General features: G+C 35.1%; 3 protein-coding genes, 1 long non-coding RNA gene and 2 other non-coding genes across 12 annotated transcripts; all 6 read left to right on the top strand.

The window, feature by feature from the left end:
* The first annotated feature begins 17,326 nt into the window (after window positions 1–17,326).
* On the top strand, window positions 17,327–21,047 carry LOC107636741 (isoliquiritigenin 2'-O-methyltransferase-like). 7 transcript variants are annotated; one of them, XM_088485274.1, is made up of 8 exons: window positions 17,327–17,878; window positions 18,155–18,185; window positions 18,878–19,022; window positions 19,160–19,193; window positions 19,302–19,381; window positions 19,484–19,593; window positions 20,337–20,579; window positions 20,841–21,047. In XM_088485274.1, exons 5-8 carry the CDS (start codon window positions 19,327–19,329, stop codon window positions 20,844–20,846), a joined length of 414 nt encoding a protein of 137 aa, XP_088341400.1. In that variant the 5' UTR covers window positions 17,327–17,878; window positions 18,155–18,185; window positions 18,878–19,022; window positions 19,160–19,193; window positions 19,302–19,326; the 3' UTR covers window positions 20,847–21,047. The 7 variants fall into 7 exon arrangements, with proteins under 7 accessions (XP_088341400.1, XP_088341401.1, XP_088341403.1 ...); XM_088485275.1 differs by having other exon boundaries at window positions 18,862–19,022; XM_088485277.1 differs by having other exon boundaries at window positions 17,980–19,022.
* Window positions 21,048–23,257: 2,210 nt separating this feature from the next.
* Window positions 23,258–25,223, top strand: LOC107636742 (protein PSK SIMULATOR 1-like). The gene has a single exon (XM_016340235.3). The coding sequence runs from the start codon at window positions 23,416–23,418 to the stop codon at window positions 24,910–24,912; it is 1,497 nt and encodes a 498-aa protein (XP_016195721.1). The 5' UTR covers window positions 23,258–23,415; the 3' UTR covers window positions 24,913–25,223.
* A 5,706-nt stretch (window positions 25,224–30,929) lies between these two features.
* Window positions 30,930–41,827, top strand: LOC148568616 (uncharacterized). The gene is made up of 4 exons (XR_015880601.1): window positions 30,930–31,439; window positions 31,716–33,021; window positions 34,065–34,140; window positions 41,565–41,827. It is a non-coding gene; the product is annotated as an uncharacterized LOC148568616 (long non-coding RNA).
* LOC148568617 (uncharacterized) lies at window positions 38,517–39,210 on the top strand. The gene is made up of 3 exons (XM_088483707.1): window positions 38,517–38,574; window positions 38,681–38,928; window positions 39,007–39,210. Exons 1-3 carry the CDS (start codon window positions 38,517–38,519, stop codon window positions 39,208–39,210), a joined length of 510 nt encoding a protein of 169 aa, XP_088339833.1.
* Window positions 41,828–54,105: 12,278 nt separating the features above from the next.
* Window positions 54,106–54,213, top strand: LOC148568615 (small nucleolar RNA R71). Its single transcript, XR_015881436.1, has one exon. It is a non-coding gene; the product is annotated as a small nucleolar RNA R71 (small nucleolar RNA).
* A 12,586-nt stretch (window positions 54,214–66,799) lies between these two features.
* On the top strand, window positions 66,800–66,907 carry LOC148568614 (small nucleolar RNA R71). The gene has a single exon (XR_015883033.1). It is a non-coding gene; the product is annotated as a small nucleolar RNA R71 (small nucleolar RNA).
* The last annotated feature ends 712 nt before the right edge of the window (window positions 66,908–67,619 follow it).

The raw sequence follows: 67,619 nt of genomic DNA, 5'->3' as shown, positions 1-67,619 counted from the left end.
TATGACCCTAACCCTCAACCACCATACCAACCACCTTATGAGCCATATGAACCATATATAGAACCACCCTAATTCCAACCCAATTACTCGCAAGAACCACCACTTCAATATTCACCATCTCCATATCCATCAATCCAAGAGCACTATGATCCTATTTATGAAAGCCGATTGCATCAAGAGGCAAAGGATCGTCTCAAGGAAACAGTGGATCGATGTCAGGCAACCGTTCAACAACTGGGGCAAGCATTAATTCAATGGGCTTCTAGGCGCTCAAATATACAAGGATCGGCCACAGCTCCATGTGGACAGTCTAGTGAAGAGCGTAGCATGAAGGAGATACCAGAAACCCCAGTGGACAAGACAGAGAATGAATTCGTACTAGAACAAGTAGAAGAAGCTGTCATTGTTCAAGAAGAAGAAGAAGTGGTTGAAGACTTAGGAGATGCAGAACCTCCATGGGAAAGTCCAGTCATAGAGCCTCCTTCCGAGACGGTTGAAATTGATGCTGAGGAGGGTGTACAACCTCCAAAGCATATCATAGTTGAAGACTTGGAAGAGGTTGATCAAGAGATGGAGATTCAAGAAGAAGAAGCATAACCTCCCATGCCCTTGGAAAGCAATGAAGAGGAGATTGAATTGAAAGGGAGCTACCAAGAGGAAGAGGTTGAAATTGAAGAAGCTTGCAAAGAAGTGGTAGTTATCAGAAAAGAGCACAAGGGAGTGGAGCTTGCAATTTCATTAAAAATACCTCCCCCTAAGTTGCCATCATCCTTCACAACATTCAAGTGGGTAAAATTCATATCCCATAGCTTTCTAATCCCACTTGAATATGGGCTACTGGAGACGGATGGTCAACTTAGAGCTCTTTGTGACATTAAGAGTAGGAGGAAGATGGCTAGTGGTAAGAATTGTCCTGCAAGGTTCATTATGGTTGGAAGCTTTAAGTTTAAACGCAAAGGTTGGTGTAGAGCTCAATTGAATGGGTCTAGGAAGCTGTTTGGTAGCTGCAGTGAGAATTCAAATTACTTATCACCCGGCTGAAAAAATACAGATCCCGACAAAGATGGGTGTAAAAGTAAAGTTTGGGACCCCGGAGGTTACTGGAATCACAAACACTGGTGGAGATTCCTGGATGAGTTCAAGCACAAGCCACCATAACAGGAAGCTCGCCAAATGTCCAACTTAAGGACTTTAACTAAAAGTGCTAGGTGGGAGACAACCCACCATGGTATGATCGTTTCTTTTTAGTTTTTATTTAGTTTTATTTGTTTTTGAATTTTATTCTATTTTGTTATATTGAACCTGGAGTTTTGCATCACATTCATATTAATACTGCATTCTGCATTTTTCAGATTACAAAAAAAAAAAAATTTCGCCACGCGACGCGATCGCATCAGCGACGCGTCCGCGTCGCGGAGGGGATGGAGAAAAAAAAATAAATGAACAGAGAGTCCGGCTGGAGCGTGGCTGGAGGCGTGCCAATGGCACAAATCGACCCACGCGACCGCGTCCCTGACGCGTTCGCGTCGCATGGGAATCATGGCCTCCCACGTGACCGCGTGCCCCACGCGGCCGCGTGCCCTAAGTTTTCGACGTAAAAGGGTGCACAGTAACATTCTGTGCGAGAGTGATGCTGGATTGGTGCTGGAAGCACAATCCTTGTCACGCGACCGTGTCGCCGACGCGGCCGCGTCACCCATTTTATAACTCACACTCATGCGATCGCGTGACCCACGCGATCGCATCACCCCAATTTGGCAATTAAATTAAAATGAACAGAAAGTTGTGCGACCACGAGGCTGCACTCGCACCACTAGCACAAATCAAGTCACGCGATCGCGTGCCCCACGCGTCCGCGTCGCTTGACCTTATTGCGCACCACGCGGCCGCGTCACCCACGCGACCGCGTCGCCAGCGTCGCACACCTTAACCTCATATGCCAAAATATCTTGTATTTCTCTTCCCCTAATCCTATTTTCTCTTTTCCCTCCTTATTTCTTACTTACTTCTCCTCTCTTTCTTTCCCTTCTCATTCTTCTTATCTTTCATTTTATTTTACTTCATTTATTTGCATATTTCATTCATTACATTATTTTCACTGGTGTTAGGAATTTTATTTGGGTCATTGTGGATTATTGCATGATTATTTGACAATTATATATTATTTTTTTAAAAGATGCTTGCATGTTCAATTTAATACTTTCAAATAGCTTATTTACCATACATGCTATGTGTTTGTGAAAAAGTCCATATGGCATTATGCACTTCTCTATTATACTTTATACTATTCAATGCTTGCTTTTCATAAACTCCCTTTACTATTTTAATTGAATATAATTGTCAATACAAACATGGTAATTTATTACAAGTAATGCTTGGTCTATGCTACTCATGCCCTTTTTCGGCATACCAATAAACACCTTGCATCCACTTATCTTTCGATGCACTGGCTATTTTTCATTGTTGGCTTTTCACATGTACTCGAGAGCATGTGTTAATGTCAATTACATCCTAATGTGCATCCATCACCACTCTTCCGTTCTCTCCCTTGCTGTATATATCTCTTTGAATTTAATTTACTTTCTCTTTCCTTTTTCAGGATGGCCACCAAAAAAAAGGAAAGGAGAAAGCTACTCCCAAATCAACAGTAAGGAAAGGAACAAAAAGAGCCCAACTGAGAAACCACAACCCCCATCCACTTGCACATCTTAGCATGCACCGAGGATGGTGCAACCTTTAAGTGTGGGGAGGTCGATACCGATCTCCGTGGGTTAGTACTTTCTTTTCAACACCAATAATATTATTTTCTTTATTTGTTCATTGTTGCATCTGCATATTTGATTGCATATTTATTTGATTTTGTGCATTTAGTTACTACTTGGTTAAAATAATAAATCTCTTTTTAAGATCCTATTTTTGAAAAAAAAAATTTTCACTAATTTAAATAAAAATTTTTAAAAAAATTTTTATGTGTTAAATTTGTTTGAAGTTGTATTTGGAACATGGTTTTTGAGTCAAAGAACACACAACCTGTGAGACTTTGAGATTATTTACATGGTTACATTATTTAACAATAAATATTTTATTCCTGTGTGTTCCCTTCTCTATGATTGTAATCTATATTTTGTTCCAACCTATATGTCCATTATTTAGTATATTTACATGTTTGCATATGATTGATGCCATTATTTAATTTTAACTCACTTATCCCAAATAAGCCTACCCTTTAAATCACCCTTGTCAGCCACTTTGAGTCTTTTAACCCCCTCTTGTTCTGTATTTTACCACATAACTAGCCTTAAGCGGAAAACAAATTAATTATCCCAAATGAATCTTTGGTTAGATTAAGATAGTGTGTTAATTAAGTGTGGGGAAACTGTGGGAACATGGGTTAATAAGGGAATGTATCATATTTCTAATTTATTTGAATATTGGGAATTTGGAACCTACTCATGAAAAACTAAAATAGAAAAATAATAGAAAATCCAGGTGCATTGATAAGTTATGTTTATTTCTCTACAAAAAAAAAAGAAAAAAAAAAGAAAAAAAAAAGAGAAAAAGAGAAAAAGAAAAAAAAAAATATATATATATATATAATATAATATAATATAAATAAATAAAGGGGACAAAATTACTCCAATGCTAAGTTAATGAAAATATCAATGCACATGTGATAAAAATTAAAGAAAAATTTGGTACATGAGTATGGGAATTATACAAAAGTGAGAATTATGGGTAGCTAGGCATGAATTTAAAAGTATATAGAGTATATGTATATTAGGTGAGAGCTTAGGTTAATTGAAGATTCATATTATAGCTCACTTGGCCATACATATATCCTTACCTTTACCTCAGCCCCATTACAACCTTGAAAAGACCTCATGATGTTTGCATTGGTACATTAAATATTTGTTGATTGGTTAGATGAAGAACAAGGCTTAGAAAGCATGACTAGAGAAGAGTAGAGTGAATAACCCTATACACTTGAGAGATTATAGTGATATACACTACCAGTGAGGGTTCAGTGCTTAATTCTATGTTCCCTGCTTTCATAAGCTATCTTCTTACAAGTTTACTTGTCTTTTACTGTATAATTTGAATTAATGAAATCTGATTTATGTTTGTCTTGAAGAGCTTATTTACTTTTTAACCAAGTAGGTAGAATCATTTCACATTTAGTTGCATTTATATAGATAGGATTGCATTCATACATTCTATCATTCCTCTTCACCTTTATAGCTTCTCTTGAGCTTAGCATGAGGACATGCTAGTGTTTAAGTGTAGGGAGGTTGATAAACCACTATTTTATGGTTTATCTTGTGCTCAATTGAGTGGATTTCATCAACTCTTTACCCACTTATTCATACTATTTGCATGGTTTTACATTTGCCTTCCTAATTATGTGCTTTGATTGAAAACATGCTTCTTTGGACTTATAATTGCTAATATAAATCCTCTCTTATTACCATTAGATGCCTTGATATGTGTGTTAAGTGTTTTCAGATATTATAAGGCAGGAATGGCTTGGAGGATGGAAAGGAAGCATGCAAAAGTGGAAGGAATGCAAGAAGTTGAAGAAATTGCTAAGCTGTCCAGCCTGACCTCTGTGCACTCAAACGGCTATAACTTTAGCTACAGAGATTCAAACGACGCGGTTTCAGTTACGTTGGAAAGCTAACGTCCGGGACTTCAATTTGATGTATAATATGCTATAGTTCCTCTGATGCTAGGCAACGCGACCGCGTGATCCATGCGGTCGCGTCGCAGTGACGGAAATCAGCGCAGTTGAATTCGAGACCAGCGAATTCTGGGCTGTTTCTGACCCAGTTCTCAGCCCAGAAAACACAGATTAGAGGCTATAAAGTGGGGGACTGCATCCATTCATAGAAGGCTCTCATAATTCATAATTTTAGGAGTAGATGTAGTTTTTAGAGAGAGAGGTTCTCTCCTCTCTCTTAGGATTAAGATTTAGGATTTCTCTTAGTTTTAGGAGTGACTCTCAATCCCAGGTTCTTTATTTTTATTTATTTTTTTTCAATTTAATTTATGAACTCTTTATGTTTAGATTGATCTTCTATTATTAATGCAATTCGAGGTAATTTCAGATTTAATTTTGCTTTGCTTTATTTATAAGTGCTCTCAATTTAACTTACATATTTTCTTCCTTTTGGCTTTGGTTAAATAATTGGTAACTCTTGAGTTATCAAACTCATTGTTGATTGAGAATTGGAATTCTTCAAGAATTAATTCATCCACTTAACTTACCTTCATAGTTAGAGGTTAATAAAGCGGGAGAAAAATCCAATTCTCATTACAATTGATAAGGATAACTGGGATAGGACCTCCAGTCTTCATACCTTGCCAAAAGCTTATTTTATAGTTATTTATTTATTTTATTTGTCATTTAAATATATCTGTGCCCATTGCCCAAACTCAACATTCCCCAAAACACACTTTTTCATAATCAATAATAAGAACACCTCCCTGCAATTCTTTGAGAAGACGACCCGAGGTTTGAATACTCGGTTATCAATTTTTAAAGGGGTTTGTTACTTGTGACAACCAAAACGTTTGTATGAAAGGGCTTTTGAAAGTTTAGAAACTATACTTGCAACGAGGATTTATCCGCAAATTTCTAGACCACGCAAAAGTCCTCTCATCAGTCCTCCTTATCTATGCAAATCCTTGAAGCCTGTTAAAGGAAAAGAAAAAGTTTTTCCATATTCCAAAACTAAAAATAAGACTTATTCTTTTGATATTTCTAAAACAGATCAAATATTTGAAGTTTTATTAAAGGATAAGCAGCTTATTTTACCAGAAGGAAAAAAGATGCCTTCGGCTGATGAAATAAAGAATAAAAAGTTTTGTAAGTTTCATCAGGTATTCTCACACACCACTAATAATTGCGTCCGTTTCAGATACTTGATACAAAAAGCAATTGAGGAAGGAAGATTGAAGTTTGAGGATAAAACTAATATGAAGGTGGACATTGAACCATTTGCTGCTGACTCAAATTATGTTGAGCCATTCAATTTGTCAGTCAACATGGTAGAAGTTGATACCACAAGGGTTAGTGCTAAAGATGAAAATAAAGGCTTGAGGGTCTTTGAGCAAGATAAGAAGCCAGTTTATCCTCGTCCGGGTGAGGATCTGTTAGATTTTTTGTTGAGAATTAAAGAATCTGACAGCACCATCGCCATGTGCCCAAAGTGCAATGCTGTTTTTGACAAGGAAGCTGCAAAATAGTTTGAAAAGTATAAAGTTGAAGAGAAAGAAAAGGCTAAGTTGAGAAAGAAGATTGCTGAAAAAGAAAATGAAACTAACGAACTAAAGCGGAAGATAGCCAAGGGAAAACAAAAGTTGGGCGGTCAGGCTCCTTTGAACAAGTGCGTCAACAACACTGGGGTACAACCCGTCAACCAGAAGATGAAGACTGTAGTCATGATTGATGAAAAACCTGATGGATTTTCTCAAAAGACAAGAGTTCCTCCCACCAAAATTTCAAACAATAAATGGGTCCAAAATGTGAGAAATGTGCAAAATCAACCTACTGCTTTTGCAAGAGGAAAAAACAAATGGGTGAAGCCTAGACCTTTTAAATCCAGGCACTACGAGTCTCAGTTATGGAACATGAATCATGCACAAGACGGAGGTAGTATATATATTCCAAAAAATGTGCCTATTCCCTCAAAGCCAATTTATTCTTGTTATAATCCTAACATGCAGCAGGTTCTTAATTATTCTCCTTGGCCCAATTGTCAAAATATTCCAAAATATTCTCCTTTTACAGTTTTTGAGCAAAAAGAGAATATAACTGAGTATGTTCCTTTAGATCCATACAAGAGACATGGTGTAGATTTTCCTCCTTTGCCAAACATAGCTAAGTCTGCAGAAACAGGCAATTCTTCTAATCATCCTAAATGCAATAAAAATGTAAAGAAGAATCTTGCTGGAAAGAAGGTAATGGTTGAACACAAGGGAGAAAAGGATGAAGATTTAATTACTGATAATTTTGACACTGATTTTGATGACAGCTTATAAGCAATATTTGGTGTTAAGCAACCTATAGCTGTGGTGTCAATACTGCCTGAGGAGTATAGTCAAATCCGGAAAGTAGAGTCATTAGAAAATGATTGTTATGATGTCTTTCCTGGAAGTGAATGCTTGTTACTAGATGACAATATGTGTGGTGGAGGATTGTTTGAGAAACCTATTGAAAATGACAAGGAGCATTTGCGTCCATTGCATATCAAGGCTCGTGTTGATGGAAGGATAGTTAATAAGATTTTAGTTGACGGGGGAACTGCTGTCAATCTCATGCCTGAAAGAATGATGGGAAGGCTTGGAAAGACTGAAAAAGATCATATCAAAAGTAGCATTGGGGTAACAGATTTTAATGGAAGGACTTCTTCTGTTAGAGGTGTGATTCTGCTGTCAATTGAGGTTGTTTCTGTCAATAGGCCAATTCTATTTGTGGTTGTTCCTTATAAGGCTGGTTTTAACTTGCTTTTAGGACGTGATTGGATTCATGAAATGGGTGCTATTCCATCCACTCTACATCAAAAGTTAATTTTCTGGAACGAAGATGGAGGAGTGGAAGAAGTTCCTGCTGATAATAGTACATGTTACTATGATGAGATGCATGTGGAGTTCAGGATGTATAATCCTGTAGTCAAGCCACTGACAGTTGACACCAAGGTATTTAATCCTGAAAGTATTGAGATGTGTAAAATAGATATGAATGATTTTATTTAAAAAAAATGCATCAAGTTTAAAATCTTGGACAAAAATAATTTCTCATTGACATTTGGGTATGTACTTCATAAATACAAAAGCCTAATTGACTTAGAAATTCTGTTGAGTCTCTTAGCGCTTGGAGTCAAAACTATTAGAATGTTAGCGTGGAGATTTTATAGGATTAGAAATTTTATCAAATTTAATTGATACCTGGAGTTTAACATATGAAAGAAACGACTTCATGAAGTTAAGATTTTGTTACTTCTGAAGTTAGGAAAATTGTGTCAATTAAAACAATGAAAGTGTGTGTCAAAAAACTCTTAATTGAAATATTAAAGGTCAAAACAAAGGTCAATTGATACACATTTAATGTGCCGAAATTAGAACAGATATCATTTGGTACACTTAAAAATTTTATACAAAAGAATAGACCCCATTGACAGTTCAACTATTAATGTAAAAAATTTTATAGACTTAGAAATTCTGTTAAGTCTATTACTAGTAGGCATTTAATCTGTCAAGCGGATGTGTCTAAAATGTCAATAAACAATTAAGTTTTCTCACTTTCAATCATTGCATATCTTCAAGTGAGAAATCTTGGGGGCATCTTGTTAGGCAAAAAATTATTATCACTTAGGAAAAAATAATTTGTTTTAAGTAAATAAATATAAGATAATATTATTATTAACTTATGAAGCCAGATTCAATATATTAGGGGAAGCTTCTAATTCACTAGCAAAGAAGCAGTTTTTATTCAAAATTTGAAGTAAGCCTGAATTATAGGACATGCTATATGCGGAACAGTTACAAGAAATTCAAATTTTTCGCAAGTGGTGTACAAATGGTAACTGATAGCTGACATTAGGTTAGTCTATAAATAGAGCTTTAAGAAAATATTGTAATCAGTTCAGTTCTTCTTAGAAAACGCTTAGAAACCCAAAAAACGCTCTCAGCCCCTTGGCATCACAGAGTAAAATTGGGAATCTTAAGTAATTCCTCTGAACTCAAACACTTGTACTTTGCTTTTTTCCGGTTTTTATTAATAAAATTCCTCTATTTTTACGTCTTTTTCTTTTTTATGTTCATGTTTCTTCCTTCATCTTCTTTTTAATTTTCTGTTTGCTTTAATTTCTGTATTTTACTTTGCCTCCGGCACCTTGCATATTTTCTTTTCATCTTTAATTTTACTTTTGAAACTACAATTGAGACCTTGAGACATTCAAAAAAGAAGTCATTTTTGCTCCTTAAATTAAGATTATGAAACAAAACTCAAAAATTGTTGATTTATTTGTTGTTAACAATGAAACAAAAAATTTGAGTAAAACACCATCTAAAACTGCCTTTATAGTGTATATACCTTCTACACTACCTTGTCACACAAACATGTATACATATAACACCAGTTTCACTCAAGGCAAACCAAAAAGTTGTCATAAAAAATTGCCATTGAAATGTATTAATAGCGCGGGAAAATTTAACATATTTTATGCATGCTTAATCCAAGTTGGCGATCCTGCAAATTACTTATTACCCAATGAGAAAACAGAGTTAAGTTTATTGCATGTCTATCCTTTGAATTCCTGAAACCAAATTGGTGACCGAGAAGGAGAAAGTTGGAGAGTAACCAAATGTACCAGTAACCAAATTGGTGAGTAAGCTTTATCACCTCATTGATAAGCACGTGTCAATGTATTAGGCAATATGGATTTGTATCACTGTTTTGCTATTCTACTTTTATTAATATAAAGATAATAGATTATAAAGAATTCTTCCATTCCCGTTATCACCTTCTTCTTGGTACCGTATTTATACGATGTCACCATTATATATTTTATTAACACTCCAGTGGTGTTTCACACACTACAATATTTTGGGGCCTTATAGTGTACAGATGTGGGTGTACAGATTTTTGTTTTTTTGTGGCTTGAAAAGTTGTCACTAAAAGTGTTGCTTAAAGAAAAAGTGTTACCCTTAATCGTTAACTTGGCTCTGATACCAATTTTTTTCCTCTTCATATTTTACTTCGAATAAGTTTATAATTTGAAAATGTTACTATTACTACTTTTTACTCTTCATATTTTACTTCGAATAAGTTTATAATTTTATAATTCTGATTTTTGTAGTTTTTCAATCTTGTTTTAGTTTATAATAGTCTTTTTTGCATGGATTATTGTTTATAAAATTTTTTATCTGTTTGTCTTTTTTTTGAATATATTTTCTCAAATCTTCAACAACTTCTTTTATTTCTACACTTTCTGTTGTTTCTAAATATCTTTTTAATTTTTCAACCTCATTCTCCATTTTTTCTTTCAACAGCTTTAATTCTTTTAAGTCATAATATGGTTTTCCAGGCATTTATAAATTTTTTAAGTTTAACTCCAACTTGTTTATATTTATTCTTATTTCTATCCTTTTTATTATAAGGTCATCAATTTCGATCTGAAGATTATTTAATTCCCTTTTATACTCCTTTATTTTACTTTTTAAATTTTTCGCTCTTTTTCTTTTTATTTTATTTTCTGGTCTTTCAATCTTTGCATGCTTCATTATTTATTTTAGAATTTCTGCAAATTCTATCATCGCTTCATCACTATTTTCTAGAGATTCTATTAATTTTTCTAACTCTTCAACTTCTCTTTTTAACTTCTCATAGATTGTTTTTAGAGTTTTAAATGCTCTTTGATTTATTTCAGAAAATTGCAAATAATTCAAACGATTTTCTCTTTCAAAAAGCTCTTGTTTCTTATCTTGATAAGTTACATATATTTCTTCTTTATTTATTGTCATAATTTAGTATTTAGGGTTTCATTTAATTTTTCGACCTTTTTTGTTAATTCTTTTATTTCAGAATTTTCTTCTTTAATCTTTAACTTAGATAAACTTAAAGGGCTATTAATTTTAGATTCTCTTATTTGAAAATTTGATGAAACCAATTTTTCTGATGGTTCTTTTAATAATAGAACTGAGTTTTCAATAGCTTTATATTTTGGTATTTCTGTTTTTACAATTTTCTGAAATAATTCATCGACATAAATTCTTTCTCTGTTTTTAAATATTATACTATGATGGCTATTTGTTAAAGCATAATTTATTGCATATGTAATTGAAAATGGTTCATCATCTTGTTCCATTAGATTCTTTCTATGAAATTTATAAGCCAAACTTATAGATCTCCCAAGATTTTCAGTTGATAAAGGTATAGCATATCCAAGATGGGCATTAAATTTAACATTTACGTTTGCCAAATTTCCATGAACAATTCCGATTATTTGATCTATTGGGTCATCAGTAATTCTTTTGTCACAGATTGCTAAACTTATTGGTGAATTAATTCCTTTCATATATGTAGATTTGATTAAGACTTGTATAGTACTAATATGAATCCATCCAATTTTAGATCTTTTTTGTTGATCCTTAATTTTTTCAATCTGTTTACTTAATTCTTCATTATTTATCAAAGCTATTTCAAGTTCTCCATTGGCAAATTTTATTTTTATAGGAGCTTCAAGTTGAATTTTTCCATAGTATATTATATTTTTTCTATTAAAAACTTCTTTTAAAAGATTTTGTTTATTGAAATTTTCATTTGATTTGAGGTTTAATTCTGTTTTTAGAACAGCCTGCTTTTCATTATCTAATAAAGCAGTTAATCTATAATAATTAGATTCTTCTGTTAATTCTAAACTTTCTAGATAATTCATAATTGAAAGACTAGAATGAAGATGTACCTTTCTGGAGAAAAACTTCCTTTATTTAGTATATTTTACATAAGGGGTTTTTATCTCCAGAGGGGAGATTGTAGATACTAACTCCAGAGGGGAGTTTAGAGCTATTTTTCCCTAAGGGAATTCTTCTTCAGACTATAGAATCGCATCGGCTGCTTCCTCCTTGCTCTCCTAGCATATGAGTACTCTTAGCCTCCTGCTTTCTATTTTCTGATGCCTTCTACAATTGCCTAAGCAACCTATTTATAATGGTTGGGTCTGATGGACAATTTCCATCCTTACCCTTCTAATGACGTCATTGCTTACGTCATTGTTTATTATCTTGCACCAGCTACATTGTTAGTGCTCTATGACCTAAGCACTTACGTCACTATGTGATAATGTTGAGAGATGCTTCAGATGTGCTATCTTCCTCTTTCATTATGTGTCCTTCAGATGCGTTGTCTTCTTCCTTTATCATGTGGGTTGATTCCGTTTTATTATTGCTTTCTTCAGATAACTCTGAGACGCATAGCTGGCACTTGTGGTCTTCTCTGTCTTTTATCAAATAGCAGAGATTCCTCTTTATCCCTTCAGGAAGCTTTTCTAAGAGTCCAGATAAGTTGTAGAATGCTGATTCAAATTCCACTAAGAGTCTCATCTCTCTTTCTTCAATTTCATTCCTTTTACTAGACACAAGCAAAGTATTTCTGCTTTTATAATTAATTCTTGTGTGAGATTCCTTTGTTATCTTTTGAGTTCTTTCGAAGACCCTTGCTAGTGTGCTGGCTAGCCTTCCTTCATGACTGTAGATTGTTAAATCTTGAACTTGATCAATTGGTTGAAAATTTCCTGGGAAGACGGACATGAATATTACTTGGTGTGCTGGAACCAAGCATTCTTCTTCTTCATTAAAAATAGGTTGACTGTTCGTAAATTTTAGGGATATATCCCTTGGATTTACGTTGTCAATCATATTTTTAAATCTCTTCACTGCATCAACGAATCCTGCAGGAAACTCACTAATAATTTTTAGATCATTAAAAATTAAAATTGTATCAATTAATCCATACTGGAAAAACTGATAGGTGTCCGATGGGGATGCATCTGGAAATATAACCAGCTTTGTTAGCTGTTCTTTGGCAATAGGATAATATCCCAAAATTGCTCTTTTTTCTTCAGTCCAGTTCAGGACTATATTAAGGGTTTCTCTGAGATTTGATCTACAGACCCTTTTCTTTTCTTTGATTTCAGCCCTTGTAGGAATGTTTCTTATTATCCCTGTTCTCTGGGTTTGAATTGGAGCTTTATCTGCTCTTTTTAGGGTTTGCTCTGGATGAAGAGCTTCATATTCCCTGAAAGATTCCTTTGCTTCTTCCAGTGTTAAAAACCCTCCTTTATGAATTATCCTTGATTGATGTGTAAATGGTGCTGCTTTTTCCCAGGCATCATATACTCCTTTCATGGGGCCATTATAAATTACATAATATTTTTTATCTTGGGTGGATTTTTTGATAATTTCAGCAATTGTTTTATTTTCTGGAATTTTTTCTTCACCTGATTTGTCCACCACGCTTAGCTGGCTGAGCTCTGATGGTTTTGGTTGTTGTGTTGATTTCATTGCTTCGATGGCCTTCTTCAGGGATTGGATCTGTGTCCTTATTTGCTGACAATGCTTGCATTTTTCGAGTTCTTGTTCGTATTTCTGAATTTCTTGATCTAATGCGTTGTAGACGAACTCCATTCTCTTGTTAATGTATCTGCAATAACATTTTTGTCACCCTTAATATATTCAATTTTTATTGGATATTGTAACAAAAATAATTGCCATCTTACCAATCGTCCATGATTATAATCAACTTTTAAATTATATCGTATGAAACCTGTTAGGTAGCTTGAATCTGTCCTTAATGTAAATTCTCTGGGTAGTAAATCAATTTTCCATTTCTTAAGAGATTTAATTGCTGCTAGAGTTTCCTTTTCATGAGTAGTATATCTCTGTTCTGTTGGAGTAAAAGTTCCTGAAATATACCTGCAAAGTAATTCCTTTGGGGAATATTTAGAATCTAGTGATTCTTTTTCTTGTTCCAAACTTTTTATAGCCTTCTTAGCTTTTAGACATCCTGACCAGGTTATGTCTGAAGCATCTGTTTCTACTATTAAGTAGTCATTTTCTTCTGGCATATAAAGTTCTGGAAGTTTTTCACATAATTCTTTAATTTTTTGAATTTGCAGACTGTCTTTCTCATCCCATTTCCATTCTTTTTTAGTACTTATTTTTGGAAATAAGCTTTTAGTGTATTCTGTTATATTTTTTAAAAATCCTTGATCAGAAATATAATTTATACATCCTAAAAATCTTTGTAATTGTTTCCTATCTTCTATTCTATTAGGAAATAAATTTACCTTTTCTAGGACATTTGGCTGTAGTTTTAGCTTTCCTTGAGTGGATAGAATTAATCCAAGAAACTCTATTTCTTGTTTTGCTATTCTTGCTTTCTTTTTGCTAAGAACTAATCCTTTTTCTTTACATCTTTCTAAAACTATTAATAATTTTTGAAGATGATCTTCTTTATCCTGTTTTGTAAAAATTAGTATATCATCAATATACACTAAAACAAATTCATTTAACTCTTTTAGATTTTCTTCCATAAATCTTTGATAAATACCTGGGGCTTGTTTTAATCCGAACGGTAATACATTCCATTCATAGAGCAACACACTTGTTGATTCTTTTGTTGGGCAAGTAAAAGCAGTTAATTTCTTTGTTTCTTCGTCTAAACGAAGTTGCCAATATCCCGATTTTGCATCAAGAGATGAAAACCAAGTTGCTCCTTTGATTTTTTCTAAAATAGAATCTTTTCTTGGAAGTTTATGAGCATCACCGATAGTTGCTTCATTCATCTTCTTATAGTTAATAACCATTCTTCGTTTTCCCCTTTTAATTTCATTATTGTTTTCGACATAAAAAGCTGGAGCCGCATGAGGACTTTTACTTAATCTTATAATTCCTTTTTCCAAAAGATCTCTACATTCTAATGAAAACTCTTCTCTATCTCTTGCGGAATAAGGAATTTTATTTGGAACATTTATCTCTTTTGTAGAATCTTTTAATTTAATACTTACTAATTCGTTATTTGTATTTTTAATATCTAAAGGATTTTCAGCACAAATTTCATCCAAAAGTTCTTCTATCTTTATTTCAAGATTATTTTTTGGGATATTTATCTGAAAGTATAAATTTAAATAACATGTCTCTAATATAGAAAATATCTTAAATTTTAAGATCTTATCTATAGTAGTAGTTGGTATTTTTATACGTTTTGATTTTTGATTTATTGAAGAATCGTGTGGAGCTTTTAAAACTATATATGTTAATTCTTGAATGAATGGATGATATAACTTTAAAAAGTTATTTCCTATGATGAAATCCATTCCAGAATCTAACATATATATAGATGGAACAATGAACCTATAATTTTGAATAAAAATTTCAACCATCTCTGCTTTTTGGTCAATTTTATGTATTGATTTGTCAGCTATTCTAACTCTTAATGGTTTCTTTAATTTTTTCCAATCAAGCTTTATGTTTGAACTAGCAAAGCATTGCGTTGCTCCAGAATCTATGAAAGCATTTATAAACTTTTCTGTTATTTTTATAGTAATAAATGTAGCATTATTACTCAGTCTCTGAGTCTGTTTCTGAGACATATTCAAAAATGTAGTCTAAGTTATCATCAGATTCTTCTAATGGTTCCATGAAACAGGACTTAGCAATTTCTATTTGTTTAGTAAGATTCCTTTTATCCTTCTTTTTCGGACATTCATTTGCATAGTGTCCTTCTTCTTGGCAATACCAACACTTACAATTTTCTTTTTTATTCGGGCAATAATCACTTTTTTGTCTTTTGTTTTTATTGTTATTTCTTTTTCTAAAATACCTCTTTTTTCTCCAGTTTGGATAGTATTTTCTTTTTCTAAATTGATATTTTCTTTTTCTTTGAAAGTTTTTATTAAGACCATATTTTTGAGGTATCTCTTCATTATCCTGACAGCAAATTCTAATTATATTTGCAAATCTTTTTTGAGTTGCTTCTTGCATACAACGTTCTTTTATTTCCTCTCTTATTGCAGAGGTTGCTCCACCAAAATTATTTTCAATTGTTCCTCTATTTATTTCTCTTATAAATCTTCCCATAATAAATTCATTAGCAGGATATGGAAGTTTTGTTATATACATACTAAGATAATGATTTTTATCTTCTTCTTTTAATTTGTAATAATGTATTCTATATTCACATATATAAGACTCCACATTACATAGATCATATATCTGAATGTTAGCTAAATGATTTTTTGCTTCTTGATATTCTTTATTATAGACTTCTTGTTTATGATCTATAATATTTTTTCCAAAAAATTCTTTATATAGAATCATCATTATGTATAATATCTTATCATAAGCCGTTGTTTTTGTTGCTAATTCTTCTATTATTTGGTTTTCTATTGATGTCATATAATCTCTTATAGCTCCTTTAGTATGAAACCCTATGTAATTCCAAATATCTCTTCCAGATAATTCATTAAGTTTTGGATTAGTAAAGGCTTCTAATAAGAAGGAATTCAACCAGTTTTCGAAAATTTCTTTTTCATTCTTTTTACAGTCTAACTCGAGCATTCTCTCTCCTTCCATCTCCTGGATTTTAGGAACGTATTTTGATGGTGTTTTTGTATATTTTGAATCTTTATTTATAAACCCTTTTTTAAAAGCATAATTATCAAAACCTGTTTCCCATTTAAATTGAGATTGATTATCCCTAGATGTTCCAGCTTCATTTTTTACTTGTATTGGAATTGCTGGTTCTTCGTCACTTGAATAATCTAGGATGTGTTCTTCATTTTCTATATTTTCAGAATTTACTAATTCTTTTTCTATCTGAAATCCCTGTTCCATAATATTATTTTCTTGAGCCATTTTTAATTGTTTAAAAAGCATTGTAACTTCTTCTAATTTTTCTTCAATATTCATAATTTTAATGGTGGTTTTACTTTTAAATCTGTTATGTTGATTATATTTTGAAAATTTTCTTCTTTGGGATTTTCTTTTTCCTTATTTCTTTGAAATTTTATAGATACTAATATTTCTTCAAGCATATCTACTATAGAATTTAATTGTGGGTTAAAAGTATGATAAAGATGTGGGGAATCATTTCTATGGTAACATTTCTTAGAAATTCCGTGTGAAAAATAAGTTTTTTCAGGTTTTTGAAGTCCTTCAATAAAACTTATGGTAAAATAAAGATTTTGTGAAAAATCATTTTGTATTGATTTTAAGAATTCGGTGTCATTATAGTTAACATTAGTTAAAATCATTAATTTTTGATCTATTAATTTTGATAACTTAATTATTTCTTCTCTTAAATCTTCTAATTTACTTTTTTCCATTAAGTGACGCTTTTCTTTGTGAAGAGCTACGGTTTTAAGTAAAAAGTGTGGCTTTAGAAAGTGTAGTTTAAGTAAGTAAATCTTTAAATCTGTACAGATTTAGATCTGTACCATATAATTTTCTTAATATTTTTGAGCTATTACAACATATAATGTAAGTAACCCTTAAAAAATGTTGTCTAAAATGGTCAAAAACAACATTTAAAATTTGTTGCAAAGAAATAAAATTATTGCAACTCTTTGTTAACCAACATGCTGCAAACATTCTCTTTGATCAATTTAAGATACATGTAAAAAAGCGTTGCTTTATAAATTAAATAGGCAACATTTATAATACTTATCTATTTTACTTTCTAAGAGTTGCCTTTAAATGTTTAATAAACTTCCCAATCTAAGTGTTGTCTAAAGTTTTTTCACTAAATTTTTTATTTTATTTCTTTTTTAAAATTACTCTTTTCCTCCTGAACTCAACCAAAAACAAGAAAAGAACCACAAAATACATCAAGCAATAATTGATTCATCACATTCCTGACTACCATGCATTACTTAGAAACAAAACTCGAACCATACCATTTCAGAATCAAAATCCCAACCCTAACTCAATTTTCCCCTTTAACGACATTGACGCGCGTTCTGCATTCCTCTCTGCTCGTCGTCGTCGTGTTCATCACTGCTTAAGCTCGCGCCATGTTCTACTTTGCTTGTGCCGTATTCTTTTGCTCGCATTGCGTTCTGCTATAGTCTGATCTGATATGTTCTTCTACCCGTGCCGTTCTGAAACTTCTGCTCTTCTCCGCCATTTTGAAATCTCTTCTCCACTCCACCGTTCTGAAACCTCTGCTTTGCTCCGCCGTGGTGCCGTGCTCTGTCCACGCAGGCGAGTCGACAACTCTCTGTCGTTCACCTCTTCCTCTCAAGCCTCTCGCCTTGGTCCTCAGGCATCTCTTCCTTGAAGGCGCCGTCGTCCTTGAAGGCTTGCATAGATCTCTCAGGCATGACAAAAATTTCTTCCAAATTTTACATAATTAATTTGGTTGAATTGTTGAAATAACAAAACTATTCAGAGACTTGTTTTCTACTTTTTCTTCTTTAGTGTTCCATGGTCCACACTTCAATCCCGCGCAATCAAGCCATTTTCTCCACTTCTTAATTTGAAGCCTTGAAAAATGAATATCCAGTGAATCGCCTCACTCGTATTTTTTATTCATCATTGAATATTAATATAAGTTAATAAATAACAATTTTTATGTGTGTGTTTCGCTGTCCAGGTTAGAGTTGGGAACATCATTGAAAAGCAAGGTTAGGTTTTGCCTTTTGAGTTCATTCATTAGTTAGTTTCTTATTTAGATGTTCAATTGGTTTGCCCTGCGTTGCTCTGATTCCGGGGCTTTGAGGTATTCCTTCATTTGAAATTGAATATTGTTTATCCAAAGTCACTCACCTCTTTTGACTTTGTTGTTAACCTCTTTTGACTATTGTAACAATTTTATGTATATTTGTTAGTTCTACTGCTATAATCAGAGAGTATAGGTTTTGTAAGTGCTTGTTTGGATTTGTTTGCATGCTTCTGATTGTTATTTGATGTATGAGTTATATAGAAAATAAATTTGGCTGAAAATTAGATTGCAGAGTTGATGACTTACTTTCAATATTGACATGGTCATTTATGGAAAGTAGAACAGCCTTTGCTTTTAGGTTCTTATTAGTATTCTGCACTTTACTTGTTCTTTGGCTGTAGATTGTTGCCGTAGTTCACATTGTTTTTTCAATAGTTTCAGTAGTTTGTGGTTTAAACCATTATTGTTATGCTCTACATGTTTCTTCTGTTTTTTTTTTCTTTTTTCCTTTTTTTAGACAAGGACTTAATTTGAATAAATTGTCATTTTCATTTATTTGTAAATTAAAGAAAAAGTATGATGTTATTCATATACTAGATATAGATCAATCTGTGGTACTAATTGCACTACTGAAACAGCTATACTATATCTTAGGGAGCTTCTATTTTGTGGACACTTGTTGTTGAAGTATTGATATTATCCCTATGAAGTGTGAACTATACTTGGGCATGAGCTCTTTCTTTAGAGGGAGCTGAGTCTTGTAGGATGGACAATGTAAACAAGCTTCCTTAAACTGTAGGTAAAGTTGTCTTCTAATATCTAGTAGCTAATCTTTCATTGAAAAAAAAAAAAAAACAAGCAGATAAATGTGATTGGCTTGCCCAGTACAACACTTAAATGATTAAGTTTTTGTTGGATGAACTCATGCCCTGCCAGGATGAACTCATCACAAATCTTAATGGAAATGAAGGCATGCATATATTACTCCCTCTGTTGTTTTTGTTGTTTGGTTGATGTTAATAGTCTATAATTTAGTACTAACTGGAATTTTTCACCACTTATTGTATTACTGATTCAGATGATATTGGATCAAGGGGATTAGAATGCTGGCGGCTACTGAGATGCCAAATCATGGAAAACAAGCTTGTGTAATTCCTGGTAATGATCTTATTTAAGTTAGATTTTTGTTTTACATTTGTAATCATATTGAAATCGGTACTTAACTAGGGGTGACTGGCTCAACTTGACTAAAATTTACAGGTTTGCCGGATTTTACTGAAGTTTATAGCTTTATTGGAAGCATTTTTTATCCTGACACTAGAGGCCATGTTCATAAGCTGCAGGAAATGGATCCTATAAATTTTGAAACTGTAAGTTGATACAACTTATATTATGATTGGAATCATTCATGAGCTCTTCATGAACCACCAAGGCCCTCAAATGTCATCAGTATTTGGTAAAGCTACGGTAACATTTATGAGAGTTGTGAACTAATTTAATCTTCCAAGTGTATTTGTTGGACAACTTATAACTATAGCCCCAACTATATCTATCTTTCTGATGAATTAAAGCAGTTAGTGCAATTTGACTTTCAATGAGGTTTTAAATGCAGTTGTCAGCATAATGATCATTGCTGTTTGATATTCAAACTTGATTATGCTGTTTTATATACCTCATAACTTGTTCATATATGCCTATGATGATATGCAAAATGGATAAGAGTATAAGTTAGCTACCATTTTCAAGGTCAAAATATCAAAACAAGTTTTCCTTTTCAGAACTGCCTGCAATCTTTGTCAAAGAAGATCTGGTGATTATTTTTATGTTCAATGAGTCAGTGGAAACCTTTATTAAGTTTAGTGAACAAGTTAGAGAACTAATTGTTTTTCAACTAATAAAATTGGTTTTCAAGATTTTTCAACAAGAAAAATAAGAATGCTATATATTCATCAACTATTGAAATATATCTGATAAGAATTATAACTAGCACTATATTTCAATAAGAAAAATAAGAATGCTATATATTCATGAAAAGTGATAATTTTGTTTGACTATATTTCAACTATAATTTATACAATGATAAATCACGATGCTAATGATAAAATTGTGGCAGGCTGCTTGTCATAATTGGTCAAATGAGAAGTGCCTAACAGTGCTGAAAAACTGTTATAAAGCACTTGAAGAGAATGGAAAAGTGATTATCTTTGAGATGATCATGCCTGAAGAACCAGATTTAAGCAATTCCTCTAAGCTTGTCTCTATTGTTGACAATTCTATGTTCCTTCATGCTGGAGGCAAGGATAGAACAGAGAAAGAATTTGGGAAGCTAATCAAAGACGATTTCTTTTTCGGTTTGGTATGCTTCTAGTTTTGCTGTGCAATTTTGTTATTTATTTGTTTTGAACTTCGGTTTGGTTCTTCAATTTGTCAAACTGGTTGAAACTAAAATCAAATTAAGAAACACTGAACCCTATCATTATTTTCAGTTTTAGTTTTGACAAGAACTCCTTGCACTATTATTTCAATTTCAGTTTCTTCACTTTTTTTCTGATATCTTCTGCCATTCATTCATTTTTTAATGATAAGTTGTTCATTTTTTGTTGTGTATTATTTGCAGATTTAGCATATGGGACAAGTCAAGCATGGATATAAAATATGCAAGTAGATTGACGTCTTTTTGACAAATATTAATTACTATTTTGTTATGACAATTATTGTCAAACAAAAATTTTATTATTTTGTTGAGAATTATTGACAAATATGTATTTGAAATATTAATTGAACCTTTTAATATCTATTTTAATTAGAACTTTATTATTAGTTATTTTGTTTCTTTTCTAAATTTTTTCTATTGTACACAAATTTACTTATTAATTAAAATGATTATACATGTATGACAAAATTCTATTGTGAATTTTTTTTTGTAGTTTTACTACAAAAGCAACTTTTACTTTTGTCAAAAAGACAACCCTTCTATTAGTTGTATATTTTGAATATTAGACAACACTTGTATAAGTTGCATATCTAAAAGAAAAGGCAACACTTGTATAGGTTGCATATCCAAAAGAAAAGGCAATGCTTTTAAACGTTGCATATTCATAACTAATAGGCAACACTTTAAAGTATTGCAAATTCAAACTTATAAGCAACACGTAAAAGGGTTGCATTTTATTGCAAATAGACAACACTTTTTAATAGTGGCCAAAATATAAGAGAAAAGACAACACTGAAAAAGTGTTGTTTCAAACACACCTTTGAAGTGTTGTTGTTTTTCAACCAAAAGCAATACTTACCAAGTGTTGCTCTCAAAAGCGTTGCTTTTGAAACAAAAAAGTGTTGCCTTGATCTAAGGCAACGGCTGCATATGTAACGCCACCCAAAAACGTTGCCTTAGGTCCAAAAGTGTTGCCATAGATCAAAAGCAACCTTTTGTCAGCCTTTAGACAACACTTTTTAAATGTTGCCTCAACCTAAAAATGTTGTAGTGTACAGTGTCAACACAAAGTATTGTACACAATAAAATTTTGCGAAAATACTTAAGAAATAATAAAAAACAATTCAAATTAGTTTAAAATTATTTTATTTTATATTCATTACTTATTTTTAAAATAAATATTAAATATTAAATTAAATAACATAATTTTATATTATTATCTTTTTATTTTCCGTCAATATTTCACCTATTAAATAGCATATAAACGAATGATGACTACTCCAGTTATGCATAAAAAACTAAGACAAATTTTAAAATCTTAGCGGTATAATATACAAAAATTACTAATAACATTTTAAAAAAACTATTAAACCAACTCATAGTTCTTTAAGTTGACAATTTTGGCAAATAAATTTTTCTTATCCAATAGTTTTATACGAGAGTCTTGGTTATAGAACAACCAACAAAAATACTATACAAAACTAATTTTTTTTACTATTCCAATTGTTTCGGTAATCTATCGATTTTTTTCTACATGTTCAAAATTATCTAAAACAAGATTCTATCATTTTTTTATAATAAATATTACTTCAACTTTCTCTTTTATATCTTCATTTTTTATTTTGTTGATATGTGTGTGACCGCTCATTATTTTAATATTTTCATTGCTACCATAATTAATTTATGTTCATATTTAGTTTTTAACACCGACATTCTATTCTAAATAACATAGCTGGTCTAATTGCAATACAATAATTTTTTTTAGAATGTTAGGAGACCAGTAAATTTTGTAATTTATAGCTATTAATTAGTCATAATTGGTGTTTTTAATAGTGTGAGATTTTATCCAATGATATGACATTACTTACTTTTCTTTTACTGATTAAGTGTTGACCAAATTTTAATAAAAATACTGGCTCTTAGGCTTTCTCCTTTTTTTTTTTATGTTAAAGATATTTTTTATTGCATATCAAATCAAAACACTCATCCACTTTGAGCAACTGTTTGTATCGAAAAGTGTTTAAATAATATTGCATTTAGTAAAAGGTTACTTGTAACTAAAAAACATATTTATACTATATAAAGAGATAGATAAAGCTATGTTCTCTGAACCCAGCTCATCAAAGTTAAATTAAAAATGCAGTTAGATTGAAATCGACGGATCGGATAAACTTTTAATAAACACATTAAACTTATTCATTCTGTAGAAACCAGAAAGCAACGGTGTCTTATGGGCTATGACATATAATTAGCATTAGGTTATTTTTATAGCTACAAGTAACTAGATTTAAACCTTGGATAATGCAATAATAGTTCAACAACACATGGCACCTCACCAAAATTTAAATGTGTTTGGCCACATGAAAAAATTGCATCATTCCTCGTTGCCAGTAACAATTATATGACCATAATAGGTGTTTCTAACTTAATATGAACAATACCGCACTGTATACACGTGTGACGTGTCTCTTCAAAAGTATTCACAACATTCCCCGCGGTTTATCCTCTCTATTGCTACATTCTCCGCCATCCTTAATTTAATTACATGCATGCCCCCAACAACATGCATTAACCCTTTGATTTTTAGTTTCTTTTTTTTTTTTGAAACCCAAGCCATCCCAAACCCTAAAATTAAAGAAAGAAAAACAAGAAAGCCATGAGTGAACAATATTGAAAAATATTGATTAAAATTTGTTGGTTTCTTTCTAAACAAATGCGGAAAGGATATATGTAGAAGGAGCTTCGACACAAAGCACACATGGTCGTCATCCAAACCGCCACCATGTCTACGTGTCAAGGGGCGAACCTCTGCTTCCTCTTCTTCCGTGAAGAGGAGCCACCGCCGTCCGACACCCTCGGCGTCCTCGCCTTCGACACAGCCAAGACCATGTGTCGCCTCGTCTCCCTCTACAAATCCCTTTCCGACGTGGAAATCCTTAAACTCCGTCGCCACGTCATTAGGTCCAAAGGGGTAACCTACCTGAACTCACAACAAGAATGTTTCCTCCTCAACCTCGCCTGCGCCGAGCGCCTCGAGGATCTAGACCACGCCGCAGCCACCATGTCCCGTCTCTGTACGAATTGCACCGACGTGGGGCACAGGAGCTTTGAAGTGGTCTACGCGAACATGAAAAGCTCTGGCGCTGGCTTGGATGCGAGGAAATTAGAATATGGAACCAAGAATGTGGAGAAGGTGATTGAGAGAATGGAGAGGCTGGTTTCCACTACAAGAAATCTCTACACGGCTATGGAATCTTTGTCGGAAATGGAACTGTCCGAGAAAAAGATACAACGGTGGAGATCCTTAAGGTCCAACCATGGCCTCATGGTGAAAGTGGAATGCTTTGATGACAGGATCGAGTACCATAGGAGGCAAGTGCAACATTACAAGCAAGTTTCCCTTTGGAACCAAACATATGACAAGGTTGTTGGCCTCATGTCTCGCATCATCTGCATCGTTTACGCAAGAATTTGTTGCGTGTTTCGGTCTTTGATCATAGCTGGTGGTAGAAACAGAAGGAATCTGGAGAATTATTATTGCCTCCTTATTCACCGTGAGTTATACATGTCAAATGTTAACATATACAATAATATGGACGAACGTTTCAAGAGGAGGAGGAAGCAACAGAAGAATAATCCTTGCCTCGCGTTCAAGAAAATAAGTGCCATCAAATTTCCTAACCGCCATGTTCCGCCGCGTGCTGCTACAGCGAACGGTGGTGGTGGTGGAGGAGGAGGAAATGGTAAGAATAATAAGACTATTTTAGCAAAAAATAATAAGGTCCTGAGGCTTGCACCTCCGACCACAGTCGGAGGCTCAGGGCTTTCGCAGCGGTATGCGAACATCATATTGTTCATGGATCGTTGTATGCATGCCCCGGTGGCGATCGGGGAAGAAGCACGCGTTGCGCTCTATGAGATGTTGCCAGAGAGGCTGAAGATGAAGTTAAAGGCGAAGTTAAGGAAGCAACGGATGGAATGGGAGAATTGTGAGAAAGGGACGGACAGCCACCTGAAGGTGGCAGCACAATGGCGCGACACGGTGGAGGAGGTGATGGATTGGTTGTCGCCATTGGCGAACGACACGGTGAGGTGGCAGACAGAGAGGCACCTAGAGAAGCAAAAGTACGACATGAAGCCAACGGTTTTGTTGTTGCAAACTTTGCACTACTCGGATTTGGAGAAGGTTGAAGAGGCGATTGTTGATGTGTTGGTTGGGTTGAGTTGTATATATTGGTACCAAAAGGAATGGTAGTGTATTATGGGGATGACACTATTAGGTTTTAAGGAAGTGTTAATCGTATCATGAAGATGGTAAAGGAAACAATTATATTTTCTCTTTCTATATATTTATTCATTCATTTATTTCACTTTTTGGCTTCTTTAATTTGGAGTTTCTTGGGATTTATTTCATTTGGGTTTATTTCTTTATTTATTTTTATCACTTCTATTCATTTCTTGAAGATGATGAAAAGTGTAATAAGAACATTTGACTAACGTGATATATGTATGTATATGTAGAATTCTGTGTACAGTTTATATATTGCAAAAAGGAAAGGAAATATTTAAAAGGAATTATGGAGGGCAAATAATGAAGTATTATTAATAACTCTAGCACTACTTAGATGAAATTAATGAATTTTAGATTTTGTGTTAAGCACTCTTGTAGTTTGCCTTCCTTATTCATGTTGGAGAATTGTAGCAGTTACTAATTGCGGGAACAGTATAATATTTCACTGAAACCATTCGAATGTGTTACCCGATCCTTTTTTGTTTCATCTTTTTCTATCACATATTCATTGATGTTGTTTTATTTAAAATTTATTAAATATATCTCTTTTTTGTTTTCCTTTTTATAGTGTTGCCTAATTTATTTTCAAGCTATTCATGTGACCTTGATTTTCTCATCTGTAAAGATGTAATCGAGTCGGATTGATTCGTGTTTAAGAGAAAAATATATCCTAGCCAATTAAAATGTAATTGAGTTGGTTTAGATTGGGTTCAATATTTTTCTTTAGTGTTTACTACTGATAAATATGGAGGCCACTCAGATAAAGACGCCTAAAACGTCTTTTTTTTAAAGATGTTTTCATGTTGTGTATTAATTGGTTTCTGTATAATTTATTCGGTGTTCCTCATCACATATTATTAAATTCTTCAAAAGATTTTCTTTCCAAAAATAATAAAAAATATTTAATTTAGACTAAAACAAAAAAGGTAATAGATTAACTATTAGATTTTTTTTAAAAGATTATTTACATAAAAAAATATATCACATTCATCAATATATATATATATATATATATATATATATATATATATATATATATAAAACAAGCTCTTAAAATTTTTATAAATAAAAAAATAATTAATTTTTATTCGTATAATATATAAAATAATTACTATATTATTATTATATTATAGATTAAAATTTATTAATTTAAATTTTGTTTTTATTTTTAATATAAGCATTAGAAATAAATAAATTTTTTATAATAAGATGTAATGTAACAAAATATATATAATATTAATTAGTTTTTAAAAAATTCTGAAAAGATTATTTTTTCTAATAAAGTGTTATTAAAAAATTAACATTATAAAAACTAATTTCAACCAATATGATATAATAGGTTATTAAATATATTTAATACAAAACACATTGAATATAAATTTTTATTGAGTTTAAATTTTAAATAATTTTTAATTGAATTTTGAATATTTTTATTTTAAAGAGTTAGAATATTTTAACATCATTTTTTTCGTATCTTTTTAATTGAGTCTTTGATTTTTTAAATTATAAACCTTATTTATAATTAAGAGTAATATTTTAACACTACCAATTAGTCACACATATAAAAATACAAGAATAATTCTATTGTCATAATTATAATCTAACTTTATAAGTAATACAATACAATGAAACTATATATAAGTAATATAACTAAATTTTATCTACATCTATAGTCACATTTCATAAATAATATAATTAAATTATATTTATGTTTATAATTAAAATATGAATAAAAATACAAAAAATTATCAGGATAGTTAATTTTTTTCGTTCATAATTTTTTTTTTGTGAAAAGTTTAATTATTTTAATAATTAATTATTTTTTAAAAAAGATAATTGAATAACACAAAAAAATCTTATTAAGAGTAATTTATTTATATATGATTAAAAATAATTGAATAATTATATACGGTAAAAATTAATATTATTAAAAAATAAAATTAAAAATCATGTTTTTTTTTTTCTTTTTTCCAAAATTTATCTACGAGTAATTCTATAAATATTTTATGATGAATAAAAATATTAAACTCGTACTAAAATTTATTCTAATAAAATTTATTTTTATTCTACTAAACGTTAAATAAACTATTGAAAAGAATTTTGTTTCCTCCATTAGAGAAGAATGCTAAACTTCCATACTTCTATTATGTTATGGCAATAATTTAGCCTGTTATTTTTTAATGTACATAATAATAATAATAATAATAATAATAATAATAATAATAATAATAATAATAATAATAATAATAATAATAATAATAATAATAATAATAAACAAGTATATCACAGTAAAAAAGGAAGCACGTCACCAAATAATTTATCATCCGAATTATATATGAATCAAATTGATAATATGAGGGCTAACACTACAAAAATCGATAACAAGGTTAGGGACTTACAAAACCTTTCTTAAGATCATAGAAAAAAGAACGTTTATATTTGTGTGATATATAAAACAATTATCATATTATTATTATTATTATTACATTATATATATATATACATATATATATATATATATATATATATATATATATACATATATATATATATATATATATATATATATATATATATGAGCAAAAAAAGTCCAACTGTTTTAAAATAATTTTTTTTTTAATATATTTGATTAAATGTTCTTGTATTTAGTACTTTTTTTTTTTGCACTTCCTTTTAGTTAAAAATATAATCATTATAATTTTTTAGTTATTATTGCTAGGGGTGTTTACAGATGGGATATGGCTGAAATTTCGATCCAATCCGCACTAAATTCATTAGATCAAATTCGATATTCGCGCTTTTTATGTTTGGATCAGATATCAAATATATCCATAAAATAAAAAATATTAAAAAATTTTATTTTTATAAAAAAAGTCAATAATTTTTTTTGTTTACTTTTGTAAACATATTTACTTCTATCTGATTAGAGTGTAGATCCGATTCGATCCAATTCGATCATCTTACAGATCAGATACGGATAAATACTGTGGATTTATATAGATATGATCTAATCTATGAACACCCCTAACTACTACTATAGGTTCATTGTTGCAAAAGAATGCTTCTTTTATTATAAACCATTATTAGATCTTAATTACCATTAAAACAACTTAATTGTCAACAAAGAGATAATACTTATTGGTCTCTGAAATTATGTTCGTATTTGAATCCATAGTTATAAAAACCGAACTAGATCGACTGGTTTGACCAAAAAACTAGTGGACCGGACTAGAACCAAATCCTAGTTCAATTCGGTTTACTCCTTGGACCATTTAAGGAATAAAACCGGTCTGAACCGGTAAGAACCGATACAAACCGGTCTAACCGAACTGGTCTGCTTAAAAAATTTTTTAAAATGGATCCACAAGGTCTCAAACCAAGAACTTTGTAGCAAAAGCAACCTCTACTTGCCACTTAGCCATTACACTTCTAAGTATTATTTTTGACAAATACTAATTATATAGTATAGATAAATATCTAATTTAATTTAATTTTTATTTTTTCTATTTTTAAAATTAATTATATTTTAATTATATACCATTATTAATATAAATATAAATTTCACTAAAAATTTATTAATTTACTTGATTTATTTTATTGCTAGTATTGTGATTAAGGTTATTTGTTTTGATGTTAGTGTTAAAATCTACTGATATTATAGTTAGATGATAAGCTTTGTGAATTAATTATTTTTTTATTGTGTCAAAATAAGATACTATTGTAGTATTAAAATTTTATGATTTTTTTATATTAGTTATTTTTAGAAGTTGAGACATGATTCTTCATAAAATGTTAGTGAATATATGTATTTCAAATTTTAATTTTAAGTTTTTAACTATTTTATATTTACATGAGACCGGTTTTATCGGTTCAACCAGTGATTTATCGGTTGAACCAATAAACCAGTGAACCAGTAGCTTGACCAGTTGGATCACTGGTTCAGTTCTAACAACTATGTTTCAATCTAATTTAAAAAAAATTGATTTACTCAATTTAGTCTCCCAACTTAATAGTTATGACTCACATTGGTTCCTAATTTTATTTTGTCATTGTCTCACAAAATTGTTAACGACATGCTGAGATGGACTAACGACTGTTACATTATACATTCTAGCGACTGTTTGATGTGACAATTGTAATTTTTTTTACCTTATTTTTTTTTCAACTAAACACTTAAAACCCTAATATGAGTCACGGATACCTAAGTTAAAAAATCAAACTAAGTAAATTGAAACTTTAAAAATCATATTAAAGCTCGAATATAACTTCAAAATAGAACTTTAACTTATGTAGTGATAATTTAAATGAGAATCAAATAAATTAAAATTCAACATAATTTTTATCAATGTTTTCAAATTCGAAATTTCTATACCAAAATTAACTAGGATTTTTCTTTAAATTAAAAATTTAATGAAATAGTGACTTTAATTATCTTAACCAAATGTCCTAATTAATTACTTTTATATCTCAAAAAAAACTGTATATGAGAAGAAAATAATTAATTTGTCTACTTTAATAAATAGTTATTTTACTAAAATAAAAGAAATTATTTTTTTAGAATCTTTTAAGAACTAATTAATATTATATATATTTTATTACACTACATTTAGTTATAAAAATTTTATTTATTTCTAATGCTTATATTAAAAATAAAAAAAATTTAAATTAGTGAATCTTAATATATAATATAATAATAATATAGTAATTATTTTATATATTGTACGAATATAAATTAATTATATATATATATATATATATATATATATATATATATATATATATATTGGTGAATGTGATATTTTTTTTTTATGTAAATAATCTTTTAAAAAAAATTTAATAGTTAATTTATTACCTTTTTTGTTTTAGTCTAAATTAAATATTTTTTATTATTTCTGGAAAGAAAATCTTTGGAGGAATTTAATAATATGTGATGAGGAACACCGAATAAATTATACAGAAACCAATTAAAACACAACATGGAAACATCTTTAAAAAAAGACGATTTAGGCGTCTTTCTCTGAAATTATTCATTGCTTTAATTTCTAGTTATTTAAGCTGCATTTGAAAAGCGTAGCCTATTCTATGAATAGGCTACGTTTTTCTCCATGTTGCCTTTTTATAAGAGAAAAGGATACACAATTGTGGCATCATTTAAAAAGTGTAGCTTTAGGTATTTTAGAAATCACTTATAAAGTGTATCCGTAGGTTGATATCTATAGGTTCACTTTTCGTATCAAAGAGGACGCTTTTAGAGGGTAGCCTATTTCTTAAGTTTTGGGTGCGTTTTAAAAGTGATGCCTAATGTATCTAGAGCAAAAAATTTGACACTAAGTGAATTTTTTCCCTCTTAACTTTTTCCCGGCGTAAGGACGCACACTCAGTTCACACTTAGTGAAAATTTTCCCTCCAAGAGAAGAAAACCCTTTCACCTTTCACCTTTCAGAGAAGAAAACCAAGAGTGATCGGTGTTTTTGCTGCTTCTTCTGTTTGCAGTGGTCTTGATTGACCAAGGGTTATTTTCTTCTTTCTTACGCTTGCTTTCCTCAGCGAAGGGTTCAGAGAAGAAAACCCTCAGCTCACACTCAGCTCACACTCAGAGAAGAAAACCCTCAGCTCACACTCAACTCACACTCAGCTCGTCATCACCCTTTCACCTTTCAGAGAAGAAAACCCTCCAAGAGTCACCACTCACCGCACGAAGAAAACCCTTTCAGAAAACCCTCCTGCATCGCGCGAATCAAAACCCTCACCATCGCGAAGATCGCACCCCAGTCACCACTCACTCCCACTCACCACTCACCGCCACACACCACTCACCACTAACCACTGACCGTCACTCCTCTTCGCCCTCCTGCACTAATCGTCGCACGCTGCCCATACCGTCGTCGATCTCTGTGCTTCTCGTCGTCCTCTCTGTGTTCACGTCGTCGATTAGGTATATATTAATTTTCATTTGATTCTGAAATTTGAGGGGTTTAGGGTGCCGATTTTAGAAACCGGTTTCTGCTCTGTAATCACAAACACAACAACTATGGTCTTGTTTATTTTTTGTATTTCAATTAGAATTTTGAAATTTGAGAGTAACCAAGTTGATGCATGAGCCAGATACGCCATTTTTGAGCTGAAATTGTATTTGGTTTGGGTGACATTTTAAGATGTTTATTTATTTTTCAGGTGACATTTGTATTGAACTGTATTTAGTTAATTAGATTCGAGTAATTTATTTGGTGTTTTGTTCACGGCATCTGAAGCCAAGACATTGTTTTTTACCATTTGATCACGAAAATTTTCTAAACACTTGAATAGTTTTGATTCCATCCAATACCTAATTTTGCATGCAAAATTATTGTCTTACTGTTAAAAGTTCCAATCTTTATGGATTAATTGAAATGAGTTTTGGTGCTGTTGCTATGTTAATTTTCATTTTTGCTTGATCCTAGCTCATTGTTAGTTCGGGAAATTGGTTCTGGGTTTGGAAATTTGAGCTTTGAGCATTGTTAGTAACTGCTTGAATATGCTTTGTTGTAAAGGGTTTTTGAATTGATGACATGGTATTCGTGATTGAAATCAAATAAGTTTTTAGTAGATTATCATGTTACTAGAAATTACTGATTTTTTGTGGCCCTCACCAGTAATAGATATGTTGCTTAAAAATCATAGACCAGAACACTGCAAATGATTTTAAATGGGAGAAAAATAAAATCTTCAGAGGGTTGTAAATACAGCTGATTATAATTGAATAAACTGATAAGCGCCACATGACCGAGTTACTTTGAGTTTAGGTTATAATTCTGTGAAACTAAATTTTGTTATCTAGAATGTGTTCAAATGTGGCTAAAACTGATGCTTGAACTATAATTTGATTATTATGGTTTGTCTCTTCCAAAGTAGAACCAAATAATGTAACATTTGGTTAATTTACTTCATTTTTTAATCTTATGTATCTGCAGCATCTAATTTGAACCAATGGATGGTACAGCAAGTATCTAATTAACCAAATGCTCTTATTTATTGAAATGTATCTAGTCTGCATTAGATGTACATTAGTAATCTGAGTTAAAATTTGGGGGTGTAATCGCCATCTATCAAGATATCATCACCCTTTTCTTGCACCTGCTTTCAATATTGAACAATTAATTAATTTAGTGATTCAATGATGCCACCTTTAATTAGATGCAGCAGAGCAGAGGCCTCAGATGCTCAAATTGTACATCGATACATCTCTATTGTTTATTGAACAATAGTCCTGTATCTGTATGCTTTTTGTTTATTTTTTCTAACTTCATATATTAATATAATTGATTTTCTTTAATTGTAATAGATGTGATCACTTTTACACGCTAAAGGGTTTTAAATAGAATGATATTGTTTGGGATTTTTTCTTTCCTTCCAATGTACAGGAAACTTGTTAATATTAAAAAAAAGAGGAGGTGGACATATTAGGAGTAAAAGGAAGAAGAAATGAATGACTAAGTGAATTTAAAAGTTTAAAAATTTCAATTCATGAAAATTAATTTCTATGAGTAAATTTGGTTTCTTTCGCATTAGAATGTGAAACCAGTTTCTACAAATTGGTTTATAGATATACACATTGAAAAATAGTGGTTTTGTAGAATCTTGTGTCTTTCAAGTTGGATTGATTAAAAATTTTTGGTACCCTTTCAAGCAGAATCTTACATCTTTATTTTATGCTGTTATTACTTGAGTTTTCTGTTTTAATTATTGTAGTTGACTTGTTATTACTGTGATTCTATTCTGTTGGTTGATTCTATTAGTTGATTCATGTTGTTATTTTTCTTTTTCCATTTTTTTTGTTTTTACTATGATTTTCTATTTAGGTTGTTATTATGATTTCTATACTGTGATTTTTCTTTTGCCATCATCTTCTAACTGCTTCTCATTGCTCACCCAGCACCACCAGTGTCTGCTGTCTTTGCCGCCACTCCTCTGTTTTGCAGCCTCTGAGCCACGAACTCCATCGCCGGTTCCATCTTCACCTGGCCGTTGAACACCCTTAACTTACACCACGAGGACCACGACTCGCCTTTTGCCTTTTTACATAGATATCATTGGGTAAAGATGCTTTATCTGTTTATTATACTCCACTAACCACTTCTTGTAAGTAAGAATAGTTAAATAGTTTATTATATTTGAATAAATTATTATCTTTTCATATGAGATTATGAATGCAACTTTGTAGAATAGAACTGCATCTGATACTGTACATGTTATACGTACTGACCGCTTTCTTTTCTGGAAGAAAAATAGTTATTAAATTTATCCTTTGGGTTTGGGGTTCTACCTGGTGCCATGATCCATCTCTTTCACAGGGATTCCCAACCTATAGCCGAAATGCAAATATATGTATGGTGTATCTGACTTCAATAATAAAGAAAGATATAGACGAACAAATGCACTTAAAAGTGCTCCTGCTCATGAACCATCTTTTATTTTTTTATTTTCAAAATTTCTCTAAACAAATTAAACCAAAGTCTATCACTGTATGTTCAAGACAAGTGCTACTGTGCTAGTAATAAGTAGTTCACACCCATTTTATATTCAAATATCTGCGAATATATAGATATAGTTAGAAGGTGCGAACGGTAAATTGCAATGAGTTATGAGTATATTTTGCACAAATTTATTTGAATTTCTAAAAAAACTTTCTTTTAAATGCTATAGATAAAAGGATTTGCACATATCTAAATATCCATCTGTCTTTAATTTTTATACATTTCAAACTATTACAGACTTAAATATTAGAATTTCTTACATGTATACACCGCACATGTAATGGAACACAATTTAATATTTGCTTGAATTCTCTAAATAAAATGTTTTATTTTTTATTTTTATTTTTTATCTACATGCAATGAGTCGAAGTTCTGCATTTTTGTTTCTGAAAATATGTTTATCTATTACATCTAGGGATCTGTAGGCAATAAGACATAAGGTGTGGCTATTTTTTTTAATATGAACATGGAGTAAGGCAGTAAAAGAGAAATTTAGTTACTTTATCATGGAGTAAGGTAATAAGACAAGGTACCCTGCTCAACTTAATTTAACAGATATCAAGAAAGAAATGGTAGTTGACTTTGTTTTTTGTTTGCATTGAGCAAAATTGAAGGCGGAAGTTTTTGGTTAAGGTCTTCCAAGCAGATTTTGTCAAAACGTTGACCGTGTCATGGCAAGGTACAATGCATACTTTAATTATTTTGTTTTGTTAGTTTTGAAGTTGCAATTTAACTTATTATATTTGTACTATAAATTCTATGGTTCTCTTTATTTGTTTTATCTCAATGGGTTTCTAGAGAATTACTTCTAAGACTAGGAACTAGTTCCCAACCTAATTACAAGGTTTTGTTAGTCCTTTTCATTGCCCATTCCCTTTATAGCGAATAACACCTTTCCTCCTCTATTTTTGTTATCTTCACTTTGTGATCCCTTATAAATTTTCCTCCTAAAAAATTTAATAATTATCGATTAGATTTTGTGATATGCCAAAGGATTGGATGGATCTACCGAGGTATAGCGAAGAGTATATCAATGGTGTTATTAGTTTTTTAGACTTTGCATACTCCGAGGGAGAACCGGACGGATGACAAATTCAATGTCCTTGTAAGAGGTGTTGTAACATTAATTGGTATAGAAGAGATGTGGTATTTCACCATTTAGTAGCCGACGGATTTGTTAAGGGATATAGAACATGGATTAATCATGGGAAATGGACAATCCCGATGGCGGTTGACGATGACACGGATGATGAAGAAGGTGCACGCGATGACATCGAAGGACTGCTTAATGATGCATTTGGAGATATACCTCATGCTGAGGGTGTTATTGTAGGTCAAAATGAAGAGGCTAAAAAGTTTTACAATTTAATAGATGGGGCAAGTCAAGAGTTATACCCGGGTCGCAATAAATTTTTTACATTATCTTTTACCATCCGTCTGTACTTGTTAAAGTGTTTGCACGGTTGGAGGAATGCCTCCTTTACTTCACTTCTTGAGCTATTGAAAGAGGCAATGCCTGACATTAACATACCTTCATCTTTCCATAAGACGAAGGCCATGATAAGAGATTTAGGTCTGGATTATAAAAAAATTGATGCTTGTCCTAATGATTGCCTCCTATATAGAAAAGAACTAAAGGATGAAAAACAATGTCGTGTGTGTAGAACTTCTCGATATACTAAAAATTCTAGTGATAATAGTGAGAACCAACCTGACAAGAAAGGTCGTCCTATTCCTGCAAAGACTCTGAGATACTCTACTATAATTCCAAGACTTCAGAGATTATTTATATGCTCAAAGACGGCAGCTAGTCTGAGGTGGCATGATGAGGAGTGCGTAAAAGATGGGACGTTAAAGCATCCTGCTGAGGGCTTGGCTTGGAAGAACCTTGATGAAATGGATAAAGAATTTGAAAAAGAATCACGCAATATTAGACTAGGCTTGTCAAGTGATGGGTTCAACCCATTCCGTAGCATGAACATTTCATGGAGCACGTGGCCCGTGATGTTGATGGTATACAACTTGCCTCTGTGGATGTGTATGAAACCCGAATATTGTATGCTTTCTTTGCTTATTCTTGGGCCACAATCACCTGGTAAAGACATTGATGTGTATCTACAACCATTGATAGAAGACTTGAAGTTGTTGTGGAAAATAGGGGTCGAAACTTATGATGCATCAAAGAATGAGACCTTTCAAATGCGGGCAGCTCTTTTGTGGACAATCAACGATTTTTCTGCTTATGCTATGTTGTCTGGGTGGAGTACAAAGGAAAAATTGGCTTGCCCTTGTTGCGACAAAAATACCTGTAGCTTACAACTAAAACATAGTCGGAAGATAGTTTATATAGACCATTGTGTCTTTTTATCCATGGATCATCCATGGAGAACCAATACAAGGTCTTTTAATGGGAAGCAGGAATTAAGATCCCCTCCACCTGTTATAGAAGGAACTGAAATTTTTGAGATGCTACAAAATGTTGAAAATGTCTTTGGGAAGAAGCAAAGTACATCAAATAGTTTCCCATGAAATTGGAAAAAAAAAGATCAATTTTCTTTGAATTGCCTTACTGGCACAAGAACCCACTGTGTCACAACTTGGATGTCATGCACATAGAGAAGAACATACTTGACAGTGTAATTGAAACTCTCTTGGATGTCCCAGGCAAGGCAAAGGACCATTTGAATGCTCGATATGACTTAAAAGATTTGGGTATCTGAAAAAATCTTCAACCAAAGGAGGTGAATAATGGCAAGAGAACGAAGTTGGCAAAGGCATTCTTTTCTATGACTGCTGCAGAGAAGTCAGTTTTTTGTGGTGTTTTGAAGACAACAAAGCTACCTGATGGTAGTGCTTCGAATATATCACACTACATACATCTAGGAGAAAGAAAAGTTTTTGGGTATAAGACCCACAATGCTCACTTTATGCTTAACTATTTACTACCAATACCAATTAAAAGCATCCTTCTTGATCATGTGGCCATTCTGTTGATTCGAGTAAGTTCCTTTTTTTCGTCGCTTGTGCAAAAAGTTCATCACACTGGAAGAGATAGATCTACTGGAGTTAGAGATTGTGGAAATATTATGCCACCTTAAGAGGATCTTTCCCCCTAATTTTTTTGACATAATGGTTCATCTTCCCATTCATTTAGCAAATGTGGTGAGATTGGGAGGTCCGGTGCAGTTTCGTTGGATGTATCCTCCGAAAAGATACATGTGTACATTAAAGTCATATGTTCGCAACGAAAGTCGGCCCGAAGGTTCTATTGCAGAGGCATATCTGGCTGAAGAGTGCTTAACTTTCTGCTCAAGATACTTGCATGGAGGTGTGCAAACAAGACTTAATAAGCGGCCTCGGAATGATGATGATCCTAACGAAGACGAAGTTGTGCCATCAAAGTTGTTTTCTAACAAAGGTCGTTCGTTAGGCGTGGGAAATGGAGAACCAATTAATCTAGATGACATATCAATTTCTCAAGCCCATGTGTATGTATTACACAATTGTGAAGAAGTCGCAGATTATGTTAGGTAACTTAATTAAACTTTTTTTTTTATTTCGATCAAGTTCACCCATATTTTTTAGATCAAACCTAACTATTATTAATTATAGAGAGAATGAGGAAGAGGTTAACAATCAGCGGGGAACGAAATGGAGAAAAGAAAAAGTTCCCAATAAAACGTTCGCGTAGTGGTTTGAAACTCGTGTGAGGGATCCAAATGTGCCTTTTTGGCTAAAAGAATTATCTTGAGGTCTAAGCTCTGTTGCAAGAAGATTTTCTGGATATGTAATTAATGGATACAGGTTTCACACGGTGGAGCGTGAGGCAAGGAGAAAAACACAAAACAGTGGTGTCACATTAACTGCTTTAACTTCAAGCTTTGCAAGTGCTAAGGATCAAAGTCCAATCCAAGACAATGTAGCTTATTATGGCAGGTTGTTTGAGATAGTAGAGTTAGACTATTTTGGGCGTTTTAAGGTTGTCTTATTTTGGTGTGAATGGTATGATGCTGGGAGAGATAAGTATGGTCTTACATTTGTTCACTTCCATAAGAAATGCTTCAAGAATGAACCTTTTATACTAGCATCTCAAGCACATCAGTGTTTTTATGTGCAAGATACATATGAACATAACAAACATTATGTTATGGAAACTGTCCCAAGAGACTTATTTAAAACAAGCGACGAATCTGAGTCTGAGGCCCGTCAAACACACTACAGTGAACAACACGAGCGTATAACGAGCCCTACCATACCAGCTGATGATGGTGAACTTATTCTTGAGAGGACTGATTTACGACCCACAGTTATTGAAACGGTTCCCCAAGTGACTTCTATCCAAGAATATGAGGCAGACTTCATTGGAGATTCTAATTCTGATTTGTCATCCTAACCAATTTATTACTTAATATGTACATATGTATACTTAAGTTTTCTTTTTCACCTTTTTATTTGTAAGTAATACTTATTTTTTTGTTAATTTGTCAGTCTCTTACATTTTTCTTATATTGATTTTGATGGGTATATTGACTCTACGTAACTAATTTATTTGTGTAGGAATAAGGAATTTATTGATCTTAAAGCTACATCAAGTAAGAATTTGCTTAGACAATTTGAGGCTAAGAGACAAAGGATTGTAACTGAACGTAAGAAATATGAAATGGAAGCTGTAGCTGCTAATGATAAGGAGAAATCTGAGCGAAGGGTGGATGAACCAGAAAGTCAATTGGAGATGCGTGCAACCAAAGGGCAGAAGAAATCCACGTCAAAGAAGCTGGATTTTAGTCATCTGCAAAACACATTCGATTCTATTAGCAAAAGGACTAATTCCACGCCTACCACCTTGGAAGTACAGCCAAATATTCCTTCGCAACAGCCAGAAAATAAAAAGATAAAGGAGCTATTGACTATGCCTACTGCTGAGAAAGTCAAGAATGGAGTGTAGGGTGAAAAATCAACCCAGGGCTTGAAGAAGTCTAAGCCTACAAACATGGAGGCAGATGAACTTATAAGGAAGCTCGAAGCATTGAACTAAGTGAGGACGGGGAAGAAAGCATGGCACTTGATAAAGACTATTATCAACATGTGATGGAGGACATTGATGATGAAGAAGGTACTGTTTTGCTATTTTTCTATCTTCTCTTGTAAATTGTAATGCTTCTTTTTTCAATTGGCATCACTAATTAGTCCTTAATCTATTTCCTAATGAATGAAACCAGGAGAGCCAAAGAAGAAGAAAACCCGTGGAAAAATAACTTGCAAGGAGATTTATGCAAGGACTATGGAACAGCGGGAAGAAGTCACTTTTGATATTGGACAGCCCGTAGGACCAACCGACCAAAGTGTTTCTAATTTAACTAGTTTTGTTGGCACTATTGGTAGAAATAAAAGATTCGTTAGTCTTTTGTACACTAGTTGGCATGCTGTTCCTTCTAAAGCTAAGAAGTTCATGTGGGACTATGTTAACGTAAGACACTCGGTAATTATTGATTTCAATTTTTTTATTCAGCACAAGAGCATATAACAATTACTTATAATCATGAAGACCAAGTTTATCCTCCCAGACAGTGGAGAAAAGTGGGTAATGCAAGTGATTCAAGATGCTTGGAAGTGGTTCAAAGGAAAGATTAAGCAAAAGCACTTCGTTCCCTATGATACTATTGAAGATATGGTGAAGAATCGACCCCCACAAGTACCAGAAAGTGGTTTCATAAAATTGATCTATTATTGGAGTCATCCTCTAATCTAGGTAAAAGACTATATATGTCAAATTTTCATGTGAAACTATTTGACTATTGAAAGAGCAATATGGTATTTAGTTATTAATGTGAAGCAGCCCTACTGACACCTTAACACTTAACAGTCTTATGTTTTTTGATGTCTTAATAAGCACTGATTGGATGTGAATTATTGTTATTAAAAGAAAATTTATTAAGTGTTTCAGCATTATGTGATGTCTATATGCCTTTTTACTTGGCTAGCTACTTTTTTGCTCTGATTTCAAACCTGCTAGAACCAACAGAATGTGTCAGTATTCTTGCAGTTTTTTCCCTCCATTTTCTTGCAACACAGATAAAGGATTGGTTTGTTTAGATTTTATGATTTCCTATTTTTTTTAAGTTACAGCTACATATATGCAACTCCATCTTACTCTGGATTTCCTTTTTTCCTCCCCGTTGCTGCTTTGAACATGTTGCTTATATTACCTGTTGCTTATAGTTACTCAATATCCTATTTGGCATCTTGCTTCGCTAATTTCATTTAATTCTGATATGGTTCCTAGATATACTTCTATTCCTCCTCCATACACACTGCCTTGTCAATTCTTTCTTATTGTGTCCACTAAGTTCTGTAATATATGATATATTTTTAATAGAAAAAAATTTCTTGGCAAGTTGAGGTTGCTTATATCCTTGTTAGTTGGTGCTTTTAACTTGAGGTGTGCCCTGTATATTCTTTCTTTATGTCTTCTATTCGATCTGATGAAGGAGGTTTGCAAAATTGTTACGACGAGAAGATATGTCACGTTGTGAAAATGTGAACATATGCTGTAATGTATTATAAATAGATCTTTTATGCTTGCTTTTGGGTATTGTTCATGAGCAATTTTTTTGAACACTTTGAAATTGGGGGCTTCTATATTGTCGCTTCATGGATAAATTGTGCTAAATAGTTCGTGTAACCAGATGTAGAGTTAGGTTCATGTTTTTGAATAATATTTAACGAGTGAATGTGACATATTTTTCAGTGCTTTAGCTTAATAATGCAGCCTTGCTAGTAGATTTGCCTAACTCATTATGCTGCACATGTTAGTAACTGTATGCTAACTTTTTATTCACTTCCAGTCAATAAGTCAAAGAAACAAGCAACACAAGGAAAAATAGAAGTTTCCACATCGCATGGGGCCAATCAATTTCGGAAGAGTATGAGTGGCTATGGTAAATAGTAGATTTATATTTATTAGAATTTATATTTGCATAAATTGAAAGAAGAAACCGAAGTAAGATCTTGTTTTGCAGCAAGCAACAAAGGAAACAAACGAGGAACCAAAAAGGTTTGAGATGTTCATTGCTACCCGAGCAAGTCGGAAGAGGAAGGAAGTGGATGAGAAAACACAGACTGCTGTTGTAAGAGTTCATTGAATCATTCATAATTAAATTTCAAATTTAGGATATGGTAACTAATTCAATTTTAAATGTTTTTTCTATGCAGGAAGACTTCCAACACCGCCAAGCTGCTGGTGAAACAGAAGAGGAATCATTTGAGGCCTTATTCGGGAAAGAACAACTAGGTCGGGTAAGGTTGTATGGAAGATCTATGACAAAAACTAATTTAAAAAAACATGCTGAAATTAATGAAATCAAGAATCATCACAAAGAGGAAGTGTCTAGTCTGAAGGAAAAACTTGGACACATGGAGGCCCAATAGCAAAACAAGAGGCCAAACAGCAAAAACAAGAGGAAGAGATTAATGGGTTGCGAAATATGATCAAGTTAATACTGCAGCGATCGGAACCTGGAATGAGGCCAGAAGAACTAGAAGCTTTATTACAAGACGGCCAGCAGTCTCCGATTGATGCGAATAGCGGCCATGAATCAACTCATTTTCCAAACTTAGATGTGGTATGTCCTTATCTATTCCTTGTTCCATAGCTTTTTACTTGCATTTACATTAATTGCTATGGCTGGAAATGTTTGTTGGCTTTATTAACACCAAAGTTGTATTGCTATGGCTGAAATTTGTTTGTGCAATTCTGGTTGTTGTATTTCTGATTTTGTGCACTTGGTACATATGAATTTGTCCCTATATCTAATTTAAGTGTGAAAGTCTGGTTAATTAGTGCATGAAAAATGCTATAGGGACATATCAGGATTGTGTTAAAGGAAATGGAAGAAAGAAATACCTGTAGATTTTCATGGTTTGAATGAAACAAGATAATACATAATTTCTTGAATTCACCTCTGATCTTTTGCCGTGACCATGTTATTTTTTTTTTAGTATATGCTTTCTTGGTTTACTATGTCTACGTGTTCCATTTAATTTTTATAATTACGAATGTCATTATGAATATTTTTTTAACTACTTTTCTATATAATTATGCAGGGTAACAATAAAGATTAAGCAATGAAGATTAAGCTGACTATTATTGTGGTTTATTGGCTAAGATAGAGTGCTATTTAGAATCTTTACATGTATGGTTGACTAATGACTTTTATTAGAAGATACTTTTATTGGCTAAGTGATATTATGGTTTTGATATGGCTATGCTTACTTTAGTGTGAAATGTATGAATTTTTACAGTTAACTTCCTTCTAGTACTTTTGGATCAATATTATAAATATATTTTGGTTAGAGATAATTTTTATTATTCAAAGAAATTATTTATTATGATTATGTATTTATTTTTATTTTGTAATATTCAACTCATTTAAATAAAAATGCAAAATTATTATACATGTAATCATATTAACTATTATGTTGTATTAATAATTATTATATATATACAGAAAAAAAAACGAGACCTAAGGCTACACTTATATACAGTAGCTATAGTATACAAAAAAAAAAATGAGACCTAAGGCTACACTTATATACAGTAGCTATAGTATACAAAAAAAAATGAGGGACCTAAGGCTACGCTTATAAAAAGTAGCTATGGTATACAATGTGGTTACGCTTTACAGGTGATGCAGTAGCGTTGAAAAGCGTAGCCTATTCTGGAAAAATGAAAGCTGAAAAGCTTAGCCTTTGGTCCTGGACAGCATTACTTGAAAAACGCACCATATTCCCAAAAGCCAAAAGCGTAGCCCTTGGTGCAGAAAAGCGTAGCCTTTGAGAATAGGCAACGGCCGAATAGGAATCACTCCAAAAAGCGTAACCGTAGCCTAAGGCATCATTTTTTTCACTTTTGGCTACACTTTTCAAGTGTACCTAAATGGGTGTTTTTCTTGTAGTGACCTTAAAAAAAATATTCAAAAAAATCCTGACCACTAATTTACATCATTGTGTCAACTCTTTGGGAAAACGACCCGGAATTCTACTCCCGGTTATTTATTTTTATTTGTGACATACTTTTAAATTGATAGTGGAATTTTCGTCAGCTTATAGGGAATGAAGACATGGTTATATTAAGGATCAAAGGCTGAAGAATCTGAGTGGAAGTTCTGTCATACACGAAGGAAAGGCTTTTTGGATAAATTGGGTGGAAAGGTAATCTAGTATTGCCAGTAATATAGTTATCTTTGACGTGGTGACGTTCGAACTCCAAAAAAATTAAGATAAGTGGTTCTCTAAACCAGTCTCAAAAACTACATTTTTAATCTGTCATTGTTTTTCAAGACAATTTGTGTTTAATGGGTTATAAAATATCCAATATGGGATGGCACACTTCTTTTCTAAGGTTGACATTGAAACCTTCAATATTGTTCCTTGGAGGAAGTTTATGGAGAATAGGCAAAGGAAAATTCTTTGCAACCCCAATTTTATTATTGGTGAAGATCTAATCAGAGTTCACGAAAGGATTAAAAGTTCAAAGAGGACAAATATACCTCTTTCAACAGAGATTTCAGTATCCAAAATTAATATGATTACTCACGAAAGGAATACCATTTACTATAGTTTATGGCCCTATGAGATGTGTGTCAAGTCTGCTTTAATTGTATCACAAGGGTTGCTTATTCTCTGAGGGTTCTGTGTTGTTTGGAAGTAGTTTTATTAGTGGTGCACGAAATTGTGATCTCAGGCAACGGCGCCAAAAACTCTGTACGCACGTCTTAATAAATTGTTTTTCATTCACAACTTCGACACAACTAACCAGCAAGTGCACTGGGTCGTCCAAGTAATAAACCTTACGTGAGTAAGGGTCGATCCCACGGAGATTGTTGGTATGAAGCAAGCTATGGTCACCTTGTAGATCTCAGTCAGGCGGATATAAAATAGTTATGGAGTTTTCAAAATTTATATAATAAAATAAGGATAGAAATACTTATGTAAATCATCGGTGAGAATTTCAGATAAGCGCATAGAGATGCTTTTGTTCCTCTGAACCTCTGCTTTCCTGCTGTCTTCATCCAATCAATCCTACTCTTTTCCATGGCTGGCTTTATGTAAGGACATCACCGTTGTCAATGGCTACTTTTTATCCTCTCTGGAAAATGGTCCGATGCGCTGTCACTGCATGGCTAATCGTCTGGAGGCATCACCCTTGTCAATGGCTACATCTCATCCTCTTGTGAAAATGGTCCAAATGCTCTGTCACAGTACGGCTAATCCTCTGAGGTTCTCGATCATACTGGAATAGGATTCACCCTCCTTTTGTGTCTGTCACTACGCCCAGCACTCGCGAGTTTGAAGTTCGTCACAGTCATTCAATCCCAGAGTCCTACTCGGAATACCACAGACAATGTTTAGACTTTCCGGACTCTCATGAATGCCGCCATCAATCTAGCTTATACCACGAAGATTCTGATTAAGAGATCCAAGAGATACTCATTCAATCTAAGGTGGAACGGAAGTGGTTGTCAGGCACGCGTTTGTGGGGGAATGATGATGATTGTCACGTTCATCACATTCAGGTTGAAGTGCGAATGAATATCTTAGAAGCGGAATGAGTTGAATTGAATAGAAAAACAGTAGTACTTTGCATTAATCTTTGAGGAACAGCAGAGCTCCACACCTTAATCTATGGAGTGCAGAAACTCTACCGTGAAAAATACATAAGTGAATAGAGGGTAAGCATGGCCGAGTGGCCAGCCTCCCATGGAGGTCTAGAGATCTAAAAATGATAAAAAGATGATCAAAGATGATCAAAAGATGATCAAAGATGTCTAATACAATAGTAAAAAGTCCTATTTATAATAAACTAGTTACTAGGGTTTACAGAAGTAAGTAATTGATGCATAAATCCACTTCCGGGGCCCACTTGGTGTGTGCTTGGGCTGAGCTTGAATGTTACACGTGTAGAGATCAATCTTGGAGTTGAATGCCAGTTTGTAACATATTTCTGGCGTTCAACTCTGGCTTGTGACGTGTTTCTGGCGTTTAACTCCAGACAGCAGCATAGAACTGGCGTTAAACGCCCTTTTATGTCCTCTAAATTCGGCCAAAGTATGAACTATTATATATTGCTGGAAAGCCCTGGATGTCTACTTTTCAACGCAATTGGAAGCGCGCCATTTGGAGTTCTCTAGCTCCAGAAATTTCACTTTGAGTGCAGGGAAGTCAGAATCCAACAGCATCAGCAGTCCTTCTTCAACCTCTGAATCTGATTTTTGCTCAAGTCCCTCAATTTCAGCCAGAAAATACCTGAAATCACAGAAAAACACACAAACTCATAGTAAAGTCCAGAAATATGAATTTAACATAAAAACTAATGAAAACATCCCTAAAAGTAACTAGATTCTACTAAAAACATACTAAAAACAATGCCAAAAAGCGTATAAATTATCCGCTCATCACAACACCAAACTGAAATTGTTGCTTGTCCCCAAGCAACTGAAAATCAAATAGGATAAAAAGAGGAGAATATACTATAAATTCCAAATTATCAATGAAACATAGCTCCAATTAAATGAGCGGGACTTGTAGCTTTTTGCCTCTTGAATAGTTTTGGCATCTCACTTTATCCATTGAAGTTCAAAATGATTGGCATCTATAGGAACTCAGAGTTCAGATAGTGTTATTGATTCTCCTAGTTCAGTATGATGATTCTTGAACACAGCTATTTTATGAGTCTTGGCCGTGGCCCTAAGCACTTTGTTTTCCAGTATTACCACCGGATACATAAATGCCACAGACACATAATTGGGTGAACCTTTTCAGATTGTGACTCAGCTTTGCTAAAGTCCCCAATTAGAGGTGTCCAGGGTTCTTAAGCACACTCTTCTTTTGCTTTGGACCTTGACTTTAACCGCTCAGTCTCAAGTTTTCACTTGACACCTTCACGCCACAAGCACATGGTTAGGGACAACTTGGTTTAGCCGCTTAGGCCAGGATTTTATTCCTTTAGGCCCTCCTTTCCACTGATGCTCAAAGCCTTGGGATCCTTTTTATTTACCCTTGCCTTTTGGTTTTAAGGGTTATTGGCTTTTTGCTCTTGCCTCTTGGTTTTAAGAGCTTTTGCCTTTTTCTGCTTGCTTTTTCTCTCTTTTTTTTTCTTTCTATTTTTTCGCTAATTTTTTTTCTGCAAGCTTTGTTCTTTGCTGCTTTTTCTTGCTTCAAGAATCATTTATTATGATTTTTCAGATTATCAAATAACATGTCTCCTTATCATCATTCTTTCAAGAGCTAACATATTTAACATTCTTAAACAACAACTTCAAAAGACATATGCACTGTTCAAGCATTTATTCAGAAAACAAGAAGCATTGTCACCACATCAATATAATTAAACTAAGTTCAAGGATAAATTCAAAACTCATGTACTTCTTGTTCTTTTGAATTAAAACAATTTTCATTTAAGAGAGGTGATGGATTCATAGGACATTCATAACTTTAAGACAAAGTTACTAAATACTAATGATCATGTAATGAAGACACAAACATGGATAAGCACTTAACATAGAGAAAACGAAAAGCAGAGAATGTAAGAACAAGGAATGAGTCCACCTTAGTGATGGTGGCATTTCCTTTTTGAGGAACCAATGATGTCCTTGAGCTTTTCTATGTCTCTTCCTTGTCTTTGTTGCTCCTCCCTCATTGCTTTTTGATCTTCTCTTATTTCATGAAGGATGAAGGAGTGCTCTTGATGTTCCACCCTTAATTGTCCCATGTTGGAACTTAATTCTCCTAGGGAGGTGTTGATTTGCTCCCAATAGTTTTGTGGAGGAAAATGCATTTGAGGCATCTCCGGGATCTCATGGTGATGAGCTTCATGCGTCTCTTGAGATCCACGAATGAGCTTTCTTGCTTGCTCCATCCTTTTCTTAGTGATGGGCTTCTCTTCCTCAATGGGAATGTCTCCTTCTATGAAAACTCCAGCTGAGTAACATAGATAGCAAATAAGATGAGGGAAAGCTAGCCTTGCCCCAGGAGAGGACTTTTCGGCTATTTTGTAGAGTTCAAGGGAGATGACTTCATGAACTTCTACTTCCTCTTCAATCATGATGCTATGGATCATGATGGCCCGATCCACAGTAACTTCAGATCGGTTGCTAGTGGGGATGATGGAGCGTTGGATGAATTCCAACCATCCTCTAGCTACAGGCTTGAGGTCCAGTCTTCTTAATTGAACCGGCTTGCCTTTGGAGTCAATCTTCCATTGAGCTCCTTCCACACATATGTCCATGAGGAATTGGTCCAACCTTTGATTAAAGTTGACCCTTCTAGTGTAGGGGCGTGCATCTCCTTGCATCATAGGCAAGTTAAACACCAACCTCACATTTTTCGGACTAAAATCTAAGTATTTCCCCCGAACTATTGTAATATAATTATTTGGGTTTGGGTTCTTACTTTGATCATGGTTCCTAGTGATCCATGGATTGGCATAGAACTCTTGAACCATTAGGATGCCGACTTGTTGGATGGGATTTGTTAGAACTTCCCAACCTCTTCTTTGGATTTCATGTCGGATCTCCAGATACTCATTCTTCTTGAGCTTGACAGGGACCTCAGGGATCACCTTCTTCTTGGCCACAACATCATAGAAGTGGTCTTGATGAGCTTTGGAGATGAATCTTTCCATCTCCCATGACTCAGAGGTGGAAGCTTTTGTCTTCCCTTTCCCTTTTCTAAAGGATTCTCCGGTCTTGGGTGCCATCAATGGTAATGGAAAAACAAAAAGCTTATGCTTTTTCCACACTAAACTTAGAATATTGCTCGCCCTCGAGCAAGAGAGGAAAGAATAGATGAAGAAGAAGACAAAAATATGGAGGAGAGGGGGGATGGTGTATTCGGCCAAGAAGGGGAAGAGAGGGTTGTGTTGTGTGAAAATGAGGAAGAATGGAGGGCTATATATAGGGAAGGGAGGGGGGGGTAAGGTTCGGCCATAAGGGTGGGTTTGGGGGGGAAATTGATTTTGAATTTTTGAAGGTAGGTGGGTGGTGCACGAAATTGTGATCTCAGGCAACGGCGCCAGAAACTCTGTACGCACGTCTTAATAAATCGTTTTTCATTCACAACTTTGATACAACTAACCAGCAAGTGCACTGGGTCGTCCAAGTAATAAACCTTACGTGAGTAAGGGTCGATCCCACGGAGATTGTTGGTATGAAGCAAGCTATGGTCACCTTGTAGATCTCAGTCAGGCGGATATAAAATAGTTATGGAGTTTTCGAAATTTATATAATAAAATAAGGATAGAAATACTTATGTAAATCATTGGTGAGAATTTCAGATAAGCGCATAGAGATGCTTTCGTTCCTCCGAACCTCTGCTTTCCTGCTGTCTTCATCCAATTAATCCTACTCCTTTCCATGGTTGGCTTTATGTAAGGACATCACCGTTGTCAATGGCTACTTTTTATCCTCTCTGGAAAATGGTCCGATGCGCTGTCACTGCATGGCTAATCATTTGGAGGCATCTCCCTTGTCAATGGCTGCATCCCATCCTCTTGTGAAAATGGTCCAAATGCTCTATCACAGCACGGCTAATCATCTGAGGTTCTCGATTATACTGGAATAGGATTCACCCTCCTTTTGCGTCTGTCACTACGCCCAGCACTCGCGAGTTTGAAGTTCGTCACAGTCATTCAATCCCAGAGTCCTACTCAAAATACCACAGACAAGGTTTAGACTTTCTGGACTCTCATGAATTCCGCCATCAATCTAGCTTATACCACGAAGATTCTGATTAAGAGATCCAAGAGATACTCATTCAATCTAAAGTAGAACGGAAGTGGTTGTCAGGTACGCGTTCATAGGGAATGATGATAATTGTCACGTTCATCACATTCAGGTTGAAGTGCGAATGAATATCTTAGAAGCGGAATAAGTTGAATTGAATAGAAAAACAGTAGTACTTTGCATTAATCTTTGAGGAACAGCAGAGCTCCACACCTTAATCTATGGAGTGCAAAAACTCTACTGTATGAAAATACATAAGTGATAATGGTCCAGGCATGGCCGAATGGCCAGCCCCCATGGAGGTCTAAGATAGCATAAAACTGATCAAAGATGTCTAATACAATAGTAAAAAGTTCTCTTTATAATAAACTAGCTACTAAGGTTTACAAAAGTAAGTAATTGATGCATAAATCCACTTCCGGGGCCCACTTAGTGTGTGCTTGGGCTGAGCTTGAATGTTACACATGTAGAGGTAAATCTTGGAGTTGAACGCCAGTTTGTAACGTATTTCTGGCGTTCAACTCTGGCTTGTGACGTGTTTCTGGCATTTAACTCTAGACAGCAGCGTAGAACTGGCGTTCAACGCCCTCTTACGTGGTCTAAACTCGGCCAAAGTATGGACTATTATATATTTCTGGAAAGCCCTGGATGTCTACTTTCCAACGCAATTGGAAGCGCGCCATTTTGAGTTCTGTAGCGCCAGAAAATCCACTTTGAATGCAGGGAGGTCAGAATCCAACAGCATCAGCAGTCATTCTTCAACCTCTGAATCTGATTTTTGCTCAAGTCCCTCAATTTCAGCCAGAAAATACTTGAAATCACAAAAAAACACACAAACTCATAGTAAAGTTCAGAAATGTGAATTTAACATAAAAACTAATGAAAACATCCCTAAAAGTAACTAAATTCCACTAAAAACATACTAAAAACAATGCCAAAAAGCGTATAAATTATCCGCTCATCACAACACCAAACTTAAATTGTTGCTTGTCCCCAAGCAACTGAAAATCAAATAGGATATAAAGAAGAGAATATACTATAAATTCCAATCTATCAATGAAACATAGCTCCAATTAAATGAGCGGGACTTGTAGCTTTTTGCCTCTTGAATAGTTTTGGCATCTCACTTTATCCATTGAAGTTCAGAATGATTGGCATCTATAGGAACTCAGAGTTCAGATAGTGTTATTGATTCTTCTAACTCAGTATGATGATTCTTGAACACAGCTATTTTATGAGTCTTGGCCGTGGCCCTAAGCACTTTATTTTCCAGTATTACCACTGGATACATAAATGTCACAGACACATAATTGGGTGAACCTTTTCAGATTGTGACTCAGCTTTGCTAAAGTCCCCAATTAGAGGTGTCCAGGGTTCTTAAGCACACTCTTCTTTTGCTTTGGACCTTGATTTTAACCGCTCAGTCTCAAGTTTTCACTTGACACCTTCACGACACAAGCACATGGTTAGGGACAGCTTGGTTTAGCCGCTTAGGCCAGGATTTTATTCCTTTAGGCCCTCCTATCCACTGATGCTCAAAGCCTTGGGATCCTTTTTATTTACCCTTGCCTTTTGGTTTTAAGGGTTATTGGCTTTTTGCTCTTGCCTCTTGGTTTTAAGAGCTTTTGGCTTTTTCTGCTTGCTTTTTCTCTTTTTTTTTTTATATTTTTTTTCGCAATTTTTTTTCTACAAGCTTTGTTCTTTGCTGCTTTTTCTTGCTTCAAGAATCATTTTTATGATTTTTCAGATTATCAAATAACATGTCTCCTTATCATCATTCTTTCAAGAGCCAACATATTTAACATTCTTAAACAACAACTTCAAAAGACATATGCACTGTTCAAGCATTCATTCATAAAACAAGAAGCATTGTCACCATATCAATATAATTAAACTTAGTTCAAGGATAAATTCGAAACTCATGTACTTCTTGTTCTTTTGAATTAAAACATTTTTCATTTAAGAGAGGTGATGGATTCATAGGACATTCATAACTTTAAGAAAAAGTTACTAAATACTAATGATCATGTAATGAAGACACAAACATGGATAAGCACTTAACATAGAGAAAACAAAAAACAGAGAATGTAAGAACAAGGAATGAGTCCACCTTAGTGATGGTGGCGTTTTCTCCTTGAGGAACCAATGATGTCCTTGAGCTCTTCTATGTCTCTTCCTTGTCTTTGTTGCTCCTCCCTCATTGCTTTTTGATCTTCTCTTATTTCATGAAGGATGATGGAGTGCTCTTGATGTTCCACCCTTAATTGTCCCATGTTGGAACTTAATTCTCCTAGGGAGGTGTTGATTTGCTCCCAATAGTTTTGTGGAGGAAAATGCATTTGAGGCATCTCCGGGATCTCATGGTGATGAGCTTCATGCGTCTCTTGAGATCCATGAATGGGCTCTCTTACTTGCTCCATCCTTTTCTTAGTGATGGGCTTCTCTTTCTCAATAGGAATGTCTCCTTCTATGAAAGCTCCAGCTGAGTAACATAGATGGCAAATAAGATGAGGGAAAGCTAGCCTAGCCCCAGGAGAGGGCTTTTCGGCTATTTTGTAGAGTTAAAGGGAGATGACTTCATGAACTTCTACTTCTTCTCCAATCATGATGCTATGGATCATGATGGCCCGATCCACACTAACTTCAGATCGGTTGCTAGTGGGGATGATGGAGTGTTGGATGAACTCCAACCATCCTCTAGCCACAGGCTTGAGGTCCAGTTTTCTTAATTGAACCGGCTTGCCTTTGGAGTCAATCTTCCATTGAGCTCCTTCCACACATATGTCCATGAGGACTTGGTCCAACCTTTGATTAAAGTTGACCCTTCCAGTGTAGGGGCGTGCATCTCCTTACATCATAGGTAAGTTAAACGCCAACCTCACATTTTCCGGACTAAAATCTAAGTATTTCCCCCGAACCATTGTAATATAATTCTTTGGGTTTGGGTTCTTACTTTGATCATGGTTCCTAGTGATCCATGCATTGGCATAGAACTCTTGAACCATTAGGATACCGACTTGTTGGATGGGGTTTGTTAGAACTTCCCAACCTCTTCTTTGGATTTCATGTCGGATCTCTGGATACTCATTCTTCTTGAGCTTGAATGGGACCTCGGGGATCACCTTCTTCTTGACCACAACATCATAGAAGTGGTCTTGATGAGCTTTGGAGATGAATCTTTCCATCTCCCATGACTCAGAGGTGGAAGCTTTTGTCTTCCCTTTCCCTTTTCTAGAGGATTCTCCGGTCTTGGGTGCCATCAATGGTAATGGAAAAACAAAAAGCTTTTGCTTTTACCACACCAAACTTAAAATATTGCTCGCACTCGAGCAAGAGAAGAAAGAATAGATGAAGAAGAAGACAAAAATATGGAGGAGAGGGGGGAAGGGTGTATTCGGCCAAGAAGAGAAGAGAGGGTTGTGTTGTGTGAAAATGAGGAAGAATGAGGGCTATATATAGGGAAGGGAGGGGGGGTAAGGTTCGGCCATAAGGGTGGGTTTTAGGTGGGAAATTGATTTTGAATTTTGAAGGTAGGTGGAGTTTATGAGGTAGGTTTATGGGGAAGAGTGGATGGATGTGAGTGGTGAAGTGGTGATAGGGAAGGGAGATTGAGGTGATTGGTGAAGAGTTTTGGGGAAGAGTGTTTATGGGATTGTGTGAAAGAGGGGTGAGAAGAAGTGAGTGGAGGTAGGTGGGGATCCTGTGGGGTCCACAGATCCTGAGGTGTTCAAGGATTTACAACCTTGCACCAAATTAGGCATGCAAAATGCCCTTGCACACAACTCTGGGTGTTCAGCGCCAGATTGGTGCTTGTTCTGGGCGTTCAGCGCCAGCTCTTCTCCAGGGTGCAATTCTGGCGTTCAAACGCCCAGATACTGCCCATTTTGGGCGTTCAGCGCCAGAACCATGCTCTGTTCTGGCGTTGAACGCCAGCCAAATGCTTCTTACTGGCGTTTAAACGCCAGTAGGGTCTTCCTCCAGGGTGTGATTTTTCTTCTGCTGTTTTTGATTCCATTTTCAATTTTTATATTTATTTTGTGACTCCACATGATCATGAACCTAATAAAACATGAAAGAACAAGAAAAATAAAATTAGATAAAAAAAAATTGGGTTGCCTCCCAACAAGCGCTTCTTTAATGTCAATAGCTTGACAGTGGGCTCTCATGGAGCCTCACAGATGTTCAGAGCATTGTTGAGACTTCCCAACACCAAACTTAGAGTTTGGATGTGGGAGTTCAACACCAAACTTAGAGTTTGGTTGTGGCCTCCTAACACCAAACTTAGAGTTTGACTGTGGGGGCTCTGGTTGACTCTGTTTTGAGAGAAGCTTTTTATGCTTCATCTCCATGTTTACAGAAGGATGACCTCGAGTTTTAAACACAAGGGAGTCCTCATTCAATTGAAGGACTAGTTCACCTCTGTCAACATCAATCATAGCTCTTGCTGTGGCTAGGAAGGGTCTTCCAAGGATGATGGATTCATCCTCATTCTTCCCAGTATCTAGGACTATGAAATCAGCAGGGATGTAAAGGCCTCCAACCTTTACTAACACGTCCTCTACTTGTCCATAAGCCTGTTTTCTTGAATTGTCTGCCATCTCTAATGAGATTTTAGTAGCTCGCACCCCAAAGATTCCTAGTTTCTCTATTACAGAGAGGGGCATGAGGTTTATCCCTGAACCAAGGTCACACAGAGCCTTTTCAAAGATCATGTTGCCTATGGTACAAGGTATTACGAACTTTCCAGGATCCTGTTTCTTCTGAGGCAATGTCAGTTGATCCTGATCACTTAGTTCATTGGTGAACAAGGGAGGTTCATCTTCCCAAGTCTCAATACCAAATAATTTGGCATTCAGCTTCTTGATTGCACCAAGGTACTTGGTAACTTGCTCTTCAGTAACATCCTCATTCTCTTCAGAAGATTGATACTCGTCAGAGCTCATGAAGGGCATAAGGAGGTTCAATGGAATCTGTATGGTCTCTAGATGAGTCTCAGATTCCTTTGGTTCCTCAAAGGGAAACTCCTTATTGATCACTGGACGTCCCAGGAGGTTTTCCTCACTGGGATTTACGTCCTCCCCTTCCTCTCCAAGTTTGGCCGTGTTGATCAATTCAATGGCCTTGCACTCTCCTTTTGGATTTTCTTCTGTATTGCTTGGGAGAGTACTAGGAGGGATTTCAGTGATCCTTTTACTCAACTGACCCACTTGTGCTTCCAAATTTCTAATGGAGGACCTTGTTTCATTCATAAAACTCACAGTGGCCTTGGATAGATCAGAGACTAAGTTTGCTAAATTAGAGGTATTTTGTTCAAAGTTCTCTGTCTGTTGCTGAGTGGATGATGAAAAAGGTTTACTATTGTTAAACCTATTTCTTCCACCATTATTAAAGCCTTGTTGAGGCTTTTGTTGATCCTTCCATGAGAGATTTGGGTGATTTCTCCATGAGGGGTTATAGGTGTTACCATAAGGTTCACCCATGTAATTCACCTCTGCTATTGCAGGGTTTTCAGGATCATAAGCTTCTTCTTCGGAAGATGCCTCTTGAGTACTATTGGATGCAACTTGCATTCCATTCAGACTCTGAGAAATTATATTGACTTGCTGAGTCAATATTTTATTCTGAGCCAATATGGCATTCAGAGTATCTATTTCAAGAACTCCCTTCTTCTGAGGCATCCCATTGCTCACAGGATTCCTCTCAGAAGTGTACATGAACTGGTTATTAGCAACCATGTCAATGAGTTCTTGAGCTTCTGCAGGCATTTTCTTTAGGTGAATGGATCCACCTGCAGAAGTATCCAATGACATTTTAGCTAATTCAGACAGACCATCATAGAATATATCCAGGATGGTCCATTCTGAAAGCATGTCAGAAGGACACTTTTTGGTCAGTTCTTTGTATCTCTCTCAAGCTTCATAGAGGGATTCACCTTCTTTCTGTTTGAAGGTCTGAACATCCACTCTAAGCTTACTCAGCTTTTGAGGAGGAAAGAACTTGGCTAAGAAAGCCTTGACCAGCTTATCCCAAGAGTTCAGGCTATCCTTAGGTTGAGAGTCCAACCATATTCTAGCTCTGTCTCTTACAGCAAAAGGGAAAAGCATGAGCCTGTAGACTTCAGGATCTACTCCATTAATCTTAACAGTATCACATATCTGCAAGAATTCAGTTAAGAACTGAAAAGGATCTTTAGATGGAAGTCCATGAAACTTGCAGTTTTGCTGCATCAGGGAAACTAATTGAGGTTTAAGCTCAAAATTGTTTGCTCCAATGGCAGGAATGGAGATGCTTCTTCCATGTAAATTGGAATTAGGTGTAGTAAAGTCACCAAGCATCCTCCTTGCATTATTATTATTTTCGGCTGCCATCTCCTCTTCTTGTTCGAAAATTTCTGAAAGGTGCTTGCTGGATTGTTGTAATTTAGCTTCTCTTAGTTTCCTCTTCAGAGTCCTTTCAGGTTCTGGATCTGCTTCAACAAGGATGTTCTTGTCTTTGCTCCTGCTCATATGAAAAAGAGGGACAGAAAAATAATAATAATAGGAGTCCTTTTTATCACAGTATAGAGGTCCCTGTATAAGTAGAAGAAAAGAAGAAGAAAAAATTCGAACACAGATGGAAGAGGGGGTTCGAATTTGGGTAAGATGAAGTGTTAGTAGATGAATAAATAAATAGAAGGAGATAAGAGAAAGAGAGAATTTTCGAAAATAATTTTTGAAAAAGAGTTAGTGATTTTCGAAAATAGTTTTTGAAAAAGGTTAGTAATTTTCGAAAATTAAAATAAAAAATTAAAATAATTAGTTAATTAAAAAGAATTTTTGAAAAAGAGGGAAGATATTTTTGAAAATTAGAAAGAGAGAGAGTTAGTTATGTAGTTTTGAAAAAGATAAAAAACAAACAAAAAGTTAGTTAGTTAGTTGAAACAAATTTGAAAATCAACTTTGAAAAGATAAGAAGATAAGAAGTTAGGAAAGATATTTTAAAATCAAATTTTTGAAAAAGATATGATTTTGAAAAAGATAAGATAGAAAGATATTTTTGAAAAGATATGATTGAAATTAGTTTTGAAAAAGATTTGATTTTTAAAATCACAATTAATGACTTGATTCACAAGAAATCACAAAATATGATTCTAGAACTTAAAGTTTGAATCTTTCTTAACAAGTAAGTAACAAACTTGAAATTTTTGAATCAAAACATTAACTGATGATGATATTTTCGAAAATTATGAGATAAAATTAAGAAAAAATATTTTTGAAAAATATTTTTATAATTTTCGAAAATAAATAAGAAAAATGGAAAAGATTTGATTTTTGAAAAAGATTTTGAAAAAGATAAAATTTTTAAATTGAAAATTTGATTTGACTCATAAGAAACAACTAAATTTTAAAAAGTTTTGAAAAAGTCAACTCAAATTTTCGAATTTATGAGAAGAAAAAGGAGAAGATATTTTTTTTTTATTTTTGAATTTTTAATGATGAGAGAGAAAAACATGAAAATGACTCAATGCATGAAAATTTTGGATCAAAACAATGAATGCATGCAAGAATGCTATGAATGTCAAGATGAACACCAAGAACACTTTGAATGTCAAGATGAACATCAAGAACTTATTTTTGAAAAAAAAATTTTTAATGCAAAGAAAACATGCAAGACACCAAACTTTAAAATTTTTCATGTATAGACACTATGAATGCAAGAATGCATATGAAAAACAAGAAAAGACACAAAACATGAAAACATCAAGATCAAACAAGAAGACTTACCAAGAACAACTTGAAGATCATGAAGAACACTATGAATGCATGAATTTTTTGAAAAATGCAAGATGAATATGTAATTGACACCAAACTTTCAACTTGACTCAAGACTCAAACAAGAAACATGAAATATTTTTGATTTTTATGATTTTATGATTTTTTTGTATTTTCTTTTAATTTTTTTCGAAAATCATTTGAAAAAGAAAAATAAGGATACCAAAATTTTTAATATGAATTCCAGGAATCTTGCACTCTTATTCTAAAGCTCCAATATGAGGGTTAGGCATGGCTTAATAGCCAGCCAAGCTTTAGTATGTAACTCAGACATGCCACAGCTGACATACCAATTGGAAGCCCCTATCCAAAAGAATTAGACATGGCTTTACAGCCAGCCAGGCTTCAACATGCTTCATGAAACTCTAGAATTCATTCTTAAAAATTCTGAAGAAAAATCTATTTTTGAAAGGTTTTTGAAAAATTTTTGAAAATAAAACAAAAAGAAAATTACAAAATCTGAGCAACAAGATGAACCGTCAGTTGTTCAAACTCAAACAATCCCTGTCAACGGCGCCAAAAACTTGGTGCACGAAATTGTGATCTCAGGAAACGGCGCCAGAAACTCTGTACGCACATCTTAATAAATCGTTTTTCATTCACAACTTCGATACAACTAACCAGCAAGTGCACTGGGTCGTCCAAGTAATAAACCTTACGTGAGTAAGGGTCGATCCCACGGAGATTGTTGGTATGAAGCAAGCTATGGTCACCTTGTAGATCTCAGTCAGGCGGATATAAAATAGTTATGGAGTTTTCAAAATTTATATAATAAAATAAGGATAGAAATACTTATGTAAATCATTGGTGAGAATTTCAGATAAGCGCATAGAGATGCTTTCGTTCCTCTGAACCTCTGATTTTCTGCTGTCTTCATCCAATCAATCCTACTCCTTTCCATGCTTGGCTTTATGTAAAGACATCACCGTTGTCAATGGCTACTTTTTATCCTCTCTGGAAAATGGTCCGATGCGCTGTCACTGCATGGCTAATCGTCTGGAGGCATCACCCTTGTCAATGGCTGCATCCCATCCTCTTGTGAAAATGGTCCAAATGCTCTGTCACAGTACGGCTAATCATCTGAGGTTCTCGATTATACTGGAATAGGATTCACCCTCCTTTTGCGTCTGTCACTACGCCCAGCACTCGCGATTTTGAAGTTCGTCACAGTCATTCAATCCCAGAGTCCTACTCGGAATACCACAGACAAGGTTTAGACTTTCCGGACTCTCATGAATGCCGCCATCAATCTAGCTTATACCACGAAGATTCTGATTAAGAGATCCAAGAGATACTCATTCAATCTAAGGTAGAACGGAAGTGGTTGTCAGGCACGCGTTCATAGGGAATGATGATGATTGTCACGTTCATCACATTCAGGTTGAAATGCGAATGAATATCTTAGAAGCGGAATAAGTTGAATTGAATAGAAAAATAGTAGTACTTTGCATTAATCTTTGAGGAATAGTAGAGCTCCACACCTTAATCTATGGAGTGCAGAAACTCTACCGTATGAAAATACATAAGTGATAATGGTCCAGGCATGGCCGAATGGCCAGTCCCCATGGAGGTCTAAGATAGCATAAAACTGATCAAAGATGTCTAATACAATAGTAAAAAGTTCTATTTATAATAAACTAGCTACTAGAGTTTACAGAAGTAAGTAATTGATGCATAAATCCAATTCCGGGGCCCACTTGGTGTATGCTTGGGCTGAGCTTGAATGTTACACGTGTAGAGGTAAATCTTGGAGTTGAACACCAGTTTGTAACGTATTTCTGGCGTTTAACTCTGGCTTGTGACATGTTTCTGGCATTTAACTCCAGACAGCAGCGTAGAACTGGCATTCAACACCCTCTTACGTGGTCTAAACTCGGCCAAAGTATGGACTATTATATATTTCTGGAAAGCGCTGGATGTCTACTTTCCAACGCAATTGGAAGCGCGCCATTTTGAGTTCTGTAGCTCCAGAAAATCCACTTTGAATCCAACAGCATCAGCAGTCCTTCTTCAACCTCTGAATCTGATTTTTGCTCAAGTCCCTCAATTTCAGCCAGAAAATACCTGAAATCACAGAAAAACACAAAAACTCATAGTAAAGTCCAGAAATATGAATTTAACATAAAAACAAATGAAAACATCCCTAAAAGTAACTAAATTCCACTAAAAACATACTAAAAATAATGCCAAAAAGCGTATAAATTATCCGCTCATCAGTGGGATTTATGAGGTAGGTTTATGGGGAAGAGTGGATGGATGTGAGTGGTGAAGTGGTGATAGGGAAGGGAGATTGAGGTGATTGGTGAAGAGTTTTGGGGAAGAGTGTTTATGGGATTGTGTGAAAGAGGGATGAGAAGAAGTGAGTGGAAGTAGGTGGGGATCCTGTGGGGTCCACAGATCCTGAGATGTTCAAGGATTTACAACCTTGCACCAAATTAGGCATGCAAAATTCCCTTGCACACAACTCTGGGCGTTCAGCGCCAGATTGGTGCTTGTTCTGGGCGTTAAACGCCCATTTGTTGCTCATTTCTGGCGTTGAACGCCAGAACCATGCTTGTTCTGGGCGTTCAGCGCCAGCTCTTCTCCAGGGTGCAATTCTGGAGTTCAAACGCCCAGATGCTACCCATTTTGGGCGTTCAGCGCTAGAACCATGCTCTGTTCTGGTGTTGAACGCCAGTAAGGTATTCCTCCAGGGTGTGATTTTTCTTCTGCTGTTTTTGATTCCGTTTTCAATTTTTATATTTATTTTGTGACTCCACATGATCATAAACCTAATAAAACATGAAAGAACATGAAAAATAAAATTAGATAAATAAAAATTGGGTTGCCTCCCAACAAGTGCTTCTTTAATGTCAATAGCTTGACAGTGGGCTCTCATGGAGCCTCACAGATGTTCAGATCATTGTTGAGACTTCCCAACACCAAACTTAGAGTTTGGATATGGGAGTTCAACACCAAACTTAGAGTTTGGTTGTGGCCTCCCAACACCAAACTTAGAGTTTGACTGTGGGGGCTCTGGTTGACTCTGTTTTGAGAGAAGCTTACTGTGCTTCCTCTCCATGTTTACAGAAGGATGACCTCGAGTTTTAAACACAAGGGAGTCCTCATTCAATTGAAGGACTAGTTCACCTCTGTCAACATCAATCACAGCTCTTGCTGTGGCTAGGAAGGGTCTTCCAAGGATGATGGATTCATCCTCATCCTTCCCAGTATCTAGGACTATGAAATCAGCAGGGATGTAAAGGCCTTCAACCTTTACTAACACGTCCTCTACTTGTCCATAAGCCTGTTTTCTTGAATTGTCAGCCATCTCTAATGAGATTTTAGTAGCTTGCACCCCAAAGATTCCCAGTGTCTCTATTACAGAGAGGGGCATGAGGTTTATCCCTGAACCAAGGTCACACAGAGCCTTTTCAAAGATCGTGTTGCCTATGGTACTAGGTATTACGAACTTTCCAGGATCCTGTTTCTTCTGAGGCAATGTCAGTTGATCCAGATCACTCAGTTCATTGGTGAACAAGGGAGGTTCATCTTCCCAAGTCTCAATACCAAATAATTTGGCATTCAGCTTCATGATTGTACCAAGGTACTTGGTAACTTGCTCTTCAGTAACATCCTCATTCTCTTCAGAAGATGAATACTCATCAGAGCTCATGAAGGGCATAAGGAGGTTCAATAGAATCTCTATGGTCTCTAGATGAGTCTCAGATTCCTTTGGTTCCTCAGAGGGAAGCTCCTTATTGATCACTGGACGTCCCAGGAGGTCTTCCTCCTTGGGATTCACGTCCTCTCCTTCCCTTACAAGTTCGGCCATGGTGATCAATTCAATGGCCTTGCACTCTCCTTTTGGATTTTCTTCCATATTGCTTGGGAGAGTACTAGGAGGGATTTTAGTGATCCTTTTACTCATCTGACCCACTTAAGCTTCCAAATTTCTAATGGAGGACCTTGTTTCATTCATAAAACTCACAGTGGCCTTGGATAGATCAGAGACTAAGTTTGCTAAATTAGAGGTATTTTGCTCAGAGTTCTCTGTCTGTTGCTGAGTAGATGATGGAAAAGGTTTACTATTGTTAAACATATTTCTTCCACCATTATTAAAGCCTTGTTGAGGCTTTTGTTGATCCTTCCATGAGAGATTTGGGTGATTTCTCCATGAGGGGTTATAGGTGTTTCCATAAGGTTCATGGTGCACGAAATTGTGATCTCAGGTAACGGCGCCAGAAACTCTGTACGCACGTCTTAATAAATCATTTTTCATTCACAACTTCGATACAACTAACCAGCAAGTGCACTGGGTCGTCCAAGTAATAAACCTTACGTGAGTAAGGGTCGATCCCACGGAGATTGTTGGTATGAAGCAAGCTATGGTCACCTTGTAAATCTCAGTCAGGCGGATATAAAAAGGTTATAGAGTTTTTGAAATTAATTAATAAGTAAACATAAAATAAGGATAGAAATACTTATGTAATTCATTGGTTAGAATTTCAGATAAGCGTATAGAGATGCATTCGTTCCTCTGAACCTCTGCTTTCCTGCTGTCTTCATCCAATCAATCTTACTCCTTTCCATGGCTGGCTTTATGTAAGGGCATCACCGTTGTCAATGGCTACATCCCATCCTCTTGTGAAAATGGTCCAAATGCTCTGTCACAGCACGACTAATCATCTGAGGTTCTCGATCATACTGGAATAGGATTCACCCTCCTTTTGCGTCTGTCACTACGCCCAGCACTCACGAGTTTGAAGCTCGTCACAGTCATTCAATCCTTGAATCTTACTCGGAATACCACAGACAAGGTTTAGACTTTCCGGATTCTCATGAATGCCGCCATCAATCTAGCTTACACCATGAAGATTCTGATTAAGAGATCCAAGAGATACTCATCCAATCTAAGGTAGAACAGAAGTGGTTGTCAGGCACGCGTTCATAGGGAATGATGATGATTATCACGTTCATCACATTCAGGTTGAAGTGCGAATGAATATCTTAGAAGCGGAACAAGTTGAATTGAATAGAAAAATAGCAGTACTTTGCATTAATCTTTGAGGAACAGCAGAGCTCCACACCTTAATCTATGGAGTGTAGAAACTCTACCATTAAAAATACATAAGTGAAAGGTTCAGGCATGGCCGAATGGCCAGCCTCCATGATCTAAGAACCAGACGTCCAAAGATGTCAAATACAATAGTAAAAAGTTCTATTTATAATAAACTAGCTACTAGGGTTTACAGAAGTAAGTAATTGATGCATAAATCCACTTCCGGGGCCCACTTGGTGTGTGCTTGGGCTGAGCTTGAAGTCTACACGTGGAGAGGTCATTCTTGGAGTTGAACGCCAGCTTTTGTGCCAGTTTGGGCGTTGAACTCCACTTTGCAACTTGTTTCTGGCGCTGAACGCTAGAATTGGGTAGAGAGCTGGTGTTGAACGCCAGTTTGCGTCGTCTAAACTCGGCCAAAGTATGGACTATTATACATTGCTGGAAAGCCCTGGATGTCTACTTTCCAACGCAATTGGAAGCGCGCCATTTTAAGTTCTGTAGCTCCAGAAAATCCACTTTGAGTGCAGGGAGGTCAGAATCCAGCAGCATCACCAGTCCTTCTTCAACCTCTGAATCTGATTTTTTTGCTCAAGTCCCTCAATTTCAGCCAGAAAATACCTGAAATCACAGAAAAACACAAAAACTCATAGTAAAGTCCAGAAATGTGAATTTAACATAAAAACTAATGAAAACATCCCTAAAAGTAACTAGATTCTACTAAAAACATACTAAAAACAATGACAAAAAGCGTATAAATTATCCGCTCATCACAACACCAAACTTAAATTGTTGCTTGTCCCCAAGCAACTGAAAATCAAATAGGATAAAAAGAAGAGAATATACTATAAATTTCAAACTATCAATGAAACATAGCTCCAATCAGATGAGCGGGACTTATAGCTTTTTGCCTCTTGAATAGTTTTGGCATCTCACTTTATCCATTGAAGTCCAGAATGATTGGCATCTATAGGAACTCAGAGTTCAGATAGTGTTATTGATTCTCCTAGTTCAATATGTTGATTCTTGAACACAGCTATTTTATGAGTCTTGGCCGTGGCCCTAAGCACTTTGTTTTCCAGTATTACCACCGGATACATAAATGCCACAGACACATAATTGGGTGAACCTTTTCAGATTGTGACTCAGCTTTGCTAAAGTCCCCAATTAGAGGTGTCCAGGATTCTTAAGCACACTCTTCTTTTGCTTTGGACCTTGACTTTAACCGCTCAGTATCAAGTTTTCACTTGACACCTTCACGCCACAAGCACATGGTTAGGGACAGCTTGGTTTAGCCGCTTAGACCAGGATTTTATTCCTTTAGGCCCTCCTATCCACTGATGCTCAAAGCCTTGGGATCCTTTTTATTTACCCTTGCCTTTTGGTTTTAAGGGTTATTGGCTTTTTGCTCTTGCCTTTTGGTTTTATGAGCTTTTGGCTTTTTCTGCTTGCTTTTTCTTTCTAAATTTTTTTTTTGCTTTTTTTTTTCTACAAGCTTTGTTCTTTGCTGCTTTTTCTTGCTTCAAGAATTATTTTTATGATTTTTCAGATTATCAAATAACATGTCTCCTTATCATCATTCTTTCAAGAGCCAACATATTTAACATTCTTAAACAACAACTTCAAAAGACATATGCACTGTTCAAGCATTCATTCAGAAAACAAAAAGTATTGTCACCACATCAATATAATTAAACTAAGTTCAAGGATAAATTCGAAACTCATGTACTTCTTGTTCTTTTGAATTAAAACAGTTTTCATTTAAGAGAGGTGATGTGTTCATAGGACATTCATAACTTTAAGACATAGTTACTAACTACTAATGATCATGTAATGAAGACACACACATAGATAAGCACTTAACATAGAAAACGAAAAACAGAGAAAGTAAGAACAAGGAATGAGTCCACCTTAGTGATGGTGGCGTTTCCTTCTTGAGAAACCAATGATGTCCTTGAGCTCTTCTATGTCTCTTCCTTGTCTTTGTTGCTCCTCCCTCATTGCTTTTTGATCTTCTCTTATTTCATGAAGGATGATGGAGTGCTCTTGATGTTCCACCCTTAATTGTCCCATGTTGGAACTTAATTCTCCTAGGGAGGTGTTGATTTGCTCCCAATAGTTTTGTGGAGGCAAATGCATTTGAGGCATTTCCGGGATCTCATGGTGATGAGCTTCGTGCGCCTCTTGAGCTCCATGAATGAGCTCTCTTGCTTACTCCATCCTTTTCTTAGTGACGGGCTTCTCTTCCACAATGGAAATGTCTTCTTCTATGGAAGCTCCAGCTGAGTAACATAGATGGCAGATAAGACGAGGAAAAGCTAGCCTTGCCCCAGGAGAGGGCTTTTCGGCTATTTTATAGAGTTCAAGGGAGATGACTTCATGAACTTCTACTTCCTCTCCAATCATGATGCTATGAATCATGATTGCCCGATCCACAATAACTTCAGATCGGTTGCTAGTGGGGATGATGGAGCGTTGGATGAACTCCAACCATCCTCTAGCCACAGGCTTGAGGTCCAGTCTTCTTAGTTGAACCGGCTTGCCTTTGGAGTCAATCTTCCATTGAGCTCCTTCCACACATATGTCCATGAGGACTTGGTCCAACCTTTGATTAAAGTTGACCCTTCTAGTGTAGGGGCGTGCATCTCCTTGCATCATAGGCAAGTTAAACACCAACCTCACATTTTCCGGACTAAAATCTAAGTATTTCCCCCGAACCATTGTAATATAATTCTTTGGGATTGGGTTCTTACTTTGATCATGGTTCCTAGTGATCCATGCATTGGCATAGAACTCTTGAACCATTAGGATGCCGACTTGTTGAATGGGGTTTGTTAGAACTTCCCAACCTCTTCTTTGGATTTCATGTCGGATCTCCGGATACTCATTCTTGTTGAGCTTGAAAGGGACCTCGGGGATCACCTTCTTCTTGACCACAATATCATAGAAGTGGTCTTGATGAGCTTTGGAGATGAATCTTTCCATCTTCCATGACTCGGAGGTGGAAGCTTTTGTCTTCCCTTTCCCTTTTCTAGAGGGTTCTCCGGTCTTGGGTGCCATCAATGGTAATGGAAAAACAAAAAGCTTATGCTTTTACCACACTAAACTTAGAATATTGCTCGCCCTCGAGCAAGAGAAGAAAGAATAATAGAAGAAGAAGATATGGAGGAGAGGGGGGAGGGGTATATTCCCCAAGAAGGGGAAGAGAGGGTTGTGTTGTGTGAAAATGAAGAAGAATGGAGGGCTATATATAGGGAAGGGAAGGGGGGTAAGGTTCGACCATAAGGGTGGGTTTTGGGTGGGAAATTGATTTTGAATTTTGAAGGTAGGTGGAGTTTATGAGGTAGGTTTATGGGGAAGAGTGGATGGATGTGAGTGGTGAAGTGGTGATAGGGAAGAGAGATTGAGGTGATTGGTGAAGAGTTTTGGGGAAGAGTGTTTATGGGATTGTGTGAAAGAGGGGTGAGAAGAAGTGAGTGGAGGCAGGTGGGGATCCTGTGGGGTCCACAGATCCTGAGGTGATCCTGTGGGGTCCACAGATCCTTAGGTGTTCAAGGATTTACAACCTTGCACCAAATTAGGCATGCAAAATGCCTTTGCACACAACTCTGGGCGTTCAGCGCCAGATTGGTGCTTGTTTTGGGCGTTGAACGCCCATTTGTTGCCCATTTCTGGCGTTGAACGCCAGAACCATGCTTGTTCTAGGCGTTCAGCGCCAGCTTTCCTCCAGGGTGCAATTCTGGCGTTCAAACGCCCAGATGCTGCCCATTTTGGGTGTTCAGCGCCAGAACCATGCTCTGTTCTGGCATTGAACGCCAGCCAGATGCTTCTTACTGGCATTTAAAAGCCAGTGAGATCCTCCTCCAGGGTGTGATTTTTCTTCTGCTATTTTTGATTCCGTTTTCAATTTTTATATTTATTTTGTGACTCCACATGATCATGAACCTAATAAAACATGAAAGAACAAGAAAATTAGATAAATAAAAATTGGGTTGCCTCCCAACAAGCGCTTCTTTAATGTCAATAGCTTGACAGTGGGCTCTCATGGAGCCTCACAGATGTTCAGAGCATTGTTGAGACTCCCCAACACCAAACTTAGAGTTTGGTTGTGGCCTCCCAACACCAAACTTAGAGTTTGACTGTGGGGGCTCTGGTTGACTCTGTTTTGAGAGAAGCTTTTTATGCTTCCTCTCCATGTTTACAGAAGGATATCCTTGAGTTGTAAATACAAGGGAGTCCCCATTCAATTGAAGGACTAATTCACCTCTGTCAACATCAATCACAGCTCCTGCTGTGGCTAGGAAGGGTCTTCCAAGGATGATGGATTCATCCTCATTCTTCCCAGTATCTAGGACTATGAAATCAGCAGGGATGTAAAGGCCTTCAACCTTTACTAACACGTCCTCTACTTGTCCATAAGCTTGTTTTCTTGAATTGTCTGCCATCTCTAATGAGATTTTAGCAGCTTGCAACCCATAGATTCCCAGTTTCTCTACTACAGAGAGGGGGCATGAGGTTTATCCCTGACCCAAGGTCACACAGAGCCTTTTCAAAGATCATGGTGCCTATGGTACAAGGTATTAGGAACTTTCCAGGATCCTGTCTCTTCTGAGGCAATGTCAGTTGATCCAGATCACTCAGTTCATTAGTGAACAAGGGAGGTTCATCTTCCCAAGTCTCAATACCAAATAATTTGGCATTCAGCTTCATGATTGCACCAAGGTACTTGGTAACTTGCTCTTCAGTAACATCCTCATTCTCTTCAGAAGAGGAATACTCATCAAAGCTCATGAATGGCATAAGGAGGTTTAATGGAATCTCTATGGTCTCTAGCTGAGCCTCAGATTCCTTTGGTTCCTCAAAGGAAAACTCCTTATCGATCATTGGACGTCCCAGGAGGTCTTCCTCACTGGGATTCACGTCCTCTCCTTCCCTTACAGGTTCGGCCATGGTGATCATGTCAATGGCCTTGCACTCTCCTTTTGGATTTTCTTCTGTATTGCTTGGGAGAGTACTAGGAGGGATTTCAGTGATCCTTTTACTCAGCTGGCCCACTTGTGCTTCCAAATTTCTAATGGAAGACCTTGTTTCATTCATGAAACTTACAGTGGCCTTGGACAGATCAGAGACTAAGTTTGCTAAATTAGAGGTATTTTGTTCAGAGTTCTCTGTCTGTTGCTGAGTGGATGATGAAAAAGGTTTACTATTGTTAAACCTATTTCTTTCACCATTATTAAAGCCTTGTTGAGGCTTTTGATCCTTCCATGAGAAATTTGGATGATTTCTCCATGATGAGTTATAGGTGTTTCCATAAGGTTCACCTAAGTAATTTACCTCTGCTATTGCAGGGTTTTCAGGATCATAAGCTTCTTCTTCAGAAGATGCCTCTTGAGTACTGTTGGATGCATCTTGCATTCCATTCAGACTCTGAGAAATCATATTGACTTGCTGAGTCAATATTTTATTCTGAGCCAATATGGCATTCTGAGTGTCAATTTCAAGAACTCCCTTCTTCTGAGGCGTCCCATTGCTCACAAGATTCCTCTCAGAAGTGTACATGAACTGGTTATTAGCAACCATGTCAATGAGTTCTTGAGCTTCTGCAGGCGTTTTCTTTAGGTGAATGGATCCACCTGTAGAAGTATCCAATGACATTTTAGCTAATTCAGACAGACCATCATAGAATATATCCAGGATGGTCCATTCTGAAAGCATGTCAGAAGGACACTTTTTGGTCAGTTCTTTGTATCTCTCCCAAGCTTCATAGAGGGATTCACCTTCTTTCTGTCTGAAGGTCTGAACATCCACTCTAAGCTTACTCAGCTTTTGAGGAGGAAAGAACTTGGCTAAGAAAGCCTTGACCAGCTTATCCCAAGAGTTCAGGCTATCCTTAGGTTGAGAGTCCAACCATATTCTAGCTCTGTCTCTTACAGCAAAAGGGAAAAGTATGAGCCTGTAGACTTCAGGATTTACTCCATTAGTCTTAACAGTATCACATATCTGCAAGAATTCAGTTAAGAACTGAAAAGAATCTTCAGATGGAAGTCCATGAAACTTGCAGTTCTGCTGCATCAGAGAAACTAATTGAGGTTTCAGCTCAAAATTGTTTGCTCCAATGGCAGGAATGGAGATGCTTCTTCCATGTAAATTGGAATTAGGTGCAGTAAAGTCACCAAGCATCCTCCTTGCATTATTATTATTTTCGGCTGCCATCTTCTCTTCCTGTTCGAAAGTTTCTGAAAGGTGCTTGCTGGATTGTTGTAATTTAGCTTCTCTTAGTTTCCTCTTCAGAGTCCTTTCAGGTTCTGGATCTGCTTCAACAAGAATATTCTTGTCCTTGCTCCTGCTCATATGAAAAAGAGGGACAGAAAAATAATAATAATAAGGGTCCTTTTTACCACAGTATAGAGGTCCCTGTGTGAGTAGAAGAAAAGAAGAAGAAAAAATTCGAACACAGATGGAAGAGGGGGTTCGAATTTGGGTGAGATGAAGTGTTAGTAGATGAATAAATAAATAGAAGGATATAAGA

The sequence above is a fragment of the Arachis ipaensis genome, chromosome B4, assembly GCF_059453495.1.
Source record: "Arachis ipaensis isolate K30076 ecotype BB chromosome B4, ASM5945349v1, whole genome shotgun sequence".
In the NCBI taxonomy this organism is placed as follows: domain Eukaryota; kingdom Viridiplantae; phylum Streptophyta; class Magnoliopsida; order Fabales; family Fabaceae; genus Arachis; species Arachis ipaensis.
Note: the sequence above shows the minus strand (reverse complement) of the source record. Positions and strands in the feature narration are given on the sequence as shown.

What these genes read in the sequence shown, in the direction of transcription:
- LOC148568617 (XM_088483707.1), top strand. Translation starts at nt 38,517, where the DNA reads ATGGCACTTGATAAAGACTATTATCAACATGTGATGGAGGACATTGAT. An exon ending in GGACATTGATGATGAAGAAG is followed by an intron (nt 38,575 to 38,680) that starts GTACTGTTTTGC and finishes GAATGAAACCAG; the next exon opens with GAGAGCCAAAGAAGAAGAAA. An exon ending in TCATGTGGGACTATGTTAAC is followed by an intron (nt 38,929 to 39,006) that starts GTAAGACACTCG and finishes ATAATCATGAAG; the next exon opens with ACCAAGTTTATCCTCCCAGA.
- LOC107636742 (XM_016340235.3), top strand. Translation starts at nt 23,416, where the DNA reads ATGGTCGTCATCCAAACCGCCACCATGTCTACGTGTCAAGGGGCGAAC.
- LOC107636741 (XM_088485276.1), top strand. Translation starts at nt 19,327, where the DNA reads ATGCTGGCGGCTACTGAGATGCCAAATCATGGAAAACAAGCTTGTGTA. An exon ending in ACAAGCTTGTGTAATTCCTG is followed by an intron (nt 19,382 to 19,483) that starts GTAATGATCTTA and finishes TAAAATTTACAG; the next exon opens with GTTTGCCGGATTTTACTGAA. An exon ending in ATCCTATAAATTTTGAAACT is followed by an intron (nt 19,594 to 20,336) that starts GTAAGTTGATAC and finishes AAATTGTGGCAG; the next exon opens with GCTGCTTGTCATAATTGGTC.